At 39.8% G+C, this 72,089-nt stretch overlaps 5 protein-coding genes across 5 annotated transcripts; all 5 read left to right on the forward strand.

Moving 5' to 3' along the window:
- Positions 1–3,715: 3,715 nt before the first annotated feature.
- Positions 3,716–13,112, forward strand: LOC104442137 (golgin candidate 3). The gene is given in 17 exon segments (XM_039315664.1): positions 3,716–4,085; positions 4,088–4,144; positions 5,034–5,132; positions 5,778–5,897; positions 6,720–6,884; positions 7,047–7,185; positions 7,274–7,338; positions 7,862–7,916; positions 7,919–8,028; positions 8,140–8,223; positions 8,348–8,494; positions 9,700–9,996; positions 10,098–10,163; positions 10,583–10,785; positions 11,324–11,378; positions 11,634–11,819; positions 12,598–13,112. Coding segments are annotated over 17 exon segments (2,358 nt in total). The 5' UTR covers positions 3,716–3,914; the 3' UTR covers positions 12,937–13,112.
- A 15,182-nt stretch (positions 13,113–28,294) lies between these two features.
- Positions 28,295–30,317, forward strand: LOC104442138 (delta(8)-fatty-acid desaturase 2). The gene has a single exon (XM_010055465.3). It carries the CDS (start codon positions 28,662–28,664, stop codon positions 30,003–30,005), a length of 1,344 nt encoding a protein of 447 aa, XP_010053767.1. The 5' UTR covers positions 28,295–28,661; the 3' UTR covers positions 30,006–30,317.
- Positions 30,318–32,109: 1,792 nt separating this feature from the next.
- Positions 32,110–35,699, forward strand: LOC104442140 (protein ABIL1). Its single transcript, XM_018872383.2, has 9 exons — positions 32,110–32,560; positions 32,776–32,858; positions 33,944–34,094; positions 34,184–34,283; positions 34,425–34,517; positions 34,623–34,707; positions 34,774–34,817; positions 34,929–35,035; positions 35,276–35,699. The coding sequence occupies exons 1-9, from the start codon at positions 32,114–32,116 to the stop codon at positions 35,432–35,434; spliced, it is 1,269 nt and encodes a 422-aa protein (XP_018727928.2). The 5' UTR covers positions 32,110–32,113; the 3' UTR covers positions 35,435–35,699.
- Positions 35,700–38,175: 2,476 nt separating this feature from the next.
- Positions 38,176–43,732, forward strand: LOC104442142 (BAG family molecular chaperone regulator 6). The gene is given in 4 exon segments (XM_010055468.3): positions 38,176–38,412; positions 39,310–40,122; positions 40,125–41,174; positions 41,605–43,732. Coding segments are annotated over 3 exon segments (3,561 nt in total). The 5' UTR covers positions 38,176–38,412; positions 39,310–39,417; the 3' UTR covers positions 43,411–43,732.
- A 12,676-nt stretch (positions 43,733–56,408) lies between these two features.
- On the forward strand, positions 56,409–59,558 carry LOC104442143 (F-box/kelch-repeat protein At3g61590). Its single transcript, XM_010055469.3, has 2 exons — positions 56,409–57,098; positions 58,001–59,558. The coding sequence occupies exon 2, from the start codon at positions 58,023–58,025 to the stop codon at positions 59,238–59,240; it is 1,218 nt and encodes a 405-aa protein (XP_010053771.1). The 5' UTR covers positions 56,409–57,098; positions 58,001–58,022; the 3' UTR covers positions 59,241–59,558.
- Positions 59,559–72,089: the final 12,531 nt, after the last annotated feature.

Here is a 72,089-nt window from a genome sequence, read left to right on the forward strand (position 1 = left end):
GTGGATTAGGCATTGCTCAAGGAGCGGCTGAAGTGGGTCCTTTTGAAGGTGGAAGGAGAAGGATGAGGAGAGGAGGAGGAGGACAAAAGCTTGGGCTTGTCGACAATGTTGGACAAACCGGAGGTAGAGTTGTGCTGGTGTTGGTGTTGGTGCCGGTGCCGGTCTTTGCGGTGTATCATTTGCTAGTGTTGGTCCCTGGTGTTGTTCTTTGGGGAATAAGACAACGGGGAAGTTCATGCCATTCTCTCTCTCTCTCTCTCTCTCTCTCTCTCTCTCTATCTCTCTCTCAATTTGGGGATTTAGGGTTCTAACTTGGGGGAAAGATGCCAAACAGCGTCGTTTTGTTGTTTAGATGTTGATTGTACTCTTCGGTGAACCACATCAACTTCAAAACTTAATAAAAAAAGTGTCACGTTGGATTTTCGGTTAATCAGATCGGCGTTAACACTAAAATGATCATTTTTCAAATTTTTTGGCACTTAAGTGATCCAAAATAAACTTTTAGCACCAAAGTGAGCGCCATACACAACTTTTGGCACTTTTAGTGTACTTATTCCCCTAAGTAATATAATCCTTCTATCTTAAAGCTCTTAGTACCAATTGTCCTGACACCGTTCCCACGAACCAGCTGTATTCGTCCTCTCTGCATCCTCACTATTCACTCGATAACCCCAAGTACCACTCACAAGTGTCACGAGTATGGAAGGATTTGTGGACCATGACACTTACACGGCATAAGACGGTCTTAATTAGCTATTAAGATCACTTTCTTGAAAAAAAAAAGTTTCATAAATAATTACATGTCGGAAGAAGAACTCCAAGGTGGCCGGATGGCTGCTATTTCGGTTTTCTTCACGTCAATTTCTGATTTTACATTTTCAATAAGAGGTTCCATTATTCCTCATGGTAAATTCAATAATTTGTTCTCATAAATTGTCGAACATAGATGAGCGCATAGATGTTAAAATAGCTTAAAAGTTTATAAGTTATCATCCATTAGTTTGGCGTTATTCAACATTTATCATCTTCAGAATAATTTTCAGTTTAGCCTCACAATGAATGAGCATATATAATAAACAATTCTAAAATCACGAAAATGCCGAGGTCATAGAATTTTGCTAGATTTTAATTTTTTTTGTAAGATATATCATAAGATCGTCATTGTAATTACTGAAATAATTACACGTGTTTTGTTTCTAATCAACAAGTAAATATTGCCCTCACTTAAAAAGCAATCTAGATTCATACCTGGCGTTATATGAACTTTTTCAAATGATTATAACGAAACAACACATTACATTTTATGGAAATCATATGATCTTTTAATTTTGCTTGTTCAAAAATAACTTCCGTTCATTAAGGCCCAATAATTGCTCAGTCTATTTTGGAGCTGGGCTTTTGCAGCCCGACCCGATTGTTTGCTTCTGGCGGGGCAGTGTAATGAGAATAAGGAGAATGATCCAAATAACAGGAGATTTACCAAAAGGACGAGTATTTGCACAAATACTTACAAACATAATCCACTCTATGTTATAACCTAGATAATGACAGGCATAATTGTTTCTCCGTCAATTTTTATGTGTCACAACATAATCCATTGTAAATAGGCTGAATAGTAATCGATATTTGAGAAAGGCGACAACTGGAAAATGCTATGATCTTCCAAATCCTACATGTGAATATGTCAATCGTCATGCTGAACAAAATATATGACATTTTTCTTAACTCTCAAGTCTTTTGAAGAGCACGAAATTTCTCCACAAGTAGAATGAAAAATTATTTGATCGCCGATGCTTTTTAGTTCCTCTCATGTCCCTTCTGCAAAATTCATCTGAAAAACCATAAACCCATAGATTTGTGCCATTGGGAAGGCATGTATCATCTCTCTCGTGACTAATAGATCTTCGCCAAATATTATAAGATTATTGCGGGATGCCCATATGCATCCGGGATTTGACCCTTTAATATCTTTATTCCCTAATGTTTGTACTTGCAGCTCTGAGTTCTCAATGTCAGCAATAGCCAATTCGTGATACTTCAACAGCAAGAAAATCTCCCCTTTGAAGATTGTGGCACAACTGATGGAAGGTTCGACCTTGTGCCTCTTGAATGTGTCCTCGCCGGATGTGCAACATTCGATGATGTCCTCTCGCACATCAACCACCAGAACATATGATTGAGGATCTTTTGGCAAAGACGACAAGAAACAAGAGCATGCGAAGTTTTCCAAAGGTGGGAGCCGGATTTCTCCAAAGAAGCGGGACTCCAAAGGCAGCGGTCATCAGAATCTTGATCTTACACGAACAACCATTTGCGACTTGAAGTGATGCGGAACCTCCTGTTGCGTAAATCGGGAATGATCCTCGTGTGGTGGTGGTCCTCCGAAATGTCGTACAAAGTTTGCCTTTGACCTTTCCATCCATGGCATATTTCCAGCCCAAGGCAAGGTCAATTGCCGGGAGGAGGAGGATGATGGTAGCTCCTTTGCTTTTGTTTTACAACGGCCAAGGCACCCTTTTCCATCTTTTGCAAAATCAAACTACACGGCAGTACCGGTAACGCAATAAAATGCAAAGCAAGTAAACATCCATTTATCTTAGTAAACTGTCTCTCTTTGAATTTCCTAATTAACCCTCATTCATAAAATCCAAGATGAAATTAGCACAGTAGGGTTTTATATCTACCAACACGTCAATGTCAAAGTTCGCATTGCGAATTTAGGGATGTCAACCGTTCAGTTCAGCTCGAGTTTTTAGGAAATCCAAACTAAACCGAACCGAATCACAACCCGAATGGTTTTCGGTTTTTCAAAATTTTCCTTGCATATTGGAACCGAATAGAATAAGAAGTGAGAAAGATGATAGATTTTAAGTTGGGTGTTTAATTTTTATTCAAAATTTCAGTTCAATTTGGTTAACCAAATTGAACTGAAACAGCCCGAATCCAAAAAAATAATAGTTATCTTTTCATTATTTAATGGGAACCAAACCGAATCGGAAATACACGAATTTTTCATTTGGTTTGGTTCGATGTTGATTACGATTTAGTTCTAACACCACCCATTGCTATACAATCACTTTTGTTGTGGGTATCTTAGAGCTTATTAAGTTGATGGAAGCCTCCTCATTGCCATCCGATTCACGGACTAGTGAAATCGGGATAGTCCATCCTCTAACAAATACCCTTGGTGTGTTCTTGAGATAATGACTTGCCGACATCTAATTTGTGACGCATAATGTCTTATATATAGTGCAAAACTAGATTTAAGCTTGATCATATAGACTTAATTTAGGCCTTTTTCATGTAATGGGCAGACTGAAGTTCAAGACCTATTTAAGTTAATTCTCTAGAATAAATTAACCTCAATTTGGCCCGTCCTCCCATGGAAATTTCGCCCACTTGATCCCCTAGTGCTAGCTGAATTTTGTCCTGCTATGTGGGCTTAACCCGTTCACTTTTAAATTCATAATCGCCCATCGCCAGTCCATTGCTAATGCAATTAATAAAAATATAAACTAAATAATAAATGACCCTAAAATTACATCCTATGCAACTTAATTCTAAATTTTTTGTTGTTTTTTATGTAATAAATGAATGAATTTAGATTTCGACAGTGGAATTTGCTTTGCTTACGTCATAAATCGGGAAGTTTCGTGCCGATAGGAATTCCTCCCGCGGGGGCTTGAAAAGGCCCTAAAACGGTTGATGAAAGCCTCGTCCGATCTCCCACTAAAACGTATTTTCGATTTTTACTTCCTTCGGTCGGTTCCTTTTGGATCTACCCTCTCGCCTCTGCGTAATCTCGCGCGACGAGAACCCTGACCTGATCGGCGGCGGCGGCGGCGGCGGCGGCCTTCGATCTCCGACCTCGACGCGCCTTTTTTTGCCCATCCGCATTGATCGGAGCCCGAAGGATGCTGAGCCCTCTCGCGAACTGGAGGGAGAGCTTGGAGAAGATCGCCCTCGCCGTGCACGACGGCGGCGACGACGACGACGACGACGGGGAGGGGCTCGAGATCTACCGCCGGAGCAACGGGGACGCTTCCTCCGTCTCCGATCGGAGGAACTCGCACGGCCTCGCGCATTCCCCGTCCTCTCGCGGTCCCCGGTGGCCAACGGATACGGCTCCGCTCACGATTCGGAGGTGCGCTTTTCGATTGGGCTGGCGTTTTCACGAAATCTGATGTGCGTTTGCCTGTGGAGCCGTTGCTTCAGCTCGTTGCGTCTTCTCTGTTATGTTCAATTTTGGGTTGAATAGATGAGTCTCGCTCCTGAACTGCGGTCGAGGGAAAATTGTTTTGTCTAGGCAAGATTCGATTGACTTGTGGTGGCTAATATTGTTGCTCAATTGATGAGATGCGACATTGGAATCTACTTGCCGACTTTGAAGACGCATACCCTTTTTATTGGTAGGCATGCGTGCTTAAGGTTCTGAGAGATTTAAATCTAAATTACCGTCGTCTGCATTGCAAAAATTCGAGCTTGTCTTCCAAATGCAAAATCAAAAGGAGTTCATTGCTCGACATTGTGACTTTTCGCAGTTGGATTAGAGTTACGGCATGAAGACCCCCAGTTTTGAAGCTTGAATAAATTGCTTCATCTTTAAGCATTTGAAGCCTGAATAAATTACTTCATCATTAACCTTTAAGCACAAATAAGTGGTTGTGGTTCCTTGCGGTGAACTCTTAAAGATAGCATTTGACTTTTGGTGCTGCTGAATGTTGTATGTACTTGTAAGGCATCCCATCTTAGGCACTCTGCAACTCTACACCGTCTACTCTAGGGTGTCAGGACGTGTAATTTTTGTCCCCCGGGTTTAAAGTGATGTTTCCCTTTGATCCTGTCAATATGCACAACTTTTCCTGCTTCACAAACTGATGCCTTTGGACGCAATCAGAGCGAAGCAGATACATTGAAAAATAGATGCTCAGAATATATGTCTTAAGCATGGTCTTTCTTTACTGTTTTCTTTTCGGTAATTTCATTTGTGAGGATTGCTTAGTCCAATCACAATTGTTATTCTTATCTGGTAGATTGAGCAATACGAAGCAGAAATCAAAAGGCTACAAGAATCAGAAGCTGAAATAAAGGCCCTATCAGTAAATTATGCAGCTTTGCTAAAGGAAAAAGAGGTAAATTGATGGATGATTTGCTGCTCTTATTATGATAATTGATGCACGAGACTCGCATCGTTGGAATCAGTGCTTTAAAGTTATCAAAAGCTATCCATTTGGTTTAATGGCTTGACATCTGGGGTAGTTTCATTCTTCGTACCGCTAGATATGTACTCCTGATGCAATTTATTTCATGAGATGCAGGTTATTGTGTTCTTTAGTAGCTTGGACCTGAACTTATGTATAGTTGATGTCCTGAAACTTGCAGATGTGATTGATCCCTCATAAAGATTTTATAGTCCCTGGAAGTTGTTCAATTGTCTTTTCTTTCTCCCCAGTGAACCTAGTCCATTCCTAAAAAATTACATTCCTGGATCTCATCTGGATGCGCTTTCATAATTTTTTTGTCCTTTGCTCTTCCTTTTAAATATTCAAAACTGATTAGTTTTCAAAATATCTTCATTTCAGTCTGATCTTTGTTTATCCTACTTAAGAAGAATATGACCGGTGGCACACATGTGCAATGAACATTCTATGATTGAGCTACTTGTCATGACTCCTTGTCTGTTGTGATGGATTCACTGTCTTATTGATCAGTCGTTATTTTTTCCAAGTTTGCAAAATATGTACTCACTCATTTACAACTTTTTTCTTGTCAAGCAGGATCATATTTCTAGACTGAACAAAGAAAATGGAGCATTGAAGCAGAATCTGGATGCAACTGTCAATGGTATTAGAAATGAAAGCATGAGAGCATCTATAAATAGCACAAATGCACTCAAGGTAGGTCATTGAATGTAGGTTGGTTTGGAAAAGGACGTATATTGTCAGAAAACTTTTCTGCTTTTATTTAACAATGAATCATTTGGTTGAATGTTCTTGGGAATGGTTGGTACATTCATTCTGACTTTTCTACTATATTTGCATTGCTTTTAACTGGCACAAGTGGTGACTTGAAAGCTTGGTTCTTTGCTCACTTTCAGACCCTTCACGTCACATTATTCTGTTACATCAGAAAGTCTAGCTGTATCAATATTTTACGCTCTTGCTCATGTTTATAGACGTGTTCTAATCATAATTCAGCAGATGCTGATCAGAATGACTCAAGGGTGCATTCAGGCATTTGGTCACTAACAATTGTTAGAGATATGAAACAGTGACACAAGGAAAGAGAACTCATAAATATGCCAGATATCTTTTTTTATTTGCCTAGTTGTGCCATGGCATCTATTTTATAATATTGCGAGGTTTCCAGTTGTCTGAAGACTGGTCTCTGAACTGTAAAAGATGCGGAAAAACAACCTTGGTACTGTTAGTATTTTGTCATCTGTCCTATGAGGAAAGTCATATAGAGAACACATTTATGAGATGACATTTGAACTGCTTGACAATGACAGAGGACTAGAAATGAGAGCTGGACTAATAAAAGCTAAATTATTTGGCTTCCATGTCATCCTTTTCTGACCAATGGGAATTTGGTATTGTTCTGCTATATTATCGTTTGGCATAGATGTTTTATACATCTATAGAAATTACAGATTATTTTGCCTGAAGAATATAAAACTTAAGATGGCAATGTGCCTGAATATTCTTCGCAATGTTTAGGAGGGTAATGGCCAATCACCAAACCAGCAACACAAACTTGCATCGCAATTGAAAACACGTTCCAGTGTAAATCATGGACAGAATGGTACTATCTCAAGACTGGACATTGCTGGCAATGGAACTAGGCATGCTGGAGAACACGACGGTTTTTGGGCAAAAGAAAAGGTAATGGCACTTTGTGTTCAATCCTCCTTTTGTTATGTGGATGCTAGCATTTCGTATAATGCATGGTGGAGGTAGAAGTTTTTTCTTAATTAGTCTATGTCTTGTCACTCAAAGATGATCTTAAATACATACGCTTGACAAATATCTATGAATGCCCTTTAGGAGCTTGCAGATTTGCTAGAAGAAAAAAACCGGTCCCTTGCAGCACTACAAGCTACTCACCAGTTACAAATTGGAGAACTCAGGACAGAACTGGGGAAGGAACGCAAAAGATTAGCAACTGTAGACATTGAATTGCAAGGTTTATTCCAACCCTTGCGATTATTATGCATTGTGAATTAGAGTGAATGTGATTTTTTTGGGCTTTCATATATTGATCTCATTTTCAGAGGAACGCAAGTTGAATGAAGCATTTCAGACCAAACTTCAGTCACTGAAGGATGAGAAGGATAAAGTAAGTGCTTTAGGTTTTGTTTTGATTTCCTAGTATGCCTTATGGTTATGCATCACCATTCTTTGTTTGTAAGGATTACCTTACCTGTTTATTTTGTTCACATAATCGCTTTTCAGAATGTCTAGTTAGGTTATTGTAGTTCTAAAATCATGTCAATTAGGTCTATCTTCAAATATACCTGAAAAACTAGCTGGCCTTGCACTTTACCTAGAGTGATGTGACACTTTTTCCACATGCCAGCAGCTACGTGGGCTACTTCACGTGAAGTTTCCACTCTCAAAGTACAACAAACTAACCAAATGAAGATTTGTAAAGTAGAATGATTTGGAAAAAAGGAAGCCCCAAATTCGATGACCAAAAATTTGTAGCAGCTACTTCTCTGGCCAAAATACCTTCTCTTTTTATTACAGCTCAAGTGAACACTGATGTCAAAGTAATTATCTTTGGTACTGGTCATTTTCTTTTCCTGACTTGGTGGAGCTAACTCAGATGTCTTCTGTTTTCTATTTTTTCCTATTGGCAGATTTTCATGGAGATGAATAAAGTGCGCAACGAATTGAATGAGAAATTATTAGAAATAAAAGATTGCAAAATGGATTGGACAGGCATGAGAACAAGGATGTTGATGGGACTTTTGAGAGACTGAAAAGAGTGATTGCCTCCCTGGAGAAGGAAAATATTGACCTCAAGGTTGTGATCTGCTGTTAGTGTCTATAATGCTTTTCCCCCCAATTTTCACATGTTAATTACATTTTTGGTTATTTCTTCACTGTCAAACTGTGTGGTTAATGATTTTTGTAGGCGGAGAAAAGTGAACTTGAGGTTGTTTTGAGGACGACCAGGAACTCTTCAACTATCAAAGGAGCCCAAAGTAGTGTAAATGAGGTGATCTTTTTTTTTTTTAATAAATTTATAAATACCTATGGCACTAGTAATGATGACATTATGATAGATTTTACATTTTATAATCTTTCTGTGCTACTTTTTCTAAGCAAAGATACTTGTACAGGATGTAGTTCCCTTTGGAAGTTCTCGTGAAAGAGACGAATTAAAGCAGTCCCTGCAAAAATTGGAGAATGATTTGAAGGAAACATGGAAAGAGAGGGACAAAGCATTGCGAGAATTGAGCCGGCTTAAACAACACTTGTTGGATAAGGTTACTTGTTCATTGTTTTTATTTGCTTTTGGCAGAATAAATTGTCATTTAATCAGATGTTGGTAGAATAGTGGTCAATAAATCAATCATGCTAAATTAGTTTTGACATTCGGATGAGTTATTTGCTGATTGCTGAATATGCTGGCGGCCCCGTATGCTTTTTTCATCTTAGACATTTAATTATTTGTGAGAAATATCTTGCAAGTAACGAGTGAAAGTAGTAGGCCTCACTTTACTTTGATCAGGTTATTGATGGTTCGCCTCAATGCTAACACAAATATGAGGAGAAAAAGAGAAGGAAAATAAAAATAGAGGTTCCGATTGTGTCGAGCATAATGTTTTAATTTTCATCTTCTAGTCTTCTATTTATGCATTTTCTCTCCAATTATCTGTTCTGCACATTTTTTAATAGCCTAAAAAATCTTCTCTCTACAATAACAATAGAAACTACACCTTTTTCCCCCGTAAGAGGATTAATCACATAAGTGCAGCTACTTTATCATTTTATATTAAGTGGCATGTCCCCTTGAAGATCCATAATTTTCAGGTTCTCATTAGAAAATATGATTGTTTTTTCTTAGGCCTTCACTATGCCCTTTAACCATTAGGTCATTTCTTCTCAATTGAGCTTCTTTAACTATGGACAACCAATAATTTTAAATTGTGACTGGTATCTTGTAATATCTAGGATTTATTGCCCTGGTTTTCCAATTTTTTTATATTTGGCCTTTTCTTTTTCTTTTTCTGCTTACATTTAGCATTAGTGGGAAGGTTCATCATTGTCGAGTATCGTTTCTCTCTTTTTCTACAGTTATGCCTGGTCCAATCATTGTCGTAAATGTTGCAGAAGTGTGCCCATCAGTCATTGCGGAACTTTGCACCACTTTCTACACCAATGCGATTGAGTGAATGTAATTAGTTTTTTAAATATGACTCAGAGTTCTTTGTTCGTATCTATTTTCGTGCACAGAGATTCCTTTTCTTTCCTTGTTGCTTTAATTTTGGCTAAGGTTTATATAATCATGCCCCCAAGTACTTTAGCAACCTGTCTGCACGGATGAGAACGCTTAATCTGCTCTAAGAATCACATCTTATTGCTGCTTCTGCTAGACTTAGGGAATATCGCTTATTACATTATAAGTGAATTTAATTTACAATTTTTGCTGTCAAAGTTGAGATTATTTTTCATGCTGCAATTCATATAGGAATCTGAAGAATCAGAAAAGATGGATGAGGACAGAAAAGTAATTGAAGAATTGCGAGAGACCAATGTGGCTCAGAAAACTCAGATTATGCACCTTGAGAAAGCTCTTAACCAAGCAATAGCAAATCAGGATGAGTTGCGGATGAATAGTAGCAATGAAACTCAAAAGCAGAAGGAGATCATTGAAGACTTGAATAAAAAAATTGCAAATTACATGAGCATTGTAGATGGCAAGAACATAGAGCTGCTGAATCTTCAGACTGCCCTTGGTCAGTATTATGCGGAAATTGAAGAGAAGGTAAATGGAATGCGGCATTATCATGAAACGATCAGGTTTTTGTGCTTCAGAGAAGGGTTCTTATTCATAATATTGCTGTTTTATATCTTTTTTCTACTTAGGAACGTTTAGCAAGAGATCTGGCTTTGGCAAGAGAAGAATGTGCAAGATTCTCGGAGCTTTTGAATGTAATTTCTCTCTCCCTTTCATCATTAAGATTGATCTTACAGACAAACTTCTATTAATTTGCACAGCCTTTCTCATAACAGCAATCATGGTTTTTATGCACTTGTTAGTTCTTATAAAGACTGCATGTTTGAAAGCCCAAAAGTACAGAAGTCTCTTCTTCGCATGATGTTCTTATTTTGATGTCCTTGCAGTTGTTGATAGGAAACAGTGAGATTTAATGAAAATTGATGTTCTCAATTAAAGTATATGTTACTTGGGTGACAAGTGTACTTTCTTATCGAGCAAGTTATATGGGAGCTCATACATATACTAAAATAAATTTCAAATGTTTGTGCTTGTTTGCTACAGGGTTTGTACTCGTACTTCATTAGTTTCTTATTTCCTAAAATGAGTCTACTGATTAGTCCACTTGTTACAGAATGCAAACAAGTTGGTGGAGGTGTCCGGAAGGGAGAAGGAAGAAATTTTGGACAAACTCTCTCAAGTTGAAAGGGCGCTGATTGAAGGGAATAACAGAGTAGACAAACTTGAGGAAGATAATGCAAAATTGCGGCGTGCACTTGAGCAGAGCATGACCCAACTTAATAGAATGTCCATGGATTCAGATTATCTAGTTGACAGGTTGGCTGGCTGTGATTATGCTGTTGAACTCTTTGTTTCTCTGATAGTTTACTCATTTCAAGTATCTGCGGCTGAAATTGGGACATTTCTTTGTTTAATTCTGCACACTAACACGAGTATATCCTGCTTTGTAATGGATGGCTCATGTCCAATGGTCCTAATATTGCTATTATTATGGAAATGGATATTCATGTAGAGAGAATTCAGGAGAGGCTTATTGAGACTTTACTCCATACATTTAATTGGAGTTTGTCTTTAAGTTCAATATTTCTGCTAGCAAAGAAGAATCATGCATGCCTGCGGTAATGTGTTAATACTCCAACGTTCTTAAACCCAATTGCTGAAGCAGATGGCTTGGTGTTGATTAGTATCTATAGGCTAGATGAAAAATTTGATGCTGGTGTTCTATGAAAAATCTGCATTGAAATCTTTTGCATGGAGATAGCAAAGTATTTGATGACTTGTTACCTCTTTGAACTTTGAATAGTACTAAGTTGTCGTCTAATGCTGTTTCTAATGATGTGGGTGACATCCACAGGCGTATTGTGATCAAATTGCTTGTGACTTATTTCCGGAGAAATCACAGCAAAGAGGTAAGATGACTCCTTTACACATCTTGATTTTGCACTTCATATGCATTACCTTGAGAAAGGTCAGTTTAGGTATCTGGGGCCTGTAATATGCTGAGAGCAATGCTCACTAATAGAGTTAACTAAGTCTGGAAAATTTGAAGCTGGGTATTGCTAGCTTCATCCTGTTGCATAGAGTTGCTGCATCGTAGATATGATTCTCAATTGGTACCTTTTGATTGATTTTATATTTTTGTCATCTTCTCTGGAGATTTTCAGGTTCTGGATCTTATGGTACGCATGCTTGGATTTTCAGATGAAGACAAACAGAGGATTGGTGCTGCACAACAAGGAGCTGGTAAAGGTGTAGTTCGGGGTGTCCTGGGTATTCCTGGCCGTCTAGTAGGAGGTATCTTGGGAGGAAGTTCGGTTGAAACGCATGCTAACATGGCATCTGACAATCAGGTTAGTGTTTCATTTTTGAGATTTAAATTTACGCTGGGTAAATTAACTCTCTCTCTCTCTCTCGATAGAATTTCCAATCCAAAAACTTCACTATTAAGTGAGGAGAGATTGTATGTATATATGGCCAAAACAAACCCCATGGATAAGCATGTGGAGTAATTTAATTACTCATCATCCCAAAAACTGATTAAGAGTTAATACTTGATTTTGACCAGACCGGTCAACTAGTTGAGCATGGTCAAACTTGGGGAATGGTTTTTTCTCAGTTCAACCAGTTGAAGTAGCAGATCTGGTTCTGATCTAAAAACACTCTTTTGCATGTACGAAATTGCCAAATTTGCATCTAAAACTTGCATTTGTCTGGTTTGGTTCTCAGTTCAACCAGTCGGAAGTAGCAGATCTGGTTCTGATCCAAAAACACTCTTTTCTGCATGTATGGAATTGCCGCATTTGCATCTAAAACTTGCATTTGCTCCATCTTAAAACGATTTTTTCCACAAACGATTGTTTCTCGCTCTCTGCCTTGCTGCCTGAATTGCCAGGCTGATTTAGTTTCCATTAATGCTTTTCCGATACATCTCTCACATCGTCTGTCAGTCCTTTAGCTCTTGAATTTTAGATTGCTCGAGCCTCATTCCTTAATGTTTCAGTGCGCCCAAAAAATGCAGTCTTCTTTGCCCCCTGAAGGGTGTTGATTGATTCATGTCATTTTTCTTCACGATGCCATTTTAAGTGGGTAAATTATCAACCTAATGCTATTTCCGGCATTCCTTGTCAGTCCATTGCCGATCTTTGGGTTGATTTTCTTCTCAAAGAGTCTGATGAAAGGGAGAGAAGGGACCGTGACGCATCCACGACCAACTCTGCAGTTGATACTAGTGGAAAAAGTCCAGATGCAGTTGGCACTACTCCACGTTTACCAGATAACAGAACATCTGCAGCGGCTGGAGCCCCACCCAGTTTCTCAAGATTTAGCCCATCCATGAGCCAAGGCTCCAGTGCCCTGCCATTTCAGGGGAATACACGACCACCCGAACGCTACGGGTCTGAGTTCTCCACAGTTTCTCTATACAACTCGGATAGTACATCATGGACTTCTAGACCTTTTGCCGGATAAATCAATGCCGAATCATGTAATTAACCAAGTATAGGAAATTCTGCTGTGTAATCTGCGCTGCTTTTGTCATACCGCCCTATTGCGATTCGTTTGAATACAAGATTGTTCGCCCCCGATTTTTGTGACATCAATGTGAATAATAAGAATGCACATCAGTGCTGATTTGCCATTGCAAACTTCAAAAGCCGGTTGCACATGTATATGTGCGCAAGAGATTTTCTGTGACCTCTCATGTGATTTTTCATCTCAAGAAAAAGACGGCATTTTGTGAACACGGTGAATATGCTTTCGATGGAATGGCTCTCTGCATCTCGCTTATAGTGTGTTTGATAACATTTTTATTTTGAGGAATAATTTCTCAAAAAAAAATCTTTTTTATATCTATTTTCTGGAATAATTTTAAGTAAAAGAACGTGTTTAATAATTGTATAAAATTTTTATTTTTGGAATAGAAAAAAAATAAGATTGCATTTGATACGATCTATAATTTTTTTTTATAACATATAATTTCTTTTAATTTTTTAATAATTTTTTTTAGATTTTTTTTTCCCTCTCTTATTCTTCTTGCTCCCCGGCATTCGGGGTATGGCAGCATGTGACCAGCAGTGGCAGACGATGGGGAAGGGTGGGTGACAAAGAAGAAGAAGAAGAAAAGAAAAGAAAGAAAATAAAATTGTTCCTGAAAAAAAAATGCTACTTTTTTATACCTTATATATGTTTTAAATCTATTCCCGATTATTTTTCTATTTTGGAGAGTTGAAAAATTAGTTGACGTTATCAAATGAATTTTTGTTATTTTTTGTTTTGGATAATAAAAGAGTATAGAAATTGAAGTGTTACTATGCGCAGCTTTAGATGCTTTGCCCTGTTTCCTAGCGTGAAAAGGAAAGCAAATGTAATGAGAACCCAGGATAAATTATGATAGGTTTCTATGCGTAAACATGAAAAGGAAAGCAAATGTAATGAAGGACTCAAAATAAATTAAGATATGTTTCTATGCGCATGCACGTTTGTATGAGCACCTAGAAGAGAAGGTATTTTCCATGCGCACGCTTGTCTTGAAACAATGAATGATATTAATAAATCGTAAATTAATATTTTTAATGAGAATTCATTATGAGCAATTTTTTTATTATTCATTTATTTATGAATTTGAATCAAATTAATTTGATAGAAATTAACAAACCTTTAAAACCACCCCCAAACTCTTCACGTTCTTTTGACCTAAAAAGAAAAACTCTTCAAGTCTTCATATTCTCACGTTTTTCTTCTTCTGCTTTTCATCTTCTCCGTTCTTTGTCCTCTCTCACTTGGAGCACGGAAATTTTCTATTAATGGAACACGAATTGAAACACAACAAGAAACCCCTACCTTCGTTTCTTCACATCTTCTTCTTTTGTTTTCCGTCTTCGTTTCTTTCCAACGAAGAAGACAAATCTTGAGTAAAGCCACATTTTCGTTATTGAAACATTCGTGTGTAACACGAGAGCCTCGATTCTTCATTATCTTTTCCTAGGTTCGCCATACACTTTGATTCACACTCCCGTTCAACCAAGGTCAGTTTCGTTCAAATTGAGAGAGAGAGAGAGAGGAGAGGGAGGGCACGTACCTTTGGAACTCAAGGAGACAGGGATCTTGCACCATCAATAGAGAATTTGGGTTCTCCAAACAAGAGGGGACAAAGAACATAAAAGATGAAGAGCAGAAGAAGAAGAACGTGAAGAGTTTGGGAGTTTTGTTTTTAGGGTTTGTTAATTTCTATATATAATTTTTTTGGACAAAATTGCCCATATTCCGGCCACCGGAAATGTCACGCGCTCACCGGCCGATGAACATTTTGGCTAGCCGGCGAGTTCAAGTCATTATTTGAGACTTGTTAGTCATTTCGGGTCATTATATGGAACAATGGTCACTTCGGATCTTTATTTGAGAAAGTATGCTCACTTTGTGTCCTTATTTGAGATTTTTTCATATAACCGATGGGTCTATCCATAAAGTTAAATACGATTTTCTCTTTTGGCTAATAACCATAATTTATAAAGGCCAACAAAGTGAAGGATGTTAACTTCGATTATGAAATTTGGCCAGAAGTACTTTAATCTTGGAAAGAATTGTGGTGCTCTATGTTATAATAGTCTATAATTTCTTATATAAACGTTCTTTTCCCCTTTCATTATGGTAAAACTTGTAAATCCTCCTATAACTTTATTACTATACTAGTTAGGATGTATGTGCCATGCATGGGATTGGGTGTGTTTGATTCAGCATTTCCAAGAAGTTTTCAACCTCCAAAGTCCCTTGAAGAAACGGTTCAACTATTTTGGAGTTTTCACTTGAAAGCCAGCGTTGGGAAATTGAAAGTCCAATGCTACTAGGAACTAACTTTCAGCTTTCGGCATTTGAACAAATAGTGGCCTCTTTTTTTTTTCTTTCCAAAATTGTCCTCATCAATTCTTCAATTTTTCGATGTTATCCCACATTATTTTCTTTATAAAAGAAAAGGTTAAACCCTTTGTCAGTCTGGTGAAGGACTATAACTGTCGGCGAGCCAGATTTGATGCCAACAACTATCGATCGAGGTTGCCCAAGGTCAAGGACATCAGGCAAGGGTCACACAACCCCCGACAAGGGGCCATTGGAAATCGCACAACCTTGAGCAACCTAGGTGGCACATGACACTTGCCAAAGGTAGCCCAATGTCGAGCAACCTTGATCAACATCCACCAGCGCTAAATCTAGCTTGCCAGTGGCCATGGCTCCTAGGGTTTGGTCTTTTTTTACAAAAAATTATATATATTTGATTTTTTTTTTCAATTTTAAACAAATAAAATTTAATAAACTAATATTAAGCACCAAAGGGTTTTTAAAAAAAAATGTTTTCTACCAAATGGCATTTCTCTCGAAATTGTTTCTTAAAGTGTAGTTTACCAAAAGGTCTTTACATCTACCCAAAACCCTTTAGGCTAAACTACTTTGCATTTGTCTAATAGGCTTTTAAAATGCTAAACCAAATGCACCTTTAATCAAATTACAATGTGCAAAATCAAAAGTTGGTATGAGCGATTTCACTAGAAATTTGTTTTCTCTCTACGTAATTTTCATATGAGTCCAAATGAACTACAATCACATAGAGACGTAGTTATTCTTCTAATTGTGACAATTGGGAAAAACAAACTTCTTTTAACATAAAGAAATTTTAACGTTATGAAGTCCTCTTTACATTTCCATTATAATGTATAAAATCAGTGTATATTATTGATAAAAAGAATAACATATCCTCATTTTTGTTTTTCCCATTGGAGTAATGACTAATTTATAAGTAACTAAACTTGTTAATGTCCATGGACTCAGATTATCTAGTTGACAGGTTGGCTGGCTGTGATTATGCTGTCGAACTTTTTGTTTCTCTCATAGTTTACTAATTTTAAGTATCTGCTGCTGAAATTGGGACATTTCTTTGTTTAATTCTGCTGGCTAAAACGAGTTAATCCTGCTTTATAGTGGATGGCTCATTCCAGTGGTCCTAATATTGCTATTCTTATGGAAATGGATATTCACATAGAGAGAATTCAGGAGAGGCTTATTGAGAACTTATACATTTAATCGGAGTTTATCTTTAAGTTCAATATTTCTGCTAGCAAAGAAGGATCATGCGTGCCTGCATTAATGTGTCAATACTCCAACGTTCTTAAACCCAATTGCTGAAGAAGATGGCCTGGTGTTGATTAGTATCTAGGCTAGATGAAAAATTTGATGCTGGTGTTCTATGAAAAATCTGCATTTAAATCCTTTGCGTGAAGATAGCAAAATATTTGACAACTTGTTATCTCTTTGAACTTTGAATATTACTAAGTTGTTGTCTAATGCTGTTTCTAATGATGTGGGTGACATCTACAGGCGTATCGTGATCAAATTGCTTGCGACTTATTTCCAGAGAAATCACAGTAAAGAGGTAAGATGACTCCTTTACACATGCTTGATTTTGCACTTCATATGCATTACCTGTAACATGCTGAGAGCAAAGCTCAATAATAGAGTAAACTAAGTCCGGAAAATTTGAAGCTGGGTATTGCTAGCCCCATCTTGCTGGATAGAGTTGCTGCATCATAGGTATGATTTCTCAGTTGGTACTTTTTTGATTGATTTTTTTTGTCACCTTCTCTCGAGATTTTCAGGTTCTGGTTCTTAAGGTACGCATGCTTGGATTTTCAGATGAAGACAAACAGAGGATTGGTGTTGCTCAACAAGGAGCTGGTAAAGGTTGAAACACATGCTAATATGGCATCTGACTACCAGATTAGTGTTTCATTTACGAGATTTAAACTCTCTCTCGTTAGAATTTCCAATCCAAAAACTTTACTTTTAAGTGAGGAGAGATTGTATGTGTTTATGGCCAAAACAAACCCCATAGATAAGCATGTGGAGTAATTTAATTACTCGTCATCCCAAAAATTGATTAAAAGTTAATACTTGATTTTGACCAGACCGGTCAACTAATTGAGCATGGTCAAGCTTGGGGACTGGTTTGGTTCTCACTTCAACCAGTCGAACTAACAGATCTGGTTATGATTTAAAAGCACTCTTTTTTGCATGTATGGAATTGCCAACTTCGCATCTAAAACTTGCATTCATCTGGTTTGGTTCTCAGTTCAACCAGTTGGAAGTAGCAAATCAGGTTCTGATCTAAAAACATTCTCTCTCTTTTTTTGGGTCAAAATAAGATATGTATAGATTTTGCCTAAAAGAATACAATAAGGGGCCCAGCACCTACAAAAGACAGACACTCAAAATGACAAAGGCCAAAAAAGAGTGTAAGGGTGCTGTGGTTCCCAAAAGAGACCAACCGGTAAAAACAACAAAAGAAGCAAAGGACCACCATACAAACGCTAGAGACCTCTATCAATCAAAGAGAGACGGATGTAAATCCCAGCTCTGTTGAAATCTTCTATTCCTGGGAATGTCTGGGACATGCTTAAAGGTCATCGCCTTGTCTTTAATGGCCTTTTGGAGGTGCATTTGCATGTATGAAATTGCCACATTCACATCTAAAACTTGCATTTGCTCCCTTTTATAACGATTTTTTCCGCCTAATGAGTTGGGTTCCATCTTGTTTCTCGCTCTCTGCCTTGCTGCCTGAATGCCAGGCCGATCTAGTTTCCATTAAATGCTTTTCCGATACATCTATGGCGTCATCTGTCAGTCCTCTATTTCTTGAATTCTAGATTGGTCAAGCCTCATTCCTTAATGTTCAGTGCGCCCAAAAAATGAAGGATCTTCTTTCCCCCTGAAGAGTGTTGATTGATTCATGCTATTTTTCTTCACGAAGCCATTTTAAGTGGGTAAATTATCTATTTCCGGCCTTCCTTTTCAGTCCATTGCCGATCTTTGGGTTGATTTTCTTCTCAAAGAGTCTGATGAAAGGGAGAGAAGGGACCACGGCCGACTCCGTAGTCGATACAAGTGGGAAAAGTCCGAACGCAGTTGGCACTACTCCACCCCACCCAGTTTCCCAAGATTTAGCCCATCTATGAGCCAAGGCTTCAGTCCCCTGCCATTTCAGGGGAATGCACGACCACCCGAACGCTACGGGTCCAAGTTCTCCAAAGTTCCTTCATACAACTCGGATAGTACATCATGGACTTCTAGACATTTCCCCAGATAAATCCATGCCGAATCGTGTAATTAATCAAGTATAGGAAATTCTGCTGTGTAATCTACGCTGCTGTTGTCATGCCGCCCTACCGCCTTATTGCCATTCGCTTGAATACAAAGATTGTTCGCCCCGATTTTTGTGACATCAATGTGAATAATAAGAATGCACATCAGTGATGATTTGCTGTTGCAAACTCCAAAAGCCAGTTGCGCACGCACGCATATATATATATGTGCGCGCGCGTGCGCGTGCGCAAGAAATTTTCTTTGATTTTTTGTCTCAAGAAAAAGATGACATATTGCAAACATGATAGAGCATGCTTTCGACAGAATGGCTTTGCCTGTCCGATTTAACGTGTGTTTGGTAACATTTTTGTTCTGGAGAATAATTTATTTTCAAAAATAATATTGTTTTATTTCTATTCTCCGGAACAATTTCTAAGTAAAAATACGTTTAGTAACTACATAAAATTTATATTCTCAAAATAGAAAAAATAATATGAATGCGCTTGGTATGATTCACAATTTTTTTTATAATGTATAATTTATTTTAATTTGTTAATTTTTTAGATTTTTCTTTTTTCCCTCTCTTCTTCTTCTTGCTCTTCTAGCCAGCGGCAACGGCATTTGGCGACCAAGGACGGGCAGCAAGCGGCGGGGGTGACGGATGGTGGGGAAGAAGAAGAAAAGAAAAAAAGAAAATAAAGAAAATGATTTATTTTTAAAAATTATTTCCGAGAACAAAAAATTATTTTTTTACTTCTTATTTTTGTTCTAAATCTATTCTCCATTTACTTTTTTTATTATAGGAAATAAAAAAGTTAGTTGATATTGCCTAACAGATCTATGCTCTTTTCTTATTCCAAGGAATAAAAGAACAAAGAAATTGGAGTGCTATCATGCGGAACATGAAAAGGAAAGCAAACGTAAAAAGAAATTGGAGTGCTATCATGCGGAATATGAAAAGGAAAGCAAGCGTAATGAAGGACCCAAAATAAATTATCGCAGTTTCTATGCGCACGCGTGTTTGTACGTCATGTTGGCCCATCAAGCACCTGGAAGAAAGTAAAAGCAAAGACCATTTGAAGCATTCTCGTTCTCAGTATGGAAAATTTGAAACTAGCCCGCATAGAAAATGGGTCGACAGTGAACTTGTCCCTTTTCTCCAGCATGATGTTTCTCATTGTTAATAGTCTGCACTAGTACCAATAAAGATGAACGGTCCTCGTTCCATATAAGTTTCAATTGGAACGTGAAACCTATTTTGAACATGAAATCTATTTTGAATACACAGTCATAAGTTTCAACAGTTTTCAGAATCTCTTAGGTTTATTAATTTAACGATTATAATAAATCATCACCTTTAATTTTTAATAACCACTATATTCATCATTAGTTATCATAAAATGCCGTAAGATCGCACGAAAATATAGACCAACAAATGGATTTTAGGTTCCATTTATTTAAAACTTAGAATCTACTTGTTAATACCCGTCAAAATATATTTTCCAATTTTTTGAACTTGGAACCATGTGCACTCCTAAGTATCGGAGATATCACCATCTACTAAGTCCAAAACTGAAATTGAAGTTACTTTGGCCGAGGCCTGCTCCACCAGGAACTTTGACTTTGTTAAGCATTCCTTCCGGCCTTCGACAATGACCAGACTTCGATGGTCAACCTAGCAGGCCGTTGCGATCTTCACAGTAATGGGTGCAGGTGTTGGAGGTCCGACATCAAGTCCTATCAAAGAAATGGCGTCAAGGTGATCCTCTCGATCGGAGGAGGCAAGGGGAGTTATTACCTTGCTTCTAGCGAGGACACCACGAAGGTCGCAACCTATCTCTGGAACAACTTTCTTGGAGGCCACTCATCCTCTCGCCCATTAGGAGACATGGTCCTAGTCGATTTCAATATCGAAGGTGGGACAAATCAACACTAGGATGATCTTGCTCGGAATGTGTCCTCACTCCTCATACATCAAGAAATGAAAGAATGTTTACATGACCGCGGCCCCTCAATGCCCTTAGTCGATGCCCAAGTCAGAGGCACCTCGAGATGGATTTAGTCGATTACATTGGGTTCAATCATACAATAGTGCCCCATGCCAATCCACCCGAGGAATATCATGAATTTAGTGGGAAAATTGTTCAAAAAGTCCTAAACCTATTGCATTTTTGCAAATTCAGTCTTAAACCTTTTAATTTTACTAATTGAATCCTAAATATTTTCACTCCTTATCTATTGAGTCCATCCAGCCAATTTTGGCAAAAAATTGATGACATAGATGGCCAGTACTGACTCGATAATTTTTTAATAATATTTAATGACATTTTAATAATGTTTTTTCAATTTTTATACTTTTGTTCTTTTTTGTTACTTTTCTTTGTTTATTTTTTTTAGGGTTTGGAGAAAAGGTTGGTGAGGGTGGTCGATCGACCATTGCCAGCCATAGGCAAGGGTTGGCGACCCTCACCAACCAAAAGAGAGGGTTGATCGACCCTTGCCATCCCTAAGCGAGGTTGTCACGACCCTTGCCCGCTTTGGGTGAGGGGTGCAACACCCTCACCAAATCTAGCCAGGTAAGGGTGGTGACCTTGCTCAAACCCCTCACCTAGCTAGATCCGGTGAGGGTGGCGACCTTGCTCAAAGCCCTCATCAGCTCTAGACGAGGGCTCACTCGCCCTTGATTTCACCGACGAGGGCATCATAGCCCTCTTTACCCCTTGGCAAGGCTCGCAATGCCCTAGCCCAGGGCCAACAAGGGTCGGCCAACCCTCACCTTTAGCTGGCAAGGGTCGGCCAGCCACCTCGCCAACCTTCTCTCCAAACCCTTAAAAAAGGAAAAACATTTAAAATTTTCAAAAAAATAAAAAAATATTATTATATTGCCACGTCAGCACCAGTCGTTCACTTCAACAATTTCCAGTCAAAATTGGTTGAATAGACAAAATTGACAAAAGATGTAAATATTTAGGACTCCATTGATACAATTAAAATGTTTAAAACATTTTAGACAATTTTCACTGAATTTAGTTTATGCTCAAAACCAATGCATTTCAAGCGTCCCGGCTACTAAAATTTTCTTGGGATTGTGAGCAACTCCCTTATGCAGTGGATTCGTTCCCGCCGGAGATCTTATCTCGAAAGTAATCCCAGCGATTTAGGGCTTGGTAAAGTATGAGGGCATGATGCTCTGGTCGAAGTACCATGACGATTGAACTGGATCCAATTTGGCCGTTAAGAAATATGCTCGAAAATGTATAGAGAACACATAGTTTCATTATTTCTTGAACTAGTTAATCAGTTTGACCAGCACACCTAGCATCGCTTATGTTGTCAAATATCAGTTCTACACGGTAAGACTTCTTGTCCAGTAAACTCGTCAAGTAAATCCGACGAAATAGCACGACAAATTACAGTTAGACAACGATTCCTTGTCCCTTCCGAGACGGCTCGGCAAAAGGAAGAACAGCAGACCACGGCGGAAAGGGATGTTCTTGTTTTTTTGCTCGTAGTCTGCAGACAATCGCTTCCTAACGACGGCAACGACAAAAGCGAGGCATTCTAAAGACTCACGAAACCCCCTTCCGGACGAAATCATCTTCTGAGTGGCTTAAGGACAACGCAAGAACGGAAATCCTAGGAAGTTCCCTTGCTTTGTTGGTGCAGCAAAATATAAGCTGGAATGCGATTATTCAGGAATGGAATAATGGCCAGATGCTCGGTCCCTAATGGTATTCCATTACTGCCCGGTGATGAAGACAAGACTCCCTAAGATGATAACTAGAACTTTTTATTTATTCTCTTTTTCCCAAGAAGCTTTAGCACGGCAAAGTCCTTTTATGGCGTCGAGCGAGGAGACGTAGTCCCCTTGAATGAAACCGGACAACATGCACGCTAACGGGTGATTAGCTGTTTAAAGTAAATATTAATTGCTAAAATTTGACTTGTAATTATGTATATACACACACGTGATCCTACGAGATCCGTTTCATTTGATGATGGGGGAGCTGTTTGCGTTCGCTTTGTGGGAATGCGCGGTTGTCAAGGGGTTATACCCCAAGGATCCGGATAGGTGGCAAGAGAGGCTCCGCCATGTGAAGGTTGGTTCGTTTATTGAAGCTCTATCCTTAATGCTGTCGATGGAATTATGGGGAAAGTGTTAAAAAAGTTTTAAACCTTTTATATTTTGTCAATTTAGTCCCAAATCATTTTTTGGTGCCAATTAAGTCATTTCCGATCAATTTTGGTAAGATTTCTAATCGAACACCGGCCCGGTGACGTGCTTTGATTGCCGCTAACATAGATAACTTTTAATAATTTTTTAATTTTTTAATTTTCTTTTCTTTTTCATTTTTCCTTCTCCTCCTCTTTCCTCCAATCGGTCGCCGAACCTCAACGACCGGCCTGAGACAACGACCGGCGAGGTCGAGGTCGACTTGGCCGGCCACCTGCCAGGGACCGCGAGGGCAACCTTGTGCTGAGCAGCAAGGCTCGCCCTCGCCAAATTTGTCGAGAGTCGAGCCTCACTTATGATTAGTAAGGCTCGCGATTGGCACAAATGCAAAAGGGTTAGGTACCTTCTATATGTGAGATCGCGATCGATGGAGTGGGCCTCTCCCCGTCCTCACACGTTTATTAGGTACCTGTGCCCGAGTCGCTATTATATAGCTATTTCAGTGATGCTCCTGACGTTCTCTCTTTCATTCAACAGATGATTTGAATGCGCGAAAGGACTCGTGCTCCGGAAAATCCGATTACTTGGAACGGGATTCTCTTTTCCCCGATTTCAAATCGGTGGACTAAACAAACCCTAAAAAGTCAATCTATCTATTCAGTAAGAATCCGAAAAAGGAAACCACGACGAAATCTCCATCACTAGGCAAGAGAATCGGAATTTGAAAGGGCTCTATGGAAACGAGTTAAATTTGAGAACAGGAAAGTTTGGGAGCTTCAAAGGAGTAGGCAATCACGTGGCGATTCCCATTTCTTCCCGTGAAAGCAACGCCCGTTAGTTGCCCGAGAGCATGCGACATTCTCGTACCAAACAGTGAAAATTGACAATTTTTTACATGTAAGGCTTTGCTGGGCAAGTTCAGAAGATTAGGAACACGAAACTGTCACCTCTTGGCTGCAGCTATGATTTTAGATTGGTACCATCTTAGCTCATACCAACAGACATGAATTAGAGACCTCGAAGAGTAGGAACTAGGAATCACTAATGTAGAAATACATAATACATGGATCTTTTCATTTTTTTCTATCATGTCCCCCATTCGAAGGAAGCAGCTGCGCCACATGGTCCAACCACTTTGTTTTGATGGTGGACTTTTAATTTCGAATTTCGAATTGTTTTGATGGACCGAAGATAATATTGGGTGAAGGTGTTAGGTCGATTGTACACACTTATCGTCACAGCGAAGTCGCGTTGGTTCGCAATCTATAAAGTACTTCGGAAAGTGGAGGGCAATTTCCGCTCTCACCCACTCCCGTGCCTTTCTTCTTCTTTGGTCTTTCCCCTCGTTAGCTTTTTGGCATGACTAAGTCTCACTTAAAAGTTTTATATTCTACTCCATATATTTTCTCCTTTTTTACTCTTTTTCTTTTCTCTAATTCTACCTTTTTGTTCATCAACGCATATTTTATATTCTTTTTTTAACGGTTCTCTCTCTCTCTCTCTCTTCCTAGATTTTAATTAGTGCATTCTTTCCCGAGACATTGCTTTTATTTAAAAGCTTATTTATATGGAGATTTTCTACATGTTTCCTATACAAAACTTAGTAAATCGTGTTAAATTTGTTATTATAGTCTCCCTATACCTATTGAAATTATGAATCGTTATTGAAGAGGGAATAGAACAATGAAATAAATGGTCTTTGAATTTAATTTCGCCCCTGCAACTTAAATTTATTTAATACGGTCCCTGAACTTTAGCTCAATATACAATGCCATATATAAAATTTTAATTTATTCAGTGTAGTTCTTGAACTTTTGGTATACATTCGATTCAATCCTAAGATTATATGAAAATATTTAATATTATCCTTCCATTAATTTAAGTTTGAGGACAATGTTGAACATTTTTATACATCCAATGACTATTTTGAATATACACTAAAAGTCCATCAATCACATCAAACAAATTAAAATTTTATGGACAACATTGCACATTAAGTTAAAGTTTAGGAACCACATTGAATAAGGATCATATTGCACATTAGGTTGATGTTTATGGATTATTTATGTGATTTACCCAAGGGGAAAATGAAGTAATAGATTTAATATAACATATATCTTGTACTATTAATTGAATGTTCAAATTGAATTTACATGGGACTAGTGGATTCATTTTGTTTGAATTTCTATCGAGTGTCACAGATTTAAATCGAGTTTAATCAATCCTTGGGGGGACACTTATTCATGCCCTAACCCATCTTACATCTATTTTTCTTTACCCGACTTAAGCATGACTTTTTTCCACGACAACGATTAAAGTAATCTCAATTTCTACAATTCGAGTAGCTTTTTATTTTTTAGAAGTTTGTACTAATTTGTGTGATTGTTATCGCTTGAAATAAAATTGAAAAACTCTTTTACGGTTGAAAAGCATAATTAACGGTTGAAAACATAGTAATCATCTCAAAGTCTTTTTAAGATCTTAATAGGTATTCATCTTTAAGAAATTTAAGATCACGAACATGGCTAGTCAGGCTTAGGAAATGTAATTCCCCCCGATACCTATGATTAGGTGGAATTAGACTCTCTTTTTTTCCCAATAGACTTAAAACCACAAAGAGCGGTAGTAAATATAGATTGATTTTGAAAGCTCGTCATAATTAGTTTTGGCAAAACATTATACCTTGAGCGAAATTCTTAGAAGTTTCCACACTTTCTATCATCACGTCCGATGTGACCTTAAATTGTGCTAGAATTATCATTGCATGTCCATTCTTTCCTAGAAAATCTAATAATATATATTCATTATTCTAAATAACCTTTTGTTATTGAAATAAATTATTAAGAACTTAATTCATTCATAAATATAAACTTATTCCATGGTGAAGCGCATGCCACGCAATTGTCAGTAGACCTATCAAATGGGTCATGGATCCATTTATCAAATTTATGAATTGAATTGTTATATGGATTAACTATATTCGATAAATGGACTTAAACTTAATACGGATATTAAATAAGTCATAAATAGGGTTGCAATTTTGTTATATTCAATTCATTTCTATAATTTTCTCTTCATTCTCTCTTGCCCTTGCACGATCTAGTGCTTTGCTCATGCCACACTCCTTCCTTAATTTGTGTATGAGTTTTATTAGATTGGGTTAAATACGAAAGTGTTTTATCAATATGGATTGGGTCAAATAAAGATCACAAGATGTGTATTTCATAGAAAATTAGTCAATAAGAGTTTAATGAATCTTTTTGAATTGGACTATTTTTAAATCTGACACAAACCTACTTCGATCCACTCATTTAACGGTCTAATTGTTAATCATTCTAGAATGGAGCTTGTGCCTTGACAAAACTCGAACAAGATTCCGTTTCCAAGCAAATAGAAAGTACTCCTTCCCTTTCTAGTCGATACCATGGCATTTGTGCATATGGGAAAGGAATTTATGTGAGCTGAGATGTTTTGTTTTCATCCCGTTACTCAAAAAAAGAACAAATCCATTCCTTTCCCTTTCTAGGGTTCGATCGTTCGTGGGGGCCGCATTGCAGTTGAGTTGAATTCCCCCACGCATTTCATTTCAAGCGCTTTCCAAGGCCCGCATTCCGCCGCGTCGTCGACACGATGCATCCTAGAAGAAAAGACCTGGCAAGCGATGGCGCTCCTTCCCCCTTGCTCCTCGGTCGTCGCCAATTCAGGGGTCGCCATCAGGAGGATCTACTTGCGATTTTTTAATTAGTTTCGAGGCCAAGATATTTTTGGTTGGTGCCCCAAGTGAATCAATTTGAGGATACTTTCCTCAATTTAATGTATCGATTTTGCCCGCATTTAAACTCATTCGATATATCAATAGAAGCAATGAAGAAAATTAAAAAATCAAATCAAATCTTCCTATATATTCCTGCTAGGATTAGCCATGCTTAGGATACTAAAAGAGGATAAGTTTAAAGTTAACTGATAAAATACAAAATGATATTGGAAAAAAAAAGCATGAAAATACTCGCACTGTCTCCAATGTGATCGAATTGTCAAATCTAAAGGTCTAAGATTTCACACATACACGCCCACGCTAGCGATCATCACTTTGACTTAGTTATTAATGTAAATTTCCCACGATACCTATATCCTATAGACTTAAAACAACAAAGAGCGGTAGTAAACATAGATTGAATTTAAAAGCTCATTGTATTTAGTTTTGGCAAAAAATCATACCCTGGGCAAAATTCTAGAAGCTTCCATACTTTTATCGCCGTGCTTGATGTGACCTAAATTTGTGCTAGATTTATTATTGCATTTTTTTCCCAAAAACATTATTCTAAATAACCTTTTGTCATCAAATGTAAACATATTTTGCAGTGAAGCACCACACACTTGGTAGACATGTAAACCAGGTTAAAATCGGGTTTGGATCATGTAGAAAATGGTTTGATCCAAATAAACTCATTTGACCCATTCCAACTCATTTTTTTATGGAATGCAAATCTAGTGATTTATACTTAACCCAAACCATATCCAATCAAGTCCATGTTGACAAAATCACTTTTGTGTTTAACCCAATCTAGGAAAATTCGTATGCAAATTGAGGTGAGGGTATGGAGTAAGTGTTGGATCAAGCGAAGGCAAGAGAGAATGAAGAGAGTGATGAAAACGAGTTAAATTTAAGGAAATTATAAACTCATTTATGACTCATTTGACACATATATTAAGTTTAAATATTTATTAAAAGTTTAATTATTATGGAATATATTTAATTCATATTCCGTTTAACAACTACAATCGATTCCCTTTCTAGTCGATTGAGTTAAGAAATGGATCCATAACCCATTTTGATAGTGTTAATCAATATGGAATGGAGTTTGAATGAGAAAATTTGAACAATATTCAGTATGCTAGCAGCAGCAACAAGTACTAATTACTCCTTTCCTTTCTAGTCTATACAAATGACTTTTGTGCATATGGGAAAGGAATTTATGTGAGCTCAGATATTTTAGTTTCCGTTCACACCCCCAAAAGAAAAAAGAACAACTCCATTTCTTTCCAATTTCTAGGGTACGATCGGTGGAGGGGCGGCATTGTATCGCATTCGAGCTGAATTCCCCACGCATTTCATTTCAAGCGCTTTCCAATGCCCCGCATTCCGCCGCGCCATCGACGCGATGCATTCGAGAAGAAAAGAAGAGGAGACGACCTGGCAGGGCGGCGGCGCTCGGTGCTCGGTCGTGGCTCCTCGTTTCCCTCGGCCGTCACCAGTCGCCGTCGGTCGTCGTCGTCGGTAGAGGGGGGGGAGGGATCTACGCGCAAACTTCTCAATTAATTAATTCGGAGGCCGAGATATTTTTTGACCGGTGGGCCCCGCCCCTCCTTTCCCTCTCCCCTCCCCTCCCTCCTCCCGTGCGCTGGGCTCGCAGCAAACCGCGTGCTTCGCTGTAAAAAAAAAAAATAAAAGAAATTTAACGAAGAAAAGGAGGAGAGAAAAAACGGCCCTCCCTCCTCTCCCCACCCTTCCTTTTTTTTTTTTTCCCTTAAAGTCGCGAAAACTTATATGGACCTCACAAAATCGCCCGCTTCTAAAAACAGAGAAGAGCGTGCGCGATACATCGGGGCTTCTTTCCATCGGGGCTCCTCCGGATAAGAACGGCGTACGGGATTTGAGAGGATATTCCTCCGACTTCGTTCCGAATCAAATCCCCGTCCGCTTAGAAAAGGGTCGTCGCTCTTTCTCCCGTCCGGGTCTCCGATCGATTGGGAATTCCGATCCGGTTCCGAGCGGTGGGTCTGGTTGCGTCTTTCTTTCGGCATAGGGATTCGATTTGCGGAGCTCCTTAGGCCGACCCAGATCCGCGCTGCCCTTCCAGCCGAGGGCGATTCCCCTTCCCCGCCGCCTGCGATGGAGGCCGAGAAGAAGTACATTACGGCGGAGGAGCTCCGGAAGCACAGCACGCCGGGGGATCTGTGGATCTCGATCCGGGGGAAGGTGTACGACGTGACGGAGTGGGCGGAGCGGCACCCCGGCGGCGAGATCCCGCTCCGCACCTTGGCGGGGCAGGACGTGACGGACGCGTTCCTGGCGTACCACCCCGTGTCGGCCTGGCAGCACCTGGAGGGGCTGTACACTGGGTACCGCGTCCGGGACTTCGCCCCCTCCGAGGTGTCCAAGGACTACCGGCGGCTCCACGCCGAGCTCGCCCGCCTGGGGATGTTCGAGAAGAAGGGGCACATCGCGGTGTGCGCCCTGACGGCCATCGCGCTGATGCTTTCGCTGTGCGTGTACGGTGTGGTGGCGTGCGAGGGCGTGGCGGTGCACTTCCTCTGCGCCGTCCTGCTCGGGCTGCTGTGGATCCAGGGCGCGTACATGGGGCACGACTCCGGGCACTACCAGGTGATGACGACCACGGGATGCAACCAGATAACCCAGCTCCTGGCGGGCAACTGCCTGACCGGCATCAGCATCGCGTGGTGGAAGTGGACCCACAACGCCCACCACCTCGCCTGCAACAGCCTCGACCACGACCCGGACCTCCAGCACATCCCGGTGTTCGCCGTCTCCTCGAGGTTCTTCAACTCGCTCACCTCCATCTTCTACGGCCGGAAGCTCCAATTCGACTCCGTGGCGAGGCTGTTGGTGAGCTACCAGCACTGGACGTTCTACCCGGTCATGTGCGTGGGGCGGATCAATCTGTTCATCCAGACATTCCTCCTCCTCTTCTCCAAGCGGAAAGTCCCAGATCGCGCCCTCAACATCCTGGGCATCCTCGTGTTCTGGACCTGGTTTCCTCTGCTCGTGTCCTTCCTCCCCACCTGGAGCGAGCGGGCCATGTTCGTGGTCACCAGCCTCAGCGTCACGGCCATCCAGCACATCCAGTTCTGCCTCAACCACTTCTCCGCCAACGTCTACATGGGCCCGCCCAACGGGAGCGACTGGTTCGAGAAGCAGACCGGCGGGACCATCGACATCTCGTGCCCGACCTGGATGGACTGGTTCCACGGCGGGCTCCAGTTCCAGCTGGAGCACCACCTGTTCCCGCGGCTGCCCCGGTGCCAGCTCCGGGGGATCTCCCCGCTCGCCCGCGACCTGTGCAAGAAGCACAACCTCCCCTACCGGAGCCTCTCCTTCTGGGACGCCAACATCTCCACCCTCCGGACGCTGCGGACCGCCGCGCTGCAGGCGCGGGACCTGTCCAGCCCCGTGCCCAAGAACCTTGTCTGGGAAGCCGTCAACACCCACGGCTGATGAGCAGGCGTGGAGGAGGAGGGGGGCTTGGGGCCTTTCAATTCGACATTTACAGCATTTCTTCGCGCATTCCCAGACTTTTCAGATGATTTTTTTCTTCAGCCCCTGCCTTGTTTCCATTTCGCACACCAGCCGTTCTTCAGAATTCGATTCGATTTCAATCCCCCGGAGTTCTTTACCTGCGAGGTTTGATTTGCTAATGTTCGATCTTCGGCTCTCTCTTATAATATTAATTTGTTTCTTTTGAGCATTTCTTTTCTTACCTGTTTCTTGCTCGCCTTTCGTTCTTATTTCTCGTACCCATCATCAATATACAAACCCTATATTCTTTGTTTACTAGAGAAAATCTCGTCTGTCAACACTCCGTCTTCTCTTTCGGAAAAACTCACGAATGATTTTCGACCTCAAATCGAGCTCTCCCACCTTCCGCTTCGGGTCGGGTCGGGTCGGGTCGGGACTTTTGAGGCAGCGAAACCCTTCGGCTGTGTAGATATTTTTGCTCCGACTCGATAGTGGCCGCGCAAATGTCTGTAAATCGGGGAGCGGGGGTCGTCAAATTTGACCGTTGACGCTCCCTCGGCATACCTTCGGATCGATCCACCGTGGCCATTCAGGAGACGGGGCCGGGGGGGCGATGCCCGGTGGGCTTCTCGATCGGGTATAATCGATTCGTGGCGCACGTGGCTCGGGCCAGCCAACGTCGCCTTCGCTTTCGCACACCGCACTCGCTCCCCGTTGTCTTCAGGATGGGCGGGCCCCGCCACGACTTTATGCTGCCGTCTGAAAATATATCTGGGGCCGCGATTCTTTGTCTGGGACTAGTGCTGGCCACCGTACGGCGTGCGGGGTCGGTCTCCTCCACGCCTCGATCGAGGTGACCTCAGAGAAAGAGAGGGTTCCAATTGAAAATAAGGATTAATTCCGGCCAAAACAAAACCTCGGGCCGGTCGAGGTGACCTTGAAGGAAGAAGTTTTCAATCGAAAATAAAATTAATTCCACGTTAAAAAAAGCCTCATACGGGTACGTTCCGGGGATGGCATTTCTCTCGAACCTAATTTTTTTTGTCACGGGGATGGATCACGGTACCCCGGACGTTGAGAGTAGCAATCCACGGAAGGAAGTCATTGGCCGCTCATTGGCCCCGGTGCTTGGTACCACTATGTACGACCGTTGATGTGCCTTAATTTAATTGGTTATATCATATTAAGGCGCATTAATTAAAATTAAAGAGAAAAAGGGTTGCTGGCCACGTGATTGTGTTAATTACGTCTTTGTCACCGTGCGGGCGCATAATTACCTGTCTGATTGAATTTTTTTTTAATACGTGGTCCACGATTTATTTGGACAGCGGACCGCATTGATGCCCATCATTAGCGCCCGTAATCCACGAGGCGCTAATCATTCGTCCCCCACCCCACCAGCAATTCCTCGCCGTTGTAATTGAGGCTAAAATCATGGGCCCTCTTTCAGCCCAGAATTACGAAACGGACCACGACCGTTGGCCCCTCCCTCCCCCGGTCCATAATTCCTCGGGTGGGACCCAGACTCCGGGTCCCATCATCCCGGGGTGAATGTCCTGGAAAGCCCATCCCCACCGAGCCAACGTGTTCTCTGATTTTAGGGGTATTTCTGACCTTTCACGCTTCATTTATTAATTTCTTTTCTTAAGAAGTACTAAAAGTCCTACTATTTATAACAAAAGTAAAATTAAACTAAAATTCATCAAGAAAAACAATCAAATTTTAAAATTTATCATGAAAATATAATTAAATCATAAAAATTTCAAAAATTATAATAAAAAACGATCTAATTAAATTAATTAAAAAATTTTAAATTCAATTTCACTTTTTTTTTTTCCAATTTGATTGCATATTTAAAAAGTTTTAAAATCTAATTATATTTTTTAAATAAGTTAAATCCTCTGTTTTTTTTTTTTTTTTCTTTTTTGCTCCCTTGTGGGGAGCTTTGCTGCTGGAACTCGAAGTGAATGCTGTGGAGAACCCCTCTTGCTGGGGAAGTCTGTGGCCTGTGCAAATGCCAACTACCGCGAGCGCCCACAACAATATATAAAAACGCCTATCTCCCTCTCTCTCTCTCTCTCTCTTAAATGCTCCTGTCCCTCTTTCTCTCTCTCTCTCTCTCTCGCTCGCTCTGTCATTTTCCCTTGCCATCGACTCCAAATCGCACTCCTGGTCTTGCTTCTCCCTCACTCCATCTCTCTCTCTCTCTCTACTGTGAAAATTTTTTCTGTTCTGTTCTTGTTGGCGGTAGCTATATCTCACCGCGACCTCCCTCTCCGGAATCTCGCCCGCTCCTTCATTCTTCATTCTTCATTCCCCCTCTCTCTCGCGGCATTGTCAGCGGGCGTGGGGGCGGTGCGTCTCTCCTCGGGTTCGCGCTAGGGTTTCGCGGCGATCCCGCCGATGCGCTCGCCTCGCGATTGAGCTTCCCGCCAGGTCGCATGGAGATGGAGCGGCTGAGGTCGGCGAATCCCGCCATGACTTTCGACGAGGTCTCCATGGAGCGCAGCAAGAGCTTCGTCAAGGCCTTGCAGGTCTTCCTTTCTTCCTTTGATCCTCCGTCCTGTGGATAGATCCGTTGCTTGTTCGGTGCTCGACTTTCGTTGCGTCTTTCTTTTGGGGGCCGGTGTTGGTCGTGCGTCGCGGATTTTTTTTTGCATGATCGCCGGTTGACTTTTGAAAAATCCGATTGTGGATTCGTCGGAAGTGCTTTTAATCGAGGTTGTATCCGTGTTGGTGCCCGTCGCAGGAGTTGAAGAATTTGAGGCCTCAGCTCTATTCGGCTGCGGAGTACTGCGAGAAGTCTTATCTCAATAGCGAGCAAAAGCAAATGTACGATTTTCCTCACGCCATTACTACACTGTTAGGATTAGTGGTGGCATTGAGTTGCTTTGCGATTTGTCTTCTTGGAAGCCGTCGATATGGCTGACAGCCGTCAATATGGCTGACGGCCATAGGGTCTATCTTGTCGAAAGTGTAGAATCTGAACGGCTGATGATTTGCTTGTGGTAATGCCTATAGATGATGGACCTAAGTGGTCCCGGACTCGGATGGCTTGTTTCTTAGATGAGGAAGTGCTGTTCTCCAATTCATTGGGAACATGCAGACTTGATATTGTGAGGCTGAAAGACTCGAAATGTTAGATATGAATAACTTGTTTACGACATGATATACCTAGTATGCTTTCTTACCATAGAAGCATATTCTTCTTGCACTTTCGCCCACTTCATTGTTCAAGACAATATAGTGCTTGTCTTGCTATCTATCTGAAGACATTTCTATTTTTGGTTATGAGTCATGTCAAATGGTCGTGGTTATATACTTGCGTAGTGTCAGTCACGTTCGGGTTTGGGGTCTGTATGTCAGATTTCAGTTTTGTCATTCAAGAAGCTGAGAACATTTTTTTGGCTAATGGCTCTCGAAATTATTATTTATGATATGTAAAACATTGAGGGGTGAGTCCCACTTAGAAAGAATCGTGCTCTTTTAGTTTGTGTTGTTGGGAAATTTTAGAAAGGTGATCTCCATTCTGTTCTTACTTTAAAAATGTCATGTCCTGAAAATCGTTTTTTTTTTTTTTTTTTTTTTCGTTTGATGAGATTGCAGATCTAGAAAGTTCTCCATCGAGCAACTTTGCGAGAGGGAATAGATCATTTTAAGGTCTTTGAATTCCAAAATAACTTGGAAACTACCATTCTTGTTTACAACGTTAGAGTAGATTCTTGCATTTGATATTCTTGTCTCGATCTGCCTAACAGGACACAACTTCCTGATGGTTTGGCAGCCATATCTATAGTTTTTTGAACATGGATTCTTGAGCTAACTTCTGGACTGCTGTGCTTGTCGTTTTCCCAATTTCTTATCCATAAGTAAGCTCATTGGTTAATCTATGAAATTTCGCTCACTGGTGAGCTTAGGGTATTGGACAACCTGAAAGATTATGCTGTGCGAGCCCTGGTCAATGCTGTCGATCACCTTGGAACAGTGGCTTATAAATTAACTGACCTTATTGAGCAGCAATCTTTGGATATCACAGTCATGGAGCTAAAGGTCACCGGTTTTAATCAGGTAAGCTCTTTCTGCCGTTTAACTAACAGTACAATCATGTGCAACGGACTACATGATAGAGATGTAAAAAATATTTTCGTATACCTCAGCAACTTCTTACATGCAAAACATACTCGGATAAGGAAGGCCTCCGGCAGCAGCAGTTGTTGGCAATTATTCCCCGACATCACAAGCACTACATGTTACCAAGTAAGACTGTTTACATTCCTGAGGTGCTGACTTGGATCATGAGAAATTTGTCAGTTTTGCGTCTCTTTTGTTAGGTTATTTTAATTGCATACTCTGGATCTTTGTGCAATGTTTAACTTTATTGTATTCCAAATGAGGTAGATTCTGTCAATAAGAAAGTGCATTTTAGTCCACAAATTCAGAAAGATGTCAGGCAAAATCATTTTCAAGCTAGATCTCGTCTTCAGCCTTCAGGTATATGGACTTTACAGTGTTGCACTTGAGCTATTTACTTTTGATCTTACATGATTTTGCACTATTTTTCTCTGCTAAAATGAAGCTCAATCATTTTTATTCTAGCTACCCCTGCTGCAAAAACACTTTCTTGGCATTTAGCATCAGAAACGAAGTCCACGTTGAAAGGAACTCAAAATGCTTCAGCAAGGTAATTAGTCAGCATGTGGTTACCAACTCTCTTGCGTTAAGAACTTAATTTCTTCTTCATTTGCAGCACTGAAGATTCTGCAAAAAAGCCCGAACTCTTTCATCTGCCAGGTGTGTCCCGTCTTGCTTTTTTTCTTCTTTCAACCTTTTTTCGATTTCTCCTGATGTTGCTACTGCATACAAGAATGATCTCCAAGCGCGTTCATTTTGTCATCTGTGTAGATGATGGCGAGAATGCTCTGACCAAATCCTCGGTGGGTCATCCACAAGTTCTAACAGGAGGTTCTACTTATGGAGCAATCCCCCCGTCAGTTGCTGCTGCACGCAGGGTAATTTGTTACTTTAGAAGATTGAAGACATTCCTATATCTGTTTAGTAGGTTACACTGTAGTCCATCTCTGATAGATACGTTGATGGGTTGAATTGTTTTACCTCTCATCTATGAGGTGGTGAGCGATGGTGTACGAAAGGTCATCTTGTGGAGCTCTTCTACTGCCACCACCGTACATTGGGATTTTGAAGAATTGTTCAAAACCTTAAATTTACTCACAGACTCTATTCTCTTTTAGGATTCTTGGGAGGGCACCAAACCATTGTCGACATTCAGGTCATTTGATAATCCAGATCGGCGGGAGATTGTCCGTGCCCCTGCTCGCAGCAAAAGCATGCTATCAGCCTTCTTTGTCAAAGCAAAGACGCCTAAGATGAAGGCCAGTGCTGTATCATGAATCCCAAATAACACAGACACTAGCCATCATCATTCACGCCTTGTGGTCGAATCGTTGTAAATTGCACTCTAGTTTCTTCTTTCTCTGCAATTATCCTCTGGAATGGGAGCGGTTCTTAGATGACATGTACCTCTCTAGGATCTTGATCTAAACGCTTTATAGTTAGCTTGTTAATAACGGGCGATGCTCGGCTTGAATGTACGGTCTTCATTTCGTTCATTCCTTTTGAATACTGATGCGATATTCTTTAATCTTTGGAAATACCCATTGTTTGCTGTTTGCACTCGCGCTTAGGCAACTGACTGATAAATTTTTGTCGCCACAACGGCTTCCTCTTTTTTCCCATTACTACTGTTAGGCTGGATTTCGTCACGCTGGGCTACCCAATTTGTAAAGGGGTTGATGATTTCTCGCCCAATTTTACATCTTAATGGTTCGTGTGCAGTTTTCGCTCCACTCCCAAAGAATCCAAAACCAATTATGTGTAATCAAACAGCATTCTTTGGGACTCTAATGGCCCATGAATGATGTTTTTAAAGAATGCAAGTCCAACCCAGTTTTGGATTTGGAGCATTTTCCGGAATGCTAATTCAATTATCTTCGTTCACTTGAGCCCACGCCATAACTTTTGAAATTCCACTCTTACCCTTACCTTTTTTTAACCTATGTCGCTGGCAAGCCTTTAAGGTCACATAATTTAGACTCTCAAACCGGTGGATTGGGTTTAGATTAGATTGAAAATGGTCCAAATTACCCATTATCATGCAATACAAATTTAATAACCTATATTATTAAAAACTTTCATTTTTAACTCAATCTAGGAAATCTAATGCCAAAATTGAAATTAGAGCATGAAATGAATGAGTGCAAAATCAAATAACATTAAGAGAGAATAGGTGAATTAAATTTAAGAAAGTTTTGAACCCATTTAATAATTATATTGTTTTGAGTTTTACTATTCTAAACCCATTTATGGACCATTTAGTGAATATAATTAACTCTATAACAAATTCAGTCCACCAAATATGTTTTAAAAATTGTGTCTATGACTCATTTTGGCGGGTCTAGTGTAGCCTTTGGTGAGGGTTGCACAACCCCAAAGTCGAGGTTGTATGACCCTTGCCTAAGGTCAAGCAACCTTAGAGGAGTGCCATTACTACCAAATTTGGCTCACCAACACTTGATGTTGGAGGTTTGTTTATCAAAACAAGCTAAGTGTTTTCTTTTATCCCACATAGAAAAAGTGAGAGGAAGTGAGCCAATTTATAAGTGTGGGTTTTTTTGTGTATCTCAAGGAATGATTGGGTGGGGCTAGACCCCACCATACTCACGTGTGGGTGCGCGATTTTGGCACAATTAGCATTTAGCGTACCCGCGGTTTTAGTACTAATCCCTTTTGTTATTTTATTTTATTTTTTTTGTTATTAATTTTTAATTTCAAAGGTTGCCTTTTGTTTTAAAATTTTGAAATAAATATAAAAAATGAAAATTCGAAATTTTATTTATTTAAAAAATATTATTATTCCTAATTTTTTGTTTGTATTTTTCGAGACAACCTTTGGAAAAATTACTTATTCCATTTGCAACTTTTCCCTAAGGGTTGCAATTGTTCGGTTTTTCGACTTCTTCCAAATGGTCGCATTTGTTTATTCGAATAATTTTCTAAAGGACGTGTTTGTTAAAACTTTTGGAAAAATTACTTATTCGGTTTGCAACTTTTCCCGAAGGGTTGCAATTGTTCGGTTTTCGACTTTTTCCGAAAGGTCTCATTTGTTTATCGTAACAATTTTCTAAATGACGTGTTTGTTCATTTTTTTGGAAATTTTTTTTACGAAGAGTTGCATGTAAGACTGTTTTATATATATACTTGTCGTTTTCGGAAGAAACAAAGTGATCATTTCCAAACCTTCATTCAGAAAAAACTGCAGCCAATTTTTCGATTATTTCGACTTTTTCCGAAGGGTCGCATTTGTTTATCGTAAAATTACTTATTCCATTAGCAACTTTATAGGATAAATAAATCATTAAAGAAAGTGATATCACGCCTCAAAGTTCGACTTGAATATTCTAAAGATCCATCTTCATTGTTTACCCAATTCAAAGCCATATTTTCTCAATACTTTATTCATGTATGAATGTAATTTTAAACAATCAACATTTAATCACAGTTGTACACCGAAACTCTTCTAAATTAACTCTACCAAATACTGTAATATTCTTTAACTTAAAGATTTTCTCATTTTTCCTGAAGTTTTCCGCAGGAGCCAAATTAAGCGTAGCCTTAACCTTTCACGAGTACGCCAAAAATGAGCATTATGTGAATTGGAACAGTGGAGATGGAGAATTGGACCGCTAAGATTTTTTCTATGTGAAGGGAAAAAAAAAAAAAGAAAAAAAAAAGGATCACACTAAACGCTGGGAATTTGTTTCTTAAATTTGAAAATCCATAAACCGCAAATGAATTGTGATGGGGCCCGTGTTATCGAATTCCTGCCCTCACACGGGCGACGGGCGGGGCCCACGGAAGAAACAAGCAACTTGGGCGGGTAAAAAAGGTTAACAACAACGAGAACCGTTGTCTGTCCGGCACACGTGTCAAGAGAAGATCCACCTGGCGCTGGAAATATCCAGACGCTTCTCCCGACCGGAGAAAAGAAAAGGGCGCGAAACATCTCGATTCGTCTACGTTCTTCTTCCTTCGTCCTCCCGTCGTCGTCGTCGTCGCGGCTCCTTCCCCTATAAAGCAGAGGAGCTCTCTCGAACCAACGGGACCTGAAGCAAGCACGACTTCGCACTCGTTCTGACTGCAAAAGCGAGAGAGAGAGGCAAAGCAGCGATCCTGTCGTTTGGGTGGGTGGACCGATCGGCGCCGGTAACTGAGAGTCGTTAGGATCGGCGGAACCGTTCCCGGTGGATCTTCGCGACTTTCGATCAGGCCTTCGTCTTCGTTTCCGCTTTTCGGACTTCTTCTTAAAGCTGTAAGTCGGGTTTGCTTCTACTTCCTCTCCGCTCCCTCTGCTTCTCATTTTTGCTGTGCTCGTTGCACGCCGCCGCCGTGTATTGCGAAGTCCGTTTGGATTCTTGATGGTGATTCTTTGAAGGAATTTCGTCCTGTGAATCCGGTCTTTCTTTCGTGATTAGAACGGAGCAGAAAGTAGGATGTCCGTTATTGTTGTTACTGCATCGCCATGTGATATGGTACGCGGGCATTCGAATAATTTCCGAATGACGCTCATTCATCGGTGATTGTTATCTTCTGAATATGAGTATGTTGTTCGTTACTAGAATTGGTAAAGATTTGAGTATTTTGTGGCACCTTTTTGGAGGGTACTCGGTGGGGATTTCGTGATTGTCTCCGCTCTTGGTAGAGACGTGAGTAAATGTTGAGGGCACGAAGACTTCTCTTTGTTGTCCGAGCATTTCTGCAGACCTTTTCGTGGGATAACCAGAATTATGCGGAAAAGATTTCCTTTTAACTGATTTCTAATTTTCGATAAAATTTTTTAATCGTCTGAAGTTTAAGGTATCAACAAAGTATTATTCGCATGTACTTCTCTTACTTCTCTTATTTCTGTTCTGCATCTGATGATTTCTGCAGCTCTTTAAATTTAAGTTGCTTGAAAAAACTGTTTCTTAGTAATTGTGGAGATGGTCATTGTTATTAGATAGCCACCATCTCATGTTTGTGTGCAGAGATGGTCATTTTTACTGGTTCGAGTGATTCTGCTGGAAATTTACTTAGCACAGTTGTTAGTACTACGAGCTCTATCTTGCTTTGTTCTACTTGTCCATGATCGATTTTTGAAATCTTCTTTCCCTTTTTCTTCAGTAATATATGTTCTTTTTCTGATGGAGTTTTGTTCTTCGCTGCACAGAATAAAGATTTGATATTGGTGACATCCGAGTGACAAATCCATAAATTTCCACTCAAGATGTCACTTACTTATGGACACACGGATTCTCATCCCCGTCAGAGCTACGCGATGCCTTGCAGGCAACATCACCAGCCAAAGCCAAATGAGGTTCCACCTCAACTGGGGATCAATCCGACCATATTTCCTGTTCCACATGAGCCCTTGCCATACCCATATGCTGGTAATTTTAGCTACCCTGCGCCATGCCATGCTTGCTATCCCTACATGGCAACTCCCAGCTACTATCACAGACCATCCTACCCTCACTTTTTCCAGCCACCTCCCTTTCATTGTTGGGGACCTTATCCTGGGAATGCTGAACCCGTTGCTAGTCATAATGAACTGCATTATCCACCAGCTTATCCAATGGAACAACCATATGCGGTTCGACAACACCATTGCTGTGGATGCCCTAATCATGTATGCGACCCAAAGAATGAAAAGGGTGTCAAGATAGAAGAGCACGAGCCACAAGATTCAGACAAGAAGGGTGAGAATTATTCAGAGTCCTTGGTGCCAGCGAACTGGAGAAACTTTCCGTATCCGATTGTTTGGATCCCACCTGAAAATAACCGGAACAAAGAGCAGGGAACCCATGCCAAACCAAGGATCATGGATCTTGACACTGCTTCCCAGGAAAAGAAACTAGCTCGTTCTTCATTGCATAAGGAGCCTGGGTGGAATAGTCGGTTTCCCCTCTTCATGGGCAACTATGACCCTTCAAAACCGGGAGGAGAAAAGAAAGGATCTCTTAATCAGCCTGTGAGCGATAACGAAGAAACTACCCGTTTCCTGTCATCTGGATTCCTTCTTATGATAAACAGGAGGAGGCAGGGGTTGAGAAGGAACAACAAGCCAATACAACGGAATATCCTGAATCCAATTTCAGGGCGTTCCCGATGCAGATTCATAACAATTATAATAAAACTTCGGATGGGGGACCACAAGAAAACTATAGAAATGAAGTTGGCTCGCACCATCCGGATGCGGAGAAGAATGTAAAGGTGAAAGACGTAGAACCTTGTGTGGGCAAGAATAACTCGCGTGACTCTCGAGAAGAAGCAGCAAATGCCTTGAAAAAAGGAACTATAGATACACCTGTTGATAGAGTCCCTGGATCTGATGCCAGAAAGTCGTCATCATCCCCAACCAAAACATCAAAGTTGCCCCCGGTTTGTCTGAGAGTCGATCCCTTGCCTAGGAAGAAAGGCCGCAGTGGTAGTTCAAGATCTCCTAGTCCTCCAGGTTCTGAAAGGAAATCTCGCAGTTCAAGTGATGCATGCTCTACAGACGGTAATGGACAAATTTCACGTGCCCAAAGCATGAGCAGAAATTCAGAGGAGCACCCGAAAAGGAAAGTGAAAGTCATTGAGGTGAAAGGGGAAACTCCCAGTCCTAGCGACAACAATTGTGGAGACTCACAAAGCAGTTTGCAGGTTGAACATCCAGAAAAGAGTAAAGAGAACAGAGACCACAGTGAGAAGGAGGTCTGTGAAATTAAAGAGGAGAAGGGAGCTACAATTGAAGGTGATGAAAATACCGAAAAAAGAAGCAAAGAGTCGGAAGCCTCAAGGACTCTATCTGATGAAGAAGCTGCTGTGCGCATTCAGTCAGCCTATCGTGGTTTCGAAGTAAGGAAATGGGAGACCCTGAAGAAACTAAAGCAAATGGCTAAGGTTCGTGATGAGGTGACTAAGGTAAGGGAGAGTATCAAGGAGCTGGCATCTTCATACGACACTTTGCCTGATCAAGGACAACTTGAAAGGCAGAAAGCACTCATTGGAGAATCCATAATGAATCTTCTGCTACGGCTCGATACAATTCAGGTAAGCCAGTTGATATAATATTATATTTTACTTAATTCTGTACGTAGAAGAGAGCAGGGTAGGAGCCCTACGTTCACTGGTAATTGTGAAATTGTTTGGAAAATGGGAATCGAGATGAGAGAAGGGCTTGATCATTCTGTGGCTTTTCAAGTGTCTTTTTTATTTCACGAATATTTTGGGTTTATCAGATCTGGTAGTGGTTTTCAATATCTGAACACTTTACAAATCTGCCCAATCCTGTTATTGGTTACTATGACTTGGATGCTAGGACACTCTATAAGTTAAAAGAGTGCCCATCTTAACCTTTTTCAGTTGTATGTCTTTGAGTTTGCTTTTTGCCATGGATAGCTGAAAACTTTTGATGAACTTATTTCTGTGAGATGCTTTTAGATCTCCTTGTTGATTCTGGAATTTTTTTTTCCCTGCCCAGGGATTACATCCTGATTTGCGAGATATTCGAAAATCTTTGGCAAGGGAGCTAGTTGCTTTGCAGGAGGAACTCGATTCTTTGACAACAAAGAGACTGGGTGAGTCTGTTGATAACTGTGATGCTGCTAGGACCAGTGAGTGTACGGTCAGTGAGAAAGAACATTCTGAGGAAGTGAAGAGACAATTTGAAGAGAGCTCTTCAGTTAGTGAGAACGATGGTGGTCAACTTGAATCAGATGAAGCGCAACTTCTCAAAGCTGAAGATGTATCTGAACCCTCAGAGAATGCATGCTCGGGTATCATTGATGGTCAGACACAAGTGCCAATCGAGGATTTGAAAAGTGAACCACCAGCATCCTTGGATGTGGACTCGCAGCAAGCTGCCTTGCAGCATTGTCATGTACAGGACTTCAGACATCTAAACGAAATTGATGATGGCGAACCACCCGTGGTCAGCATCATGGAGCCTACAGAGACTAATCCGGAGCATCCTACTGGAGAAAAGGATGAGAAACTAGCGTTGGCCACGGTGGAGAAAAGAAATGAAATTGATGATGGCGAACCACCCGTGGTCAGCATTATGGAGCCTACAGGGGCTAATCCGGAGCATCCTACCGGAGGAAAGGATGAGAAACTAGTGTTGGCCACGGTGGAGAAGAGTAACTATGATTCTGTGGTTGAAGATGGGATTGGGCCTGCATCCAATTTGGGAGATGAAAGCGGCACGGAGATGGAGTTTATGAGCAAGGATCAAGGGACTTCTGCTCTGCAACCATTGCCACAAGCAGATGAGGAGAGAGGAACCATGGCGTCGGACAGTGCAGGAGTGGAGCCTCTTACTTTTACTGGCCCACCCTTGTGCAGTGTAGATGATGGGTTGATATCTCATGGAAAAGAACCTGAAGTGGAAGCGGCAAGCGAGATTCATGTTGCAGAGGAGGTTGCTGCTGATTCTGTGCTCAGTGAGCAGGATAAGTGCGATGAAGGTAGCGATGCCGTTACTTCTCCAGAAAATTTTGGCAAACAGACCATTGGGACGCAGGAGATGGAAGGGCCCAAAGCAATGACTTCAGATTCAGAAGTAGTTGACAATGTGCATCTAGAGCAACCGGTTGCACCAAGACCAGATGATTTGTCACCTGCTGGCTCTCTAAAGAGTGAGGAATCTTCACAGGATGCATCCAATGGAGAGGAACGAGACCAGAGACATGAAGAGGCTAAAAGTGAAGAAGCTCTTTTGCCTCCTCGACTAGAAGAAGCTCTGCCAGGGATGTTAGGGCCCCCAGTGGAAACTTGCCGAGATGAAAATGAAGACAAGGTCATCATCTCTGCTGATCTTAGCTGCAATTGCTCTGACAGGTCGAACGGTGAAGCTCTAGCTCAGGAGAAGGAAGAATTGAGTGAAGAAAACGTGAAGAATATCGACCTGACGATAGAAGTTGGAGAGCAAGTGGGTGAACAAGAAGAAAAGGTGGTTGTTGCTCCGGAAAAATCTATCTCAGACAAAGGTGCCGAGGTAGTCAAGCAGTCACCGCCTAGTTTCGATGATTGGAATGTGAGCAGGCCTGTGGAGGAGAGGGATGGTAACGAGAAACTAATCAAAGAGAACGAGAAACTGAGGGAGATGATGGAGAAACTGATGGAATCGGGGAAAGAGCAGTTGAACGTGATATCAGAATTGACTGGAAGAGTGAAGGATTTGGAGAGGAGATTGGCTAGGAATAAGAGAATGAAAACGAGGTGCAGAACGGCGGCGGTGAAGGCTCGGTCGTCACATGCCAAGTCATGCACGGATTCTGTGAATTGAGAGGATGATGGGTTTAATGTTTCATAGGCAAGTCTTTACATAAGTATTCTGGGAGATGAGATGGTGTGGTGATGTCTGTGTACTTATGGAACGAGTGTATTTTATGTCATGGAATAACTGTCTCTCGTAAAGCTTGTTCTTTCTGTTACTGGCTTATTGTTTCAACCAATGTATCGCTTGATGACTGTGTTTTCGTTGTTTTGCATCGATGCATCAGTGTATACTGTAATTAGATCAAGCTCTCTGGCTCTAAGAACGACGTCAACTTTAGTAAATTTCTTTTTGAGAAAATGATAGAAATAGTCTCTGGATTTTTTGTTCACCGAAAATTTTAAGTTGGTTCATTGTAATCTTTAAACTTTAGTTAATGTGCAATGTACAGTGTGGTTTTTATATTTTTAATCTATTCAATATAGTTTCTGAATTTTTTTGTATGTATTCACGAGTTAGTCTTGGATCAGGTGGAAATGTTCGACTTTCACCCTTTCGCACGTTGCAAGAAGGCCTGGCCCAAGAAATGCAATTCCAAAAGGCCGAACTGGGCTGCGAGAGTCAAACCGCTCTTGCTTGAATACATTGGAGACGATGACAGCCTAAAAGTGCTTGGTGCCATCAAATGTTTGGGCCAAGCTTTGCTCAGCGTTACTTTTCACTTGTGAGTAATCATCTTTTTAACTAAATCTACGGACGAGCGAATCGATCCCTGACGACGTTTCCTTTCGCTCCTAAGCTGTCCTTACGTCCGAATCACCGCGGACAACTAAATTTGTTACGCAGCCTGCAATTAAAAACCCTTCTGCAGATGCCCGAAATCGTGCCATCTATGGACACCTGCAGAACGTCATCGATCCGCTCACCAAAGGGGGGAAAAAGGAGGGGGAAAACTTGCATGGAAATGAAGGGGCAAAAATGCCCGAGTGAAAACCTGTTTTCACGAGAGAAAACCTGTCATCGCCATCGAAGCACACCAGTCGCGTACCGACCGAACGGTGCAAAACCTGCTTGTCGAATCGTACAGCGCCACGCCCGCTGCGAAGCACGAGGAAATTTAAGAAGAAGAAGAAGAAAGGAGGGCAGAGCGAGGAGAAGGAGACGCGGCACGAAGCACGATGACACTGACTGAATTGATGTCGAGTAATGAAGTTCGGGAAAGGAAAATCCTTTCCATTTTCTCGTTTTGCATGGGGATCGATACGCGGCTCTGCGGCCAGCTCGTCCCTTCCCTTCCCTCTCTGCTCCGCCTGCTTTCTTTATTTATTTCCTCCCCTTCACTTCTCCAGATTTCTCGCCGACTCCGCAGCAGCAGAGCTGCGCGTACTAGTTACTACTACCGCAGACACTCACACCCCATTAATTTATGCGTTCTCGCTCGTGACCGAAAACAAGAACCGTCCTCCTGCTCCTGCTCCCGGAGGTGATTGCGACTTCCTCGTGGGGTCACATTCAGCTCGACTTTCGTCCCTTCGTAAATCACCCATTTATCTGTCTTTTTAACTTCTACCTGTCTGGTCGCAGAAGAGATATGTATCTGTTGGGTGTCGTGCAGAAACGTCCAGTCCTCGCTTTTCGTCCTTTCCTGCTCCTCCTTCCTGTCTTTTAGGGTTGACGATGGGGGGAGCTTGAGCCTGCGCGTGCATGAGCTTTGCATGCGCTCTAGTTTTTAGCAGAGCTGTTTTCGGATCTCGCGACCCCTCTCTCTACGAACGTAGGAACTCCATGCTGGTATAGTGGAATTCATCGTGCCTGGCGTAATGTACATCACACGTAGCGACGATGTCTCTGTCGTCCTCGTTGGATACTCGAAGCATTAGTCGTCACGCTCGCGTCTTCGCCAAGCAAATTTGTCAACCGACGACGTGGTCGACCGCATCGATGTTTACAGCTTAGGCCAGTTCAGATGACGAGTTATGGATCGATCGGACGAATCCAATGCATGGAATGGACCATGGAAAGATCCGAAATCTCCATCTCGTCACTTGGTGATGGGCGCTGCAATGATTGAACAATCCAAATTCACCTTGTTGCCTAGTCTGGACGATGTCCTTATTTTTTTGGTCACTTGCCGCTGATTAATTAGTTAATTAGCTAGCTAATCAATCGATTAAATTAATATCGCTCTAATCTAATTCGGTTCTGATGTCCATGAGTGACTTCAGTGGTTGAAAATCATTCCCGCCTAGCTCATAGGCCACAGTCGGGTCATTTTCACAACTGCTCTGCTCACCTAAACACGCTTTATTAGCTTTTCATGCCCTCATCAAACTTCGAAAAGAATGATCAAATAAAGTAAAAAAATTCTCATTTATTTCCTCATGCTCGCTAGCATTTCGTCTGCCATCATTAGCGGGGCTTGAAGCAATGGCCTGGTAGGAGGATATCCATTCTTTCATGCAGGCTCTTTCTAATAGCTCCATTCACAAAGTTTTGAAAATCGAAACGTCAGGTGTCTCGCGCATACTATGTGCCAAACAAGAGAAGATTGTGTCGGGACGGTGTGTTTCGTTATAGTCATCATATAACGATTTAGGTACACTCTTTTTAAAGTTTTTTCACTTATTTATAATATATCAAATTATTGTTTCAAAACGTAAATGTGTTCATTCTAGTGAATATTATCTGTTCCAATAGCGTTAATACACTAAATAATGTCATGTTCGAGATTTCTCTTGAATTTTGTAATGTCAACTTTAGTAATATGCACAATATCGTTTTACGTGTTTCCCATAATAATAGCTGTACTTATAATTATACACATGGAGACCTACAAGTAGGTGGCTTATTCAATGAAGCTCCTATTGAGCCATTGATTGAGTCATGTAACAATCAATTCAGGAAGGGTGGGACTATTTTCACACCCCTTCTACTAAAAACCAAGTATTTTACTGAAGAAATGCTCTCCAAAACCCAATTCGGGCAAGCATTTACGATACCTTTTTTTTTTCGCTTTCCTTTCCTTCCTCTTTACTCTTGCTTCTTCTTGCTCATGGTTTGAAATTAAAGGCCATCATTTTCATTCTCTAAAAGGGTCTCGTCGTACTTTTTCTTGCACGCTAATTAGAAAAAAGTTATCCAATTAATCCTGCGGATTTTTTGGGGTTAAAAGTCCTGCCAATGTTAATTTAATATTAAACGTTTTAATTTAATCAATATAATCATAAACTTTTGTGAGAAATTTCAATATAATTCTTTTGACCAATCACCGTAAAAAATTACTAACATAATATCCAGTTACCGTCAACTGTCCTATACAGCATGTTGAGATCAATCGAAAAAGGAAAGCCAGAATTGATTGGCTATTCAAATGCAAATTACGTGAGTGACTTGACTCCTGAAAAGTCCACATCAGGTGCATGACCACTTTTGTTGGAAAAGCAATATCTTGACGATCAAGATTACAAAAATGCGTAGTATTTTCTACAACTAAAGTAGAACACTAAATAATGTCATGTATGGCTATTATCGAAAGAGGTAAGGAATTCTTGTAGATGAAGAAATTCCTACAATAATTGAATTTGAAGTAAGAGAAATTTGTTTTGTATTGTGTCGGTATGAATACTATCTACTTTGATGAAAATCCATTTTTTGCATCAAAGATCAAAGCGCATTGGTGTGAAATATCATTGGATCCGAGAGAAATTATAAAAGAAACTCTTTCTACTTGAGAAAGCCACACCAATGTTAATGAATTTAAATGATGACCAAAATCTTGCCCATGGTAAAGCTTGATTCTTCTTAAAATAAAGCAAGCACGATCAAAGCTTCCCTCATGAAGCGAAGAGGGAGAATTGTTGGGTCAAGTCCCCTCCATGGGGCCCAGCTTATCATCGTTAAAGAAGAAGAAGAAGAAGAAGAAGAAAAAGAAAGAAAGAAAGAAAAGAGGAGAGAGTTGAACTGGCAAGGGGGACCATAGAAAGGAAAAAAAAGAGGGAGAGAGACCGACGGTTTGGAGAGGAGAAGAGGCGGCCAACTTTTGGGAAGATTCGACGGTGAAAACATGTTGGAATTTGCTATCTTGTTCGCAAGATCAATAGTTACAGAGTGAATGTTCTAATTTTTAAAGTCCTCCAAATTATCTCTTATTTTCCACGACAGTGATTAGATTTCTCTTAGCCCATCATGTTAAACCAGTTTTGTGGTGATGATATATTGCCATATTGTTAATGTGTTAAGCTTCTAACTATATGACTAGTGACGAACAATTGTATATCATATTGATTATTGACAATTAGTGAAAGTTTTTTGAGTTGTCTGTTATTTTTCTCGCATTAAATTTTCCACATAAAATTTGTGGGTGCTGTTGCTACCTTGTTTCTAATCTTCCAACACTATATTCACCGTCTCTAAAGTTGATATTGCTCAAGCACAGCAGCCAGTTGGTGTTGAGGTCGAATCGTTGGCTTTCTCCCAACACCTCCTTCATTAATTTGATTTTCTCGTGCCATATACCTTTCACCTATCTTCTTTGAATAGTCAATTCACATGATAGGAGTTGCGGACAAGGCAAAACCAAATCAACTGATCGAAAGAAAAAAAAATTACTTTGCGAAGCAATGCACATCAAAGATGAAGGAAATGCTAAACCCAAGTATCACTCCTAAGCTTTGTATTGTTTCATGGAAAATTAATGATTTTAAAAAAAAATCCTAAAAAAATTGCTTATATTACTTACAAAAATGAATAAAAAATTATTTTCATTATCAATGAAAATGTCATGATAATGAACAAAATTCTTTAGCTAATTCTTTTAAATGATAAAAGCGATCATTTTCAAGAAAATGTCTTCCAACTTATTGATTTTTTGTGAAATAGATGGAGCCTTTTCAATAAAAACCTTGTAATGCTTAGATAAAGCACAAGAGGATAAACTTTTAACACCTAAAAACCAACAGCATACAAAAAAAGTCATCTATGCATGAGAAGATTACAAGGTGAGAGAGAAGTTAGGTATTCTAGAAATTCACCTAAAAAAATGTGCATTATCAATCACAATAGGCTTGCAAATAGCATCACCTTTTGCAAAGATGCTATACCAACATGGTTACATGACAAATTTTGCTAGGGAAGCAGTTTCTTGACAATCAAGATTACAAAAATGTGTGGTGTATGACTAAAGTAGAATGTTAATTACTATTAAGTGTGGCTATTATAAAAAGAGGTTATGAACTCTTGTGGACGAATATATTCCTATAATTGTTGGGTTTGAAGTAAGAGAAATTTGTTATGTATTGTGACAGTATGAGTACTATCTACCTCAATAAAAATCCAAATGCGGCATTCAAAATCGAATCACCTTGATGTGAAATCATTAGATCTGAGAGAAATTAAAAAAAAACTCTTTCTTCTTGAGAAAGTCTGCACTAATGATAATGGATTCTATAAGATGACTAAAATCTTGTCCATGATAAAACTTGATTCTTGTAAAAATAAAGCAGTGTGATGGAGCTTCCCTTAGAAGGCGAAAGAGAGATTTGTTGGGTTGAGTACCGCTCATGGGGCCCGGCTCATCATTATTAAAGAAACAAGGAAAAAAGGAAGAGAGTTGATCGTGGAAGAGGGACCACAAAAAAAGGAAAAAAAGACGGGGTGAATAACTGACAGTTTGCAGAGGAGAAGAGGCAGCCAACTTTCAGAAAGATTCAATGGTGAAAACTTGTTGGAATTTGTCATGTTGTTGGTGAGATCAAGAATTACAAAGCAAATGTTCTGAAGTCCTTATCCAAATTATCTCTTATTTTATACAACAATTGTTAGATTTTTCTTACTCATTTGTATTAATTCACTTTTATTGTGATGATATATTATTGTATTGTTGATGTGTTGAGCAGCAAAAGTATAACGTAAATACCAAAACTTGGCATAGGAGGATATTTAAATGTCCAAAGTTACGAATGATACATATAAGTATTTTTTTTTTTTAAAGTTGAGACACATAAGTGTCAAGTCCGGCAATTCTGATCGAAAATCCTACTACGACAATTTTTTATTGTTGATGTGTTGAGCAGCAAAAGTATAACGTAAATACCAAAACTTGGCATAGGAGGATATTTAAATGTCCAAAGTTACGAATAATACATATAAGCATTTTTTTTTTTTTTAAAGTTGAGACACATAAGTGTCAAGTCCGGCAATTCTGATCGAAAATCCTACACGATAATTTTTTATTAATATAACTTGCTTGCATAGCTCGTCGAAGAGCTAAGTTAGCATAAAAGAACCAAAATGGCGTCGTTTGCCTATTATTTGAATTTTAATATAAATATTAATTAAATTAAATTATAAACTAAATTAAAAAAAGGAGACCGTAGAACAACGAGGACTTGTATAGCCCTTGCCCAACGCCTTCTGCAACTTCTTCTTCTTTTTTTTTCTAAGAATAATTTAGTTTTAGATTTAATTAAATTAATATTTATATTAAAAATCAAATTCGAGCCAATACGACATTATTTTTTGCTTATCTAGCCATATCAACATGCAAAATGACATCATTTTCGGCTCATCTAGCCACGTTAGTGTGGAAAACGACGTCATTTTGCATTTGTCTCGCCGAAAAAATGCCACATTAGCATTTTGGCTAGATTTTCTCACCGGTTAGCACTTAACCAATCAATTTTGCTTCAATTTTGATACTTAAATGTATATTTCATAACTTTTGGCATTTAAGCAGCCCTCCATGCCAAATTTTGGCACTTCAGGGATCTAAGTGTTTGTGTTGAGCCTTTAATGCGAGAAAAATCGCAAACCGCATCAGAAATTTCCACTAATCACCAAGAATCCATAAGATACACAGTAATTCATCTATCTTTACATACTTGTAGGTGATGTTGCTTGAATATGGTGGCCGGTTGGTGCTGAGGTTGAATTGTTAGCTTTTTCCCCCGACAACTCCTTCATTAATTTGATTTTTCATGCCAAATACATTTCACCTATCTTCTCTAGGAGTTGTGGACAAGGCAAAATCAAATCAGCAAATCGAGAGGAAAAAAAATTACTCTACGAAGCGGTGCACCTCATACATGAAGGAAATGATGAACCCAAGTATTAGTTTCAAGCTCTATTTGTTTCGCAGGAAATGAATGACTTAAATAAGTATTCATAAAATTGATCTCTTGTATTTGCGACAAAAACAAAAAAAAAAAGAAAAATATTTTCATCGTCCACGAAAATATTCATACATAAATTATTGTCGATGATAAAAAAGTTCTCTTTAATTAATTATTTCAAAAAAATATTTTTAAAATTATAATTTTTTCATGAAACAAATGGAACTTTATTAATAGAAATCCCGTAACACTTAGATGAAGCATAAGAGGATGAACATCTAACACCCAAACGCCGACAACATATAGGAACCATCCATGCATGAGAGGATTACAAGGTGACAGAGAAGTTAGGATATTCTAGAAATTCACCTAGAAGACGCGCGTTATCAACCAAAATGGGTATGCAAATAGCGTTGCCTCTCGCGAAGATGCCACACCAGCATGGTTTTCTACATAATCATGACTCAAAAAAACATCACGAAGCTGATGGACAAGCTCCATCGAAAGCTCCCTTCACTGTCTCCATAAACATTAAAACCCAAACACGAAGAGCTAATTCATCAATCCATCTAGCCAAACCAATCGCTCCTACTTTAAACCAGAACAAGGGAAAAGAAGTCGCAGAAGCTAAAATCAACCTGCTCGAAGGGTCTACAAATGAATAGGAAACATGCAGGCCGCCTATACCGACCTACAAGGCCAAGGAGGCACTAATGAACAATAATTTTCTCGAAGAAGCTGAAAAACTCTAGAGACCTGAAAAGACATCAGCATTGCACTAATGAACTTCGCGATGATTCCACATTCTTGCAAGAGACGAATTGAAATGATCGATGACAAGCTATCGTTCCGCTGGCAAGGTTTAACTCGTGTTGAATCCCTATCAACACTTAAAAAAACAATAGAGCTACAGCTTCTCTTGCTTCAAATTATTGTTCTTTCTCTTGCTTATAATCACTCGTCACTTTCTTTACTTTCGGCCTGTTTTTTTACCTCCTATGTCCTTCGTTTTTCTCCGATTAACCCTTATCACCCGAGTTACAAAATTATTGTGATAGATCGTCGTTGGCGTCGATTAAAAGGCCCTTTATCGAAGTACCCATTTGCAAGAGGACGTGTGCCATCCTTGCTTGCTTTCATTTTTATTTTTTTTTCATTTTTGTATCTTTTCTCCGTCGAGGCTTAAGGAGACATTAGTAAGTTTCTACCTGACCGATTAGGGTGCGCATGATAAAATTTCTGGAACAAAAATTAATTTTTTGCCAGAAATTGAGGGGGTGCATGATAACCACCTATTTCATTTCAAAAATAATTTTTCTATTCCAGACTTATTTTTGGAATAGAAATCCGTTTGATAAACCTTTTTCATTTTTTTATTTCTAAAATAGATTATTGTTCTAGAAATAGGTTTGGAATGGAAATCAGAAGTAGAAATTTTCTAATTCTCTATTTCTGAAACAGAAATGAGAAATAAAAATTATTCTCATTGTTTGTCAACCGGTCTTTCATCTGTCGCCGTCGACCACCGTCCGTCGGTTGCCCGCCGCCGCGGCATCGGTTGCCGCCGCCGACCGTCCGAAAGGAGAATTTGTTATGTCGTTATCAAACAAATTTCTATATTTAGAGTAAAAATTTTGTGTCGTTATCAAACGGTTATTTTTGCTTAGAAACTCTTCTAGAAGTAGAAATAGAAAAATCTATTTTTCTCCCGAACTCAATTTCGACCGAATGGTCATCATTCACCTTCGATTTCTCAATTTCTATTTCAGAAATTGAGAAGTTAAAAATTTTAACTTATGATTTCTTCTTTAAATTTAATTCTAGAATAGAAATTTGTTTCAAAAATAGAAAAATTAAATTGCGTTATCAAACGGAATTTTGTTCCAAACTTGTTCCGGAGAACGAAAAATAGAGAAATATAGAAGTATAAATTCTATCATGCGCGGCCTTACTTTTCTAGTGAAATTTGATGTCGAAAATAAAATAACGATGAGAGAGAGATAATGATATAAGGCGCCAATGCCATGCATATACTTGCCGCGCTTCACTAATTGCTTTCGGCCTTTCCCCTTCTCTTTTTTTATCATTCTTTTTTTTTTTTTTTTAAATTGCATTCTTCATGGTGAAGTAATTAGGTTGTTGCTTTGTCTGATACGATGCTTGATGTTTTATTTTCTGCTTATCTCCCACCCTGCCTTTTCCCAGGTCAAGACCCTTTTTCTTTTTCATATCCTTTGTGTCAAAAGAGAATGATACAAGAAAAATAATTAAAAAAGGAAAAAGGCCGCATGATCGAACCGAGAGGGAACGCGTCCCACGTCGGAATCGATCGACTCGAGGAATAAATTTATTCGCAAGGGAATTCCAAAAGATTATGAATGGAGGCATGTGATGTGCCATATCATATGGGGAGCACTTTGCATTTCCAGTTCTATTTTCTCTCTTTTCTTTGCTCAACACATCATGTGTGGTGCACTTGAATTGAAAAAGCCCAAAAAGAAAAAGAAAAGAAAAGGAGGTCGATTTCTTTATTTTTTTTCCTCATATATATTTTTAAATTTCCAAGCAAATTACTGTGCATGATTCTCCTAATCGGCAACAACGCATTTCCCACGTTGAAAGAAAGGTATGTCCCCCGCTTCCATTCAATCCCCAGCTCTTCTCATGGAGGCAAAAGCCAGAGCCATTCGATTATACGCAGTTTCAAGTGCGGTTTCTCTCGAAGGAAGGAGCTTGTAGGTAGGTCGAGATTGAACATAGGCCGAATCCGATGTAATATTCTTGGCGAGGTAAGAATCCATTAGGAGAGCACGATTGGATAACTGTTAAGGATATTGACAAATTTCCGTGACTCTGAAAACGATACAAGAGCAAAGCATTGCTTCTTTATCGAGTAAAATCTTTCATGCTTTCATATTATATGCGAGGCGCATTAATAAATTCCTGAATATTAGATTAGGTGTTCTTTTTTTCGGTCGATTAATTATCCTTTAATTCCAACAAAAGGCGTGCAGCTGAAGGCGGCGTTGCAAATAGGACCGATTAGTGGCCCGAAAGATCCACGTAATGGTCATATCAATGTCACAGAATGATTAACAAATGGAATAAAATAGCACGAAAAGGTTGAAACCCATCACTTTCGATGTTGGGTTCGATCAGGCTTTGTCCACTGCGGTCTTGCTTTGCATGATGGTTCTGTTGGCTCTTCCAAAAATGAAAGATTTAAAGAATATTTTTGTGAAAACGATTATATGTATCGTTTAAAATAATTAGTGAATGCAAAATTAGACAAATTGTTGTTGATGATGACAAATTAACTAATTATTCTAAGAGATATGAATAATTATTTTCCGTGAAATAAATAGGACCAAGATTGCAAACCCTATGGATTTTTCCCTTTAACAAGGTCGGCATATTCAAAGGGGAGATCGAATTAGCAATAAAGTATTGGAAGTGAGATGTGACTTAATGTGGTGGCTAAGGTGGCTTGGTTGGAAAGAGAGTTTCATAGTGGTGGCACCACTACAGACCACCCTCTCTCTCTCTCTACAAAGTACAAGCACTTGGATGCCAAATTGATTTTGGTGATCAATGCCTTTCTTTGGTTGCATTAGATATAAAAACTATACGAGCGAGACATCCAGGAAGGCTCTACACACTAGCCTAAAGAACCTTTAGGGAATAATCATTTGAAAATGATTATAGATTGTGGATCATCCCAATTGCCACATTCGATCCAACAAGAGACCCATATAATTTTTTGCTTAATTGCATGGGCGGCTTTAGTTTTTACGCATGATTCGAAAGATTGCGGTTGATAAAAATCCCAAGAAAATGGGGACCAGAAGATCGGTCTACACAAGCCTTTAACTGTTCTTAATCTTATTTAAATAGAAAAAAAAAAAAAAAAACATAGACATGGAAGTTGCATCAAAGCAGAGCTTCAATCGTTTTGCCAGGGAAGCTAGTGCATTAATTATGTAAAAAATATCTTTAAAAAATGAAAAAGAAATTAGATCCCCTTTCAATTTCTAGTTCCCAAAACAGGAATCGGCCTTGATCAAGTAGATTTCGGGTTGGAAACAACCTCACTTTGGAACTAACTATCTTAACTTATTTGAGAATACTAGCGCTGCCTACGGTTTCCATCATAACAAAATTATTCTTACCAATTCTTGTAGAGTTCAATTTTATTGCCTCTTGGCTATTTAACAGGGAAGGCGTATGGTGGATTGGTAATTAGAAACAAGAAAAATAAGGTATTTTCAATGCATCGGTTATTTACTTGCTCGTAGTTTTTATTGAAACAACTATGTGTTAATAATAGAGATATAATTAGATCAAAGAATAGAGAATGAGAAATGCAGTATAGATTGCGATGTTTTGGTAAAACGAGTAGCGGAAACATAAATATAAAAAAAATAGCGGAAAAGAGAAAAAGAAAAGAAAATAAATCTCGGGGGTGGGAGACAAACTGGAAACCAAAATTGAAAAAGGAGCGGGCACTAGTACTACTAGCAAGAAAAAATAAATAAAGCATATAAAGTCAAAAATGGAGATTGATGAGTAAGATGGCATTACACGATTTCCTATTCACTGTGCCCGAAATTCCAACAATTTTCTTGAATTTCTCTTTTTTCCTTTATAAAATAGATTGACTTTTGTGCTCTACACGCATGGTGGAAAAAAATGACTTATTTTTCACTAGCAAGGTAACACTGTGGATGTACAAATTTGACTTGCTCTCGTGCATAGGTTACAAAGCAATATCGATATTTATTTCTTTAAAAAAAAAAATTTCTTAATCAGACGATATAATTAAAGAGTGTATGTGTTGTCATTATCTTTTTCACAACTATTATAGCTTGGAGCCGATTACATACATAGAAAAATTTAACATGTAAAAAGGCAGGGAGACAGTTACCCCCTTGAGATCATAAAAATTAAATGGTTTGTTCGGTATTGGTCTATGTCTCTATTTTTGGTTTTGTTTTTCGTTCTTTGAAAAAAAAAGAATATAAATTTATTTGTGCATGTCAATCAATTTTTTTATCTCCCAAAATAGATTAGTAGCCAGATAATAGATTTGTAATAAAAACGATATATCAAAAGAAAAATCTACATTTTTGTTCTTAGGAATGGAAATTGAAGATAAAAATTGTTGCCAGCACACTTTAAGGGTATGAATGATAACTATTATGTTATAGAAATCAATTTTGGGTTAAAAATAATCTATTTTTATTTCCTGGATGAGTTTCTGAATAAAAATACACATTTGACAAAAATACAAAATTTATGTTGTTAAAATAGAAATTCGTTTGATAACAACTCATGATTTTTTTTTTCCTCTCAAATGGCAACAGGAGGCAATCGGCAATTGGTGGCGGATAGTAGCGAGCAACGGTTGGTAGGTGACGATGATGGGTAGTTGGCTACCAACGAGAGCTAGCCATAAGAAGAGTTTTAATTTATCGCTTTTGTTCTATAAATGGAGAAATATTTCAACTTTTGAAATTTGTTCCAGACTTATTTTTGGAGTAAAAATTTGTTATAAAAAAAGAAAAATGAATTTGCATTACTAAACGGTTTATGTTCTAAACCCGTTCTCAGGAACAGAAAAATAGAAAATCAGATAAATAGATGGTTACCATGTGCACTTTAAGAGTTTTATATCCATCTAGGATAATTCAATCTCAGAACTATTTTCACACTATTTTCAATCGAAGGTCCGAGGCTAGCGAGACGGGCCCGTCACCCCAGCTCGCCCCACGCAACACGAGCCATTCAGAGATCAGCCCACGACGACGGCGACGGCCGCGATGTGAATCGAACGGCTGATCTTTCTCCGGAGCGAGAACGTTACACACTAACGCTAAAAAGATGTCTTCTTCTTTTCAACAATAAAATCCTAATCGCCCTTCCCCCTGTCTCCACTCCACTCCTCCACTCCTCCATTCCTCCCTCCTTCCCTCCATCTCCATCTCTCCATCTCTCCATCTCTCTCTCTCTCTCTCTCTCTCGGCTCGCAGCAGTGCGGCCGAGGCACAGCGTCCCGTGGGCACACGCGCCTCCCTCCTTCTCCCTCTTTCTCCCCCCACTCTAAAAGCCACAGTTCTCTTGTCCCCACGCCAAAAAGACACCACCCCCTTCCCCTCCCCTCCCCTCTCCTCTCCACAACAACTACAACCGCAGCAGCCCAGCCGACTGACAGAACCCGCCCTTCCATCCCTCGCCCCGGTCGTTTCTCCCTCCACTGAAAATTCCCATCTCCGAAACGCTCATGTAAATCCGAATCCTCCCTCTCTCTCTCTCTCTCTCGCGCTCGGCTCGGCGGCGGCGGTGGTGGTGGGTTGCTCGGGCGTGGTTGTCTACCAAATCTGGAGCAACCCCATTTCACCCTTTTCCGGGAATCTGCTGCACATGGTCGGTTTCGATCTCTCTCTCTCTCTTTCTTGGGTGTGCGTGCGTGCGCGTCTGTTGTGCTATAGAGTTTTATGGTGGTAGCGCCGTTTCGCATCCGCCATCAAGGTAGCTCCTTTTCGGATTCTTCGCCGTCGGTATCGACCCCCTCTCGCAAATCTTGAAACTTTCCGCCTGCATCTGCTCTCACCCATTTGGCCTCCGTCTCTGAAGAAGGCGCTCGACCAGGTGCTTTTTCGTCTCTCGATCTGATGGAGCTGTTTCCTTTTCTGTTTTTCCTTTTTCCCGTGCTTCGTTGATCTGCTTGTGGTTTCAATCCGTGAGGTGGGTTCAGCTGGGATGCGTCGTTTCTTGGTGCTGGTGGGTGGGGCTTTGAGCGTGATTGGTTTTACCAGTCTTTTTTCTTTTTCTTTTTTTACCCTTTTCCATTTTAGCTTAGCTCAAATTGCCATGCCTCTGTTTTGGGTGCCCAGATGTCGCTTGGTTTGGTTTGCTAGCCATGACTCTGGAATCCAGCTAGAGAGTTAAAATTTTATGTTGTTCTGTGCTAGTCCTGTTGCGATGATGATGATAAATGAAGTAATTTGTGTTTCTGGCTTTGCTTCTATTTGTACCTGAATGTGGCTTCTTTCCATGGGGGTAAGGTCTTGAATGTATGGACATTGTGCTCTGTCGATTGTGTTTCAGATGTTCTGCAGCTTGGTTGAATTGATGGAAGCAACCTATAGAATAATTCAGATTTGGTTTGTTTTCGTGGGAATGCAGCCAATAGAATAATTCAGATTTGGTTTGTCTTCTGAGATTTGATAATTAATGGTGAATTCTGACGTTGGCGAGGGCTTTCTCGTGTTTTTCTTTGATGGCATCTGGAGATGAGCTTTTCTTGGGAGGTCACCAAGGGATTATGATATCGTTATGTAACTAGATCTCCAGCGTTTGATACGTTTCAGACTAATCTTTTCATTCAACTAGTCTTTTTTTTCTTAACCCTCTTCAAAAGATTTTTGCAACTAGTAACTCGTCTGATCTTCTCTTCAGTTTTCTTTGCAGCACTTTTTTCTTTCTTTTTTGTTCGGGGCAGCACCTTTTCTTTCATTTAGCTAGGTTTAACAAATTTTTATTGTTCTCAGGCGTTTTACTTTATAGTTTGAGATGATGGATGGAGAAACATCTTGGGTTAGCTGCAATTACGATACTGCTAGAGACATAGATGATTACGAATTGTTCTCTGAGCTTAGCGATGAAGGCAATCAAGCAGCTTCTGCAGTCTCTCTCGATGTAATCTTGCCGGATGATATATTGGAACGAATCTTGGCTTGTCTCCCTGTTGCAAGCATCTTCAGAGCAGGTTCTGTTTGTAAAAGATGGCAGGAAATAGTTAGCTCAAGAAGGTTCCTATGGAACCTGTCACAGGTATTGTCACAGAAACCTTGGTATTTTATGTTTACGAGTACTGATGACCCTGGTGGGTATGCCTATGACCCAATCCTTAGGAAGTGGTACAATATTGAGCTGCCTTGCCTTAAAACGTCCAATTGGTTCAAAGCTTCTTCATGTGGGTTGGTTTCCTTCATGGACAATGACAGCAGAAGTGAATTATACGTCTGCAACCCGATCACTAAATGTTCGGAGAAGCTAGCAGAGCCCCCGGGTTTGAAATTTTCTGATTACAGTGCCCTGGCAATGTCGACCAGCAGAGTTTCCAATGGTTATCAGATCTCCATTGTGAAATCAAAGCAAATCCCTGGTAATTTTGTCCAGTGGGATCTTTCAATTCATCTATATGATTCCGAGGCTAGGATGTGGGCCACCTCGCATACTGAGGTTTTCACTGGTTGGAGGGCTGGTGATGAGTGTGTGATTTGTGATGGCATTTTGTATTTCTTGATTTACTCAACAGGTGGTAGTTTGCTGGAAAATCGTCATGGCCTAATACCATATGATCTCTCAGGTCGATCTTCCCATGATCTGTTGATCAATAACTCTATTCCGGTACCTTGCCCCCTTACCTGTGGCCGTCTGATGAATCTGAAGGGGAACCTGGTTATGGTGGGAGGAATTGGTAAGCAAGATCGGCCCGACATAATTAAGGGGATTGGCATCTGGATGTTAAAAGGGAAGGAGTGGCAAGAGATTGCCCGCATGCCCCATAAGTTCTTTCAAGGATTTGGGGAACTTGATGATGTTTTTGCCAGCAGTGGTATGGATGATCTGATTTACATCCAGAGCTATGGATCCTCGCTGCTTCTTCTTTTTGACATGAACCTAAAAACATGGAAGTGGTCTCCAAAGTGCCCTGTGACGAAGAGGTTCCCTCTTCAGCTTTTCACTGGTTTTTCGTTTGAGCCCAGGCTTGAAATTGCTCCCTAATTTGCTTTTTGTTCAATTCGATGGTCACTTTTGTTGGGGCAACACTTCATATTCGCTGTGTTTGTTTGCAATTAACTTAAGTTACATGATCAAGTGGCATGACAAAGTTTATAGAGAATGTAGCAGCAATGGAAGCAGATACCATTCTTTGCATTCAGAAAATGGGGAGTAAATACGAGCTTTGGGTTCTTTATTTCACAAATGGATGTCTTTTGTATTTAAGATTCTACTTTCTGACATTTCTGACATTCGACTCGGTGTTTGTGCTTCGTAGTGCTTTTCATATACTTAGTGCGTAGTAACTAGAATTTGATGGTACATCATGTCTCGTGCACCTTGCATCTTCAAGGCTGCGTAGGCCCTTTATGCACCATGATTCCCAACTTTACTGAGTCTGCGGTTGGTTTTCTCTGTTCTATGGTAGTACTAGGTTTTAGAAACGAGAATCATGATTGAGAGGGTTTGGCTTTTCCTGAGTTCGGGTGTTATATGGTCTTTAGGCACATTGCGTATTCTTTGGCGGTATGGGCTGCACTAGTTTTCGGCTTATACCGACATTCTCATCACCATTTGTGATTTTACACCCATGTTTGTGGGGACAAAGGGATTTTTGTTTCTCATACGTATATAAGAACCATACGAGCCAAATACTAAGCTTTGCTATGGATGCTATGTTTACAGTGCCAAAATGCATGGGATCGTATCTCGCGCTGGAACCATTCCAAACTCGTACTAATTTCTCCTTTGATCCGTCTTGGAATTGGGTTGCTTGAGGGATGAGACTCTTAATACTACGCTTTTTCATGTTTGAGTGCGAAGGTCAATCTTGGAATTGCATCTGACAAGTATGAAATTCCAGTATAGGATCCTAATTCCTTGAGTGATCTGACCTGCATGCGTTAGTGTTAACTTCTGTTATCCAGCAGGTACAGAAACGGTCAGAAAACCCCGTTCGCCATCGTTTCCTATTCTCAAACATCTCCACCATCTCAAAAGTTGGCAATATTGTATGGATGAATGCCTAGATTGTACAGGCAAAGGCCATACCCGAATACCGGTCCAGTTGCTTTTGCCCCAGTTTACCCTGAACAAAGACGGGCGACATAAATATGTCTACTATGCGTATGTATTTATATTATCCATTAACACCATATGGACGATGGTAATAAAGATCGATCAGTTCCAAGTTACGCGTTTTAAGTACACTGATACATACTCTTCTGATTCATGGGATGGCGGGAGAGGTCAAAGAGAGCCTGTTATTCTGGATTTGGAAGCATGAACAGATACCATGGTGTGTTATATATAGTTAATGAGAAATATTTCGTATTAAAAATGAGGAAAATGTGTAGGGTGCCGTGACATACTCCTTAATAAAATCCGAATATATTATTCAAACCCTTCCAACATTTTATTTGCCAAAAATTGAGTGCGTATCCGGGAGAATCCGACAGGAATTTACGGGGTCCAGGATTAGAAATCTTGGGTCCAGCAATTCAATTTCTTGAAGCAATAAATCAGGCAGGGTCTACTCAAGCTTTCCAGCACGGCCGTGCACGGCTGTCGGGTCTTCTGCTGCGATTAAAATAATGGAAGAGACAAGGCCTGCAACGTGACGAAACGAAGTGCAACTGTAATTACTATTTGAGGAGAAAAAAGAGTAAAGATGAAATTGCCGTCAAAGGCTCGTACAGGGAATTAAAACCATCCATCATAATCAATTTATTTCTTTATTTTGAGAAATAAGTTTGAAATAAAAATTTGATAATGCAATTTCTTAGTCCAGATATAGATTTAAAATAGAAATGACAAAGATAATTTTTTTCTTTTTAATTTCTTAAAAAATAAGAAATAAAAACTTTTCTTATTATTCACCTTTGCTTCTAACTGGCCGCCCACCGGTGCTTATTGCCCGCAGCTCATTGGCCGCCCTGTTGTTCCTCGTTTGCCCATCAGTCGTCGCCCATCATTAGTTACTTAAGAGAGGAAAATTTTGTGTCGTTATTAAATATATTTTTGCTCAGAAAGTTGTCTAAGAAATACAAATAAAAAAATCAGAAATTGATTTCTATAAAGGAATAATTATTTTTCGCACGGAGAGTAGTTAAGATAGTTGGTTTTATTTAGGGAAAAGATCACCAAAAACCTCAAACTTTGCCTAAAGCGACGAATTTATCTCAATTTTTTTTTTTTTGTGATATGAAAAACTCCAAATTTTATAAATTATGACACATTTACCCCACCAAGAGCATTTTCATCTTATTTTTTCTATTTTCCCTTTTTATTTTTATTTATTATTATTTTTTCTTTTTCTTCTCTCTTATGTGCTTTATATCTCTGATGATTCGGCAGGAGGAAACGGGCAAGGCTTTGATAGATTGTGCTGTTTCAACCACGCCAGATCTAGCCTCTCCAGCGCTGGCTCGGATGGTAAGAGAGTTTGCTTATTCTCCCAGTGCATCTCGAGTCCAAATCTTATGGGGAGCATTTCATGAATAAAATTGTGAATGCACCAAGTTAATATGGGAGATTGCAGCTACTTTGGACACCGCCCGACTAGCTGCGTCATTTGTCTATCATTCTTACTGTCCTTTTGGTGTTAAACTATTGCCTTTTTTTCTTTTCTTTTTGGCTGAGGATCAAAATATTGACACCCGTAGTGGGAGATGCACACTAAATTCACTTCTACGTTTTTTTTTTCTTTCTGTTGGTTCTCTCTTCTATTTTCTTACTTGTACATATTTCGAAGATGTTAATTTAAGGTGTACCATTTGGATTTTAATGAGACTGTTGATAGTACTGTGCTTCTATATTGCGTTAAGAATGTTTTGTATAATGAAATTTCCTACGGCGATATAATATCTTGCCCTGTTTAAATTAAGTAAGGTATGGGAATTTTTTTCCTGTTAATTTCGACCTTCTTAATTTAAGTTAATCAACGCAAACGCCTACATTTGCTCCTTGTGACGATTTTATTTTCTAGCAAAAGGAGTATTCATCGATTTGAGAGAGACATGCTTCAAATTCATGCATGGACTAGGCCTTGGGGGTTACAATTCAATCATTTTTGTCTGCTCTGACAACAGGCGGAAGACGTTCAATTTTCTATGTTAATTTCAAGCTCAAAGAGAACGTGGTTTTCAGCAATCAATACTAGACGACAACATTCTTAAAGAGGCATGCGCTGTTGTCTGGTCGAAACGCCAGTCTTCATGTGTTAATATGCAGATTGTTTCAGCGAAACACCTGAAACCCACCATTCGTTGGCACATGTTGGATTGCTTCGCAGTTTGTCTCTATGTACTTGCTCTCTAGGTTGTGTCCTAAATGGTCAGCAACGTTAGCTGCTGCAAGGTGAATCCATTCGAGTCAAGCTTGTCATCTGACTAATAGTCTACCGTGAAATGTTACGATTTGGTTTACTGCCGAGGGATTCAAATTGCCAAATCTGAGCTCTTGATATTATCCTATGTTTGAAGAGCAGCACGTTGACAGCCTCATATTGATCAGGACGCAGAAGTTGAAGAATGAGGGCGGTTGTCCAGCTACATATAGAATTCAAGCAGCAAGGGTTTTCAGGTAAAATGGGTACTCACAAGTGTTCTGCTTACTTTGCTGGACAGCACATGGCACCGTGTATTAATTTTCATTGATTCATACGACCCAATAATCTGAGCAGGAATTCAACTTCCTTCCAAAAGAAAGCTATCAAGTTTGCGTGAAAAGATTGTTGTCCAGCTGTTTTCAGGTACCTCTTTGAGTTTCCTTAATCTACCTTTTCGTCACTCAGCTCTCATCATCTTTGCATTGGAGTCGTCTCGTATTTCAGCTAGTTGTTTGTGTTAGGATTCGCCGCACAATTACAAAGAAAATAGAGAGCAAAAATAAGAAAGAGAATCTAAAATGCAAAATTTATCTTAGTTCACATTTAAACTAGGGTTATGTCCAATTAAATTTTTCATTATAATTAACATCTCTCATCTATGTTATATTTCTCAATTACAAGAGAAATATATATAAACTATTCATGGGCATAAGCCCAAACTACCAATAAAATATGGGCTCAAACTATAAAAGCTCTGGTGCCATCCTGTCGATGGAGAATATGAACCGCATCTAGTTTGTTCACTCACTTCCCTAGTCTTATTTGGAGTTTTTGTCATGGTTCACAGCTATTGTTGAAGAAGATTCTCTCTAATTGTCATTATCTTGACTTCTCTTAGTTGAAAAAGCAAAAGGAAATTCCCAAAATTCGTGGTCACTCGAATTTTGGCATCACATTTTATCTTTCCAAAGGAATCTTGCAACTGAGTGAAGCTGAAGGTCATCAACTTGTGTAGAAGATGGGAGCGGCCTTGCTAGTTAATAATTGATGATGACTTTTTTCTTTTCGCAGACAGATGCAACGACTAGATGTATACCGGTTATGCTGATTACTTGCTGTCCACCTGGCCATGAGACCCTTCACAGAGTTTCTTCGCTAGGGCAGCCCAGTAGGCTGCATCACTTATCTGAAGATGAGTGATTTGTCATTGAAAACCTGTCTAGGCAAAAGTAATGTCGTCAAAGATCCTTAACAGAGAAATCTTTGTCATGCCCTTATCATATGTTCAATTGTTGCCGTTCATTCTTAAACTCTCGGCATTCTGGTAAGCATTAAATCACTTACATCTTGCATTCTTCTAATAAAGGCACTCTTGGAAATACTTCCAAACTACTGTCACCGCGTGAAGAAGTACAGGGCATCGCTTTTGACCAAGCTGTCTGTGAGGCCGGTTGGAGGCCTCCAGGTAGATAATATTTCTTGAGCTATTATGGCTAGTTTCTTCTGTTTCGAAGTCAAGAATGACCAAGAGTTCGATTATCTCTTTACCTTAGTGACTTCATTGCGAAAGTTAATGAATCTCTGTCTGCAGGTTTATTTTGCCGTCATGTCAAATGTTTTCAAGGCAGATCTACACGTGCATAGATGATATGATCTCAAGAGCTTGTTACAAGGTCTTACGGTGAACAAGAGACCTACATTGTAGGAAATGCACTTCGATTTCTTCATTTATTTGGATCCCTTGACCCAACACCAGCTGCCATCCCGTGATCTGTCTGGCAATAATATACAGAACCTAATCACCTGCAGTTGGCACCAATTTTTTTTTACCATTTCAGGTGGAAAACTGACCACAGCAATGTTTTACTTCTCTTACATGCAGAGTTTCGATATTCATTATGTTATATGCCGCTGTCCTCTTGAAAATTCATTTCTTCAACTGGAAGCACAAAAGAACTATGATTCATGAGATTCAATATCTTTATGATCAGTAGCATATGATAGATTGGTGTTATGTTGTTCTATTCTTTATAGCGGCCATAGGAAGAATAAAGCTGTCATTAAAGAAAATAGCACATACATTCAGGATGGCATGCCTTGTCAATTAAATTGGGAAGTTGATCATCCATACTTTCAGTATTTATTTGAATCTTTAATCTCGTTTTTCTTGTTAGGAATATAAAGTAGGACCGCAAGTTCTTGGACTCTGAAGGAATCATGGGTGACAGTCTGCTACTTGGTATCCATATAAAGCCTTCACGTCAAGGCGGCCTCCTGCAGAATACCATTGGTTATGGTTTCACCAAACAAGCGTGTTTCTATGTTGTATGATTTTGTTTTACCTCTATTTTCCACAGCTTTGTAACTAGAGTTCAGAGAACAAAGTGAAAGCTTTGCCTTTCTGATCTAACGAATGACTATACATGATCTCCTTGCGTTATGCATGGAAATCTTATTTGGAGTTACTCCTTCGCTTCCACATACTACAAAAGCATTGTATGTCCAGTGTTGGATGCTTGGAGTTTTACAGAGATACTACGTTTTTCTGGTACATTAAGCTACCGTTTGAAACGGCTTATAGTTCTTTAGAAGGTTCTCCAAGAATGAACTCCTAGTATCTATAGATTGTGCTTCTTCCTTTGCTTCGTTAATGCTGTTTGTCATTGACGAATCTTGGATTAAGTCCAAAAGTTACAAAGGGAGCCTTGGGTTGCACCTTTTTTAGCTGCAGATGTTATGCACATTGCTAAATGGACGTGCTTAATCAATCACGAGGTATGTGCAAAAATCATTTTTGCACTCTTTCTTCGCTCATCACTTCCACCGCGATCATCAGTTGGAAGTTGACGCCATGACTGATGTGCATCTTTACATTGTTAAAATTTCAGTCTTTTATGATCATGCAGGTTCAGGTGGTGGAAGGAACTTCTGACATGACTAATACCGGTTCCCATGATTCTTTCGATACAGATGAGTACACGGACTTAACTCTCACCGACATTTGCGGCCTATTTTACCGGTATTCTCTGATAGTTCTCGAGAGAATGTTGAGAACGCTATGTCCTGGCCTGTTTCCTTTAGTAGCTGCACGTTATTCTCGGTAGAGAGAATCGGTATTTGCTCGTAATCGAATGCGGAATGAACTTACTTCCTACTTCCGACCGACGTGGGGAGCCCATCGTCAAAGCAAAGGGTCAAAGCAAGGGAATGCTGCGACCTATTGCTGTATTTCAAAATAGTAGATATTATCCAACGGTACGATGTGATTAAACGCCTCGAGCACGCCTGCAAGTCATCATGGTGTAGTTCCAAGTCAATGTCAGCCACAAATCCTAGGCATATTTTGCTTGTCTTCAGGAATTTCTGCGGACAGTACAGTTCGAAGTCAATATCAGCCATATCTTGCGGCCTATTCTGCCTAATATTCAAATGCTTTTCGGCGTTTGGTGCTCATACACGTTCCTACCAAAACGGCTTTGCCAGTTTGCTAAAGATCACTGTCAATCTATATTGAAAAAATTATTCAAAAAGCTCTAGACCTATTGTATTTTTATCAATTCAATATTAAGACTTTCGATTATGCTAATTAAGTTTTAAAATTTTTCAAATTTTACCAATTGAATTAATTTAGAATTTGTTGATGTGGATGTTAACCGTTTTACATAACACGATTGGTGTTGAAGTGGACAACAAGGAGGGCCAACAACCCTCACTTGGTTTGGGCGAGGGTGTTGCTGCCCTTGCCAACCATAGGCGAGGGTCGCCACGCCCTCACTAGCCACAAGTGAGGGCGTTGGTCCTCACCAAATTTAGGCAAGGGCATTGCGGCTCTTGCTTGAGGTTAGTGAGGTTATTGGAAAAAAATGTTCGAAAAATAAAAAATTAGTAAAAAAAAATGTTATTAATAGCTATTAACGTTAGTGCTAGTTGTTTTATGTAAGATAACTAATATCAACGTCAACAATTTTCGGCCAAATTGATCGAATGGATTCAATTGATAAAATGTGGAAATCTTGAGAACTCAATTGATAAAATTGAAAAGTTTAAAATTGAATTGATAAAAGTGTAATAAGTTACGGATTTTTAATAATTTTTCCAAATGATACCTCATTCAATAGGACTACTAAGCTTAGCTCGAGTGTGATGATCCTGTGAGACTGCTAGGACCATATCAAATGTGTGACGTCATATTAGAAGAATTGTGAGGCGAGCGATTTGAAATTAAATCTCGTGGATTGCCTACATGAAAACATACTAGCGCCTGAGTGAGGTTTTTTTTTTTTTTTTTTTTTTGATTTTTTCTATTCTAAATTTCAATTTACTCTTAGATTTTTGTTTTGCTTCTTTGTAAAGTGTGGAAGTCGATCCTCACACATGAAACTAGATATCCCCACTCTCATGTGGGAAGGATAGCCATTAGGGCAACTCTTGATGATTCATTGAGCAAGGTTATTCAATGTACTAATGGACAACTTTTTTTGGAGTTAGATTCAAAGTAGTAGCGCTGGCACGAGTAAAACAATCATAGAACTAGAATCAATGAATAGTGTTGGGTAGAATTTGGCAGGCTACCTGATGGGCTGTTGGTAATTAGCCTTGTCTTGCTTAACCTAAATGCCACAAATTGGCCACTTTTCATTGGTTCTTGAGCGTAAAGTCCCATTTATTGATCTAGCATCTACTTATACTAGATCTGTCAAAGAGATGAGTTAGATAGAATAAAAAATAGTCCAACCTAAATTGATTTATTTTCATGCAATGCGATTTTAGTGATTCATACTTGATCGAATCTATCTACGATTCTTAGTAAAATTTTTTCTACTTAAATTGTTGCATTCGAAAAATGAATGACTTCGTGGGTAAATGTCATGCTGGCGGACAATTGCACCTGCATGGACAGGTTAGGGAGTCGGGTTATGGATGAGGGTGTGAAGGTGGCAATGAGGCGAAGAGTGGTGAGTCTTGTCAGCAATGCTCTTGCTATTGTGCATCAATCCACTTCCAAGCATTGGATGGCTACGGTGGCCGGAGTACAACCATTAGCTTTCCAGTTTATAGAGGCTTGATAACATATTACCTCCTCAATTTTGTATCTAGTTACATTTTGTTCCTAAGAAATTGTGATTTGCATCAACTTGCCCCTTACTTCTTTTTTCTCATTCTAGCGTGAAGCTAAGGGGAGACTGAGACAAATTATGCCAGAAATCGAGCTAGAGAGGCACAATGAAACTGGGTGAAAAGTTGAAGAGACAAAATATGTTTCGAGGACTTTCCCATTTCACTTCACTATTCACGAAAGCATTCAACTCTCTCCTCCCACTTGCGCGAGGAGCACTCAGTGAAATGAATGGTTCATATGGGTCAACTCGCCCCAGTGGACATTAACGAGCATCTCATAATTGTCACTAGGCTAAGATAAGAGGGAGACATGGACAACACCACTGCACTTCCAGTTTCGTCGGGAGAACCAAAGCACTCCAACTCATCCTCAAGTCAAAATAATCACACAAGATACTATTGGATATTTCAGTAGTTTTGAAATATTTATTAGAAATTATGATCATTATGAAAATCATCATTTTTATAACGACTTTTTCAATGATCATATAATGGCTTTCTAATGGTTATATAACGGTCGTCTAACGGTTTTATAACTTTTGATTTATTACTTCATAAACTCTTCATTATTTTATAACGGTCATCTTTTTAATTACCAATTGATTTATGATAATCTCCTAACGGCTCTCTCTTTTCCTTGTTTAAATATAAATTATACTTCAAATCACAATTTTAGTAGATACAGTATGTTCTCACATCTTTCCTTTTCTTTTTGCTAGGTTATACACAAAAGTTGTTATGTTTCATTTTAATATTCAGTACGGAGTATAGATGAAATTTTGTTGTATCTTGGGAGGATAGCCGTTGAAATCTTACGCACCGAGTTACGTACTCCGAGGGTCGGAATTATTTGCATGCCTCTTACATTTCCTTTTATTTTCTAATTTTTTATAATGTATTTTCAATAATTATTATTATTTTATGTATTCTAATACTTTTTCCAACAGACACAACCCACCCCTCTAGCTGCTCGCACGCCTCCTTCCTCTCCTCTCCCAACCCACGCAAACCTCCCAGTACTGTTAATCTTTTCTCTTTCCTTACCACGCCGACAGTCTCTCTCCAAAAATGCACACTCCCCGTCGCCTGCAGCGGCAGGAACATCACCTTCTACGTCCGTGACTGGCAACCGTCCTACTGCGCCTTCCCCGGTGTCAAGCCACCCTATGCCAACGACTGTCCGATCAGCACCGTCCGGCAACAAGTATGCAGTCCGTGACATTTGCTACCAGAACCAGTCTCTTCGTGTCTCCAATGCCGCCTGTCTCCAGTGACAACTCGACCGCCTTGTAGAAGCAGGGTTATTGGAGCTACTCACCGCAGGTGCGCGAGGCCAGATCAATAGGAAAGCAGGGAGGCCAGAGATGCCGAAGATGGGTGGCGGCGTCACTGAACATAGGCAATGAGGGCAGGGGCCGAAGCCAATCGAATTGATCAAAGATGAGGGAGCGTGACACCCAAAATATTATGCGCGACGCTATACTTACTTATTGTTCTTTTAAACTGATGAAAGCTGAAATGATCACATCGATCAGTAATAAGAACTTAACAAATGCAAATAACATACATATGCATCTTTCTTTTAATGTCCATCTCCCGAGTATTAACACAAACACCTAAAAGGAAATAACAATGTGTTAATAATGGGAAAAAGATCAACTCAGCTAACTTTGCTACACCATACTTAAACAAAAAGCTATCCATACATTATCCCAACCACCATCCAATTCAAGGGTTGAGACCTCTGAAATCATCACGTCCCCTCCATCTTCATGCGCAGGAATTATTGAATCGTCTCAAAGGTCCTACTAGCTCGCCATCAATGTCAGCATACCACACGATAAAACGATGGTGGATTAATTTTAGTAGACCTACTTCGAGAATGGAAGTACATTTAATATGTAGTATATGAACCTCGGTTTATGTATCTTTTGATAATTGCTTTTATATAACATACGTATTCCAAATCATGGTGTGGAGTAGGATCCTTCCCATTGATCTTTAAAATAAAGAGATGAGCTAAAACCCAACAACTGAAATCTTCTAGTCTAAAGTAGTAGATCATCTTACTACTTGGCCTGATATGAACAAAACAACGTGAATTCAAGATGATTACAAAATAATTATGTACATCAAATAATGAGTAAAAACGCCATCTTTCCTACCATGATGTACCAATGGAAACTGTTGAACAATATTGCATAAGCTTATGACATAATATTTCACGATGTACATCTACCATGTAATAGTGCACGTGCACACATACAAAGCTAGTTTCAACACTTAGTCTCTAAATCAACAGCTAAGCCAGTTTCTTATCCTTTTCACACTCTTTCCATCCAAAATGCTACCAATTCTCATGGAAGTTAATCAAACACCTCCTACGCATGTAAAAACTCATCAACACAAGTCAACAAGCAAATAATTAGACTTGCTAACACTTAACATCTAAATTCAATCTAAATTAACAAATATCAAGCGACCAAGTCAAGAGTATTAAGTAGTTCAATCTAACACCTAGTCAAGAGTACTTAGTAGATCACACTTAACATTTAAATTCAATCTGAGTTAACAAGTATCGAGATACTAAGTAGATTCGTTTAACTTAGCACCTAAAGTTTTTACTTACAGTGAATTAAAAAAACTTGGACAACTCAAAGTTTTAACTACCTTCAAAGCAAGATAAACAAGAATTAGATACGCAAGAATAAAGATTAACAATTCTCAAGAGTGTTTTGTTTGATCGTCTTTTGAGGACCACTAGGATGCAGGCAAGGTGACATCAAGAACAGGGGAAGTATATTCAAGCTGTTTGCTTCTGACACAGCTTTTGCTTTAGGAAACATCGGATTGCTGAAGCAGAATTGAATAATGGAAATAAAAAAAGATTGTTGGGTCATGAATGGCTCAACAAAACATGCTTCACAAAACATGCTTCGCTCCATAGCTCCGTCACTGTCGTTGATGGCACGACCCAACGTTTGTTGGAGATAACGTTACCATCGCTTCTCTTATGTCGCAAATTGTGATGCCGTTTATATCACGTGACACGTCGATATAATTGTCATTGGCAACAAAATCAATAGCCATGTAATCTTTTCGATTTATTTCGTTGGTAAAGTAACTTGGCTCTTCGCTAGACATTCCACAGGTCAGTTGATCTTGCTCGGCCACTGCCACCACAATGGATGTGTGAAATTTCTACTGACTCACCTAGAATGTTGAATTATTCCTTTCTGTCTCGTATTTCATGGTCGTGTGGACGACCTATTTTCTTCCATGGGCCTAATTAAGGATGCCCCAATAACGGGCCCTGGAAATTTTGCAATTGGAGCTCAACCCGATCCAACTAAGAAATAGTATTAGAACCCAAAAGCTGTCCAAAAATATATTCCCATACGTGGGATCCGATTCGTGATGCATCTATAATTCTCAGAGTAATCTGGCTAGATTAATTTCGTGAACGTTCTTCTATTAGAAGGCAATACGCTTGAATAAAACAATTTTTCTATCGATGGATAGGATACGAATTAGTTTTGATAACTTTTGCTTGAGAAGCAACCGATAGATCCATTTATGTTATTTTCTAGTTTAATGCTCAAGGAGACAATGCAAGATGTCATTCGAAATTTTCTCAATGATCAAAGGTAGTAAGGGATACGAATACAGGGAATATAAAATCAAATTGCTTCCAAATTGGAAAAAAATCGTGGGCTATTCTCAGAAAAAAATTGTTGCTGTTATTGCCAACTGCGCTCGTGTTTCCTCTTATTTTTCTGTTTATAGCAGTTAGTTTAATCATTGGACTGGACAAGATGGAGAGCGGGGACACGGCCAAAATCAAACACGAGTGTTATCCTAGGACCACAGCGTCCATGAGCTCGGTGTCTCCGAGATTGATTCCTTCGGTGGTCCTGAAAAAAGCACGTTCCTGCTACTTCCTCACGAGCCTCGACATTACTTTAGTGGGTTCCATGATTTGGTAACTGGCCACCAGGTGACAATGAGACAACATTCCCATCGGCTCAGTCCAGTTTCTTTCTGTGTCTCTCATACGAATGGCCTTTTTTCTATCGGATACAGTCCGGCCACGGTGACGGCATATACCAACCGTTGTCACATGGGTGTATTGCTAAAGTTTCTATGTGTATGAAAAGATTCAGGACTCTGGTAATTTTCTCAAAGGATTATGAGCTTTGCTGAGATATAATTATTGAAACTTGGCCACTAATAACGCCAGTCCAGTTAAAGCTAGATGCTGCTTTTGAGTCTCTGCCGAGTGAAAAAGGATATTGGAGTAATCATTGCACAAGGAACTGTAACTTTGAATGTTACTAGAGTTAGCTGTCAGCCTACCATGTAGGAGGCCTAGCACAGCATGAGAGGGATCAAGAAAGTCTGTCCTC

The sequence above is a fragment of the Eucalyptus grandis genome, chromosome 6, assembly GCF_016545825.1.
Source record: "Eucalyptus grandis isolate ANBG69807.140 chromosome 6, ASM1654582v1, whole genome shotgun sequence".
NCBI lineage: Eukaryota > Viridiplantae > Streptophyta > Magnoliopsida > Myrtales > Myrtaceae > Eucalyptus > Eucalyptus grandis.

Bases quoted from the DNA above. Each gene is read 5' to 3' on its own strand.
- LOC104442140 (XM_018872383.2), top strand. From the start codon at position 32,114: ATGCTCCTGTCCCTCTTTCTCTCTCTCTCTCTCTCTCGCTCGCTCTGT. The intron at 34,708-34,773 runs GTAATTAGTCAG...CTTCATTTGCAG, and splicing joins ACTCAAAATGCTTCAGCAAG to CACTGAAGATTCTGCAAAAA. The intron at 34,818-34,928 runs GTGTGTCCCGTC...TCATCTGTGTAG, and splicing joins CGAACTCTTTCATCTGCCAG to ATGATGGCGAGAATGCTCTG.
- LOC104442138 (XM_010055465.3), top strand. From the start codon at position 28,662: ATGGAGGCCGAGAAGAAGTACATTACGGCGGAGGAGCTCCGGAAGCAC.
- LOC104442143 (XM_010055469.3), top strand. From the start codon at position 58,023: ATGATGGATGGAGAAACATCTTGGGTTAGCTGCAATTACGATACTGCT.